General features: G+C 32.8%; 3 protein-coding genes and 1 non-coding gene across 4 annotated transcripts; 3 read left to right on the plus strand and 1 right to left on the minus strand.

Moving 5' to 3' along the window:
• Positions 1–21,293: 21,293 nt before the first annotated feature.
• On the minus strand, positions 21,294–23,258 carry LOC121213793 (probable acyl-activating enzyme 9). The gene has a single exon (XM_041086917.1). The coding sequence runs from the start codon at positions 23,153–23,155 to the stop codon at positions 21,506–21,508; it is 1,650 nt and encodes a 549-aa protein (XP_040942851.1). The 5' UTR covers positions 23,156–23,258; the 3' UTR covers positions 21,294–21,505.
• Positions 23,259–35,857: 12,599 nt separating this feature from the next.
• LOC121217519 (small nucleolar RNA R71) lies at positions 35,858–35,964 on the plus strand. Its single transcript, XR_005913611.1, has one exon. It is a non-coding gene; the product is annotated as a small nucleolar RNA R71 (small nucleolar RNA).
• A 6,530-nt stretch (positions 35,965–42,494) lies between these two features.
• LOC107939556 (uncharacterized) lies at positions 42,495–43,784 on the plus strand. Its single transcript, XM_016872901.2, has one exon. The coding sequence runs from the start codon at positions 42,495–42,497 to the stop codon at positions 43,782–43,784; it is 1,290 nt and encodes a 429-aa protein (XP_016728390.2).
• Positions 43,785–58,649: 14,865 nt separating this feature from the next.
• LOC107939557 (cytochrome b-c1 complex subunit 6-1, mitochondrial) lies at positions 58,650–60,350 on the plus strand. The gene is made up of 5 exons (XM_016872902.2): positions 58,650–58,738; positions 58,863–58,914; positions 59,180–59,264; positions 59,807–59,896; positions 59,975–60,350. Coding segments are annotated over exons 2-5 (210 nt in total). The 5' UTR covers positions 58,650–58,738; positions 58,863–58,912; the 3' UTR covers positions 60,008–60,350.
• Positions 60,351–71,889: the final 11,539 nt, after the last annotated feature.

Below are 71,889 nucleotides of genomic sequence, written 5' to 3' on the forward strand. Positions count from 1 at the left end.
ATTAGAGATTTTATTATGACATGATTTTTTATTACAATTTTGATTTGATAGTTTTCCCGACATTAGGAGGAGAGAAATAATAACTTGTAATGAGTTAGAGGGAGAGTAATTTGAACTAGAAGTTCAACACGGATAACTCATTTCATGTTAATTGTTAGATGTATTTACAAATTTAATGAGAATAACCAGGTGTTATTTACCATCTAATATTTTAATTTTGAACCAAAGTCTCAGTAGGACAATCAGTGAGAATAAATAATATATTGATTAGTTCCAAAGATGAAATTTTTTCTAGATGGTCATATCGTGGAGGCGGGTGCTTCAGAAGAGACCCTAGACATAACTAATAAGTAAAACTCTAGATGAGATTTAGGTACATGAAACTGAAGATTAAAATAATAAAAATAAGATATCTCCATAAGTTATGTCAAATTGAGAAAATGTGGAATTGAATAATAAAAGTGGTCGACAATGATTTTGTATGCAATATTATTTTTGAAATAAAGAAATAAAAGGAGGATATTGAAAAAATGTAACACCTCGAGATTTGGGGTTAGAAGTTTTGAGGTTTGTGGTTAGGGTCAGTGATTTGGTTGAGCAATTGGGTTTATTTTCGCGTTTTAGTGTCAGAATGAGCCTGTTGGTTAGGTGGTAGTGGATGTGTTAGTTTACCTTTGGGTACCGGGTTTGAGTCCACATGTGTGTTTATAAGAATTAATTTCACTTTAGCTTTGTTTTTAAGTTTTAAACACTTATTTTTATTTTCAATTTTTAATTTGAAGAGAAAAAATATCCCAATTTTGGCACGTTCGTTTCCCTCATTCCCACTTTCACGTCTGTCCCATCCCCTATCTCCCAAATTTCTGATTTTAGATTCTTTTGGGTTTCATACACTTTTCTTTTCTTTCGTTCATTAATTCTTTTCGTTTGTTCTTTAATTTATTTCTTTTACTCCAATACTAGTGTTGATCTTTTTGTCTCGATGGAGGTTAGCGTGATTTTTCGTTCTCGTTTCAAATTGGATTCGAGTAGAAGTATTGTTTTATTTTTTGTAATTAAGTTTCAGAATGATAGTGGGGCTCGTTGGTCGATTGTTAGTGCATTGGAAGCATAGATCAGGTGTGTTTCTGAATTAAGTGGTTAGAGGTTGAGTTGATAGTGAAATGCATGATCTCCAGTTGGTTTCAGTGTGTGATTTTAGTACTGTAGATGTTAGGGATTGATTTGCTGAGTAAAATCATGATTTTTGGCTTGTTTCGGTTTGGTTTTGTGACTACACGGGTGGCCACACAGGCGGTTCACACAGCCGTGTGACATTGGGAATTAGAGTTTTTGGCGATTTTTAGTGTAACACGACCATGTGGCTACTGTTTGAGGATTTTGTCAATTTTTACATGGGCATGTGCCTTGGACACACGACCGTGTCCCTTAGCCACACAAGCATGTGAGTTTCCCACACGGTCATGTCTAGTCTGCTCTTGATTTGCTTATATTTTATGCTTTTGGATAGTGAATTACACGACTACTCACAAGGTTATGTAACCCAGACACACAGGCATATGTCTCCTCCACATGGGCATGTGCCTCTTTCGCACGACTATGTTGGCCTCCACATGGCTTATACACTTCCATACGGCTATTTTGCCTTATTTCGTAAATTTGTTTGTGTCATAAATTGACTAATTCTAAGTTTCTATGTAATCCAACCGTCGGTTAAGCCTTAGTAAGTGTGTTTGAGACCCGATCTAGTTTGGGTTTGTGTATGTTAGTGCATTTTTTGGTTTTAACTTAAATGTTCGTTTATGTGATAATATGATGTGATGAATAAATTTAAGTTATTGCTGCTATCATAATTTAGTATTGAAATACAAATATAATCAAAAATGAATTTGTTTAACTAGAAACGTGTATGTCTATTTCTGTATGTTTGTCTGCATAATGGGTGCATTACTGCATTAGCATTAAAATTTTGGGATTTGGCTATGGAGTGAAGGAAGACTGATTTGGCAGTTTTAACTACAATACTTCTGTACAACGGTTTATCACACTATACTATATGTATACTAGCTCAGCTGTATACATCTATTCGAGTGGCTTAGTTCCACATTTGTGGTTTGTAGAGTGGATGGGCCTATTAAGGTCCTATGTAGTGTACAAGGTGACTGGGTTTAACTTGGCCCTACTGTGGTATGCAGGGGGGACGGAGTGGTGTTTGGTTGGATGGATGGGATCTTTACTTTATTACATTCATTTCACATTTGGGTATAAGTTTGTCTTTCAGGTTTTAGAGTTAATTGCGAAATAATTTGAATAGTTCGACATGTCTTTGGTATCTTCTGTGATTGGAATTATACCTCTATGTTATGTTTGTTAATGAACTACTCATGAGACTGATTATTGATATAAGTTATTTGTTCACTATCTGCGTGTGCATATTGGAATGTTTCGTTACCTTGTCAATTTCCTTTTTCTTGATTTCGGACTCACACTAAGCTCGCATAGCTTACATCCCCCTAGTGTTTCTTCCTTTTAGGTAATTCTCGTGTTTGGTGTTAGACTAAGTGCATCGATGATCTTAGAACTTCTTCTCAGGTTTTTTGAATTCAGTTTGTGCTTACTAAAGTTTTCAGTAATTTTAACAAGTCATTTAAAATGGATTGTTAGCAACATTTTTTTATGGACTGTGGTATAGTTTGTTTTGGACTCGGAAAGATGTTTATTTGGATTGAAATTTTGATTATGGTCTTTTAGATTCAAATTTGGTATATCTTTTTCATAAGCAATTTTTTTTCCTAAAATCTTCGGTTTAAACTTTGATACAAAGTAAGTTTTAACGTAAAGTACTAATTTGTGCTTTGTGTTTCAAACGGTAAGCTTTACATTCTTCGCTGCAAATAATTTTTCACAACACCAGTCTTTAAAATTTCTAAACTTGATTGGTTTCAAATTTAGCGTATAAATTGTTAAACGAATTAGTTTAAATTAAACAAATTGTTTTCGAATTAAGTTTTAAATAGTTCTTTTGGTAAGTTGTTCTACGGTCACTTCGGTGGTCATTGTAACCTCCAGGATCTGGTTGAAACTTCTAGGGCGAATTTTGGGGTGTTACAATAAATCTATTTTGAAATATAGATATAGAATAAATTAATCAAAATATAAAAATGCAACTCAAGTACAATTAAATTCGTGGAGTGTTTGGACCAATAGTCCAAATATCTAAAGGTCTAAAGCCAGTGAGGGTGCAAATGAAGTAGTTTTACAAAAACGGAATAAAAATATGAAGTTTTTCGCTAAGTCCTAGCATTGATTATGAAAAGATATGATATTCTTTTGTGGTGGATGCAATAACCTTTAGATATATTATTTTGACAATTCATAGAAGATTTAACTTGCGTTTAATGATTTTTGTTACAACCTTTTATGAACCACTATATAGTAAAGTTTATATTAAAATCCTTGAAAGATTTAGGATGCTAGAATAAGCATATTAAAATTCTCAGGAAATTTTTCATTTATATGAATTGGAATAATTTGAACATGTGTGGTAAATAGTAGTTGAAGGAGGATTATAAAATGATCCAAAATACCTATTTGTGTTTTTATAGAAGAATCATTATTAAAGTTTTCTATGATTATTGTTGAAACTCCTAAAGAGATCAAAATATATTTCCCCCAAAATTTCCCTCACTCATGACTTTCAAAAGAATGGTGATATAAATGCTCAGAAAATAAACTCAAATATTCATTTGAAAAACTAGTATTCAAGATTGAATATGTAGAATATGAGAAAGTAGGTGATGTTTTCATGAGGGGGAGTAAATACTCGTTGTACTTCTTTTCCCTTAACCGAGGTTTTGTCCCATTGGGTTTTCCTGGTAAGGTTTTTAATAAGGCAGCATATTATGCATATTATAGATATGTGTACTCTTTTTTCTTCAAAAGGATTTTTTTCCCCACAGGGTTTTTATCTTAGTAAGGTTTTAACAAGGTACATTATCTACCAATGGACATCCAAGGGGGAGTGTTATGAATATCTTATTAAGTGGATGTCAATTAAGATCAAGATAAGTTTTGATGTACTTTAAATTCTAATTGTTATTAGAAGTAGATCTCTACTTCATTTATACTTCTTATGCTCATAAATAGAGACTTTGGAGAAGCTTTGTAAATATTTTGATTGATCAATAAAATACACTTTCTCTTTTGCTCTCCCTTTTTCTTTGTTCTTTACTCTCTGTCTAGTTATTTTATAACACATGATGGTATTTGAACTCATGTCAATTGGGTTAGCAAAACTTTAAACTAACCACTTAACCAAACTTTTGTTTTTATATTTTTATACATTTTTATTTTATTATGCACATTTTTTTATCAATTGTATATTTATAATCTATACTATTAATAAAACCCCTAACTAAGTTGGTGTCACAAGTAAACCATGTACCAACTCAGTTAGGAAATAGCTCATATACCCTTTTATTAAATGGCTACTATTATTATTTTAATGGCATTTTGATCTTTTCATACTTTTATATAGTTTTAAAATAAAAGACTAAAATTAATGTGTAAGGGTTGAACAGATGTTTAATTGATTTATAAACAAGTTCTTTCCCACTACACTAATAATAATTTTTTAGTAAATTTTTTAAAAAATAACTTTTAAAATAAAATGTTTTCTCTCACCAAATTTGTGTATATATATAATGTCACTGATTGCATTGATGTCACAATTCAACTCGATATTTAATTTTTTTAAAAATAAAATTTTAATATTGAATTTTCTTTTCACTAACTTGATAACTTTTTGACATGCTATAGAAAAATGAAAATACCATTATAAACTATTGGAGTGCATTTAATATTATTAATATAATGTATTTACCTATTTCAATTTTCTTTTACTCACAAATTAAACTATTTTTTTATTTTAAATTTGTACATATTGCATATGTGTTGTTGTTATTATTAGTTTCAAACCTTATGTTTCATTATTTATTATACGTTATTTTTAAACACACACATGTGTTCTAAATATGTGGTTTCCACATGCATAAGTGTGTGATAAGATTTCTAGTATTTATAAAGGCCTTTATCGAATTGGTGTCATCCATCAACTGAGTCTCAAACTCAATAAAGGAAATAACTTTAATGTCCCTTCACATTCAAAATAAATTAAGTTATTTAAGGGTACTTTAGTCTCTTTATTTAAAACAACAAATAAAAATATGCATACGATGAGATTTGAACCCAGGCCAATTTGATTAGCAAAACTTTAAATTTACCACACAACCAAAATTTTATTTAAGTTTTTATATATTTTAACTTTATTATGCACACATTATTACCTCCATTAATTATATATCTATACTTTTATACTATTTATTAACCCTTTTATTAAGTTGTTGTCACCCACCAACCTGATCCAACTTAGATACAAAATTATAAAAAAATAAGTTAATTTGCAAAGTAAATTATATGATTATGTGGGTATTTTAATTTTTTTTATATTTTTATAAATTAATAAAAATTTATGTATAATGAGATTTAAACAAAGGACACCATGCATATAAAACATTTTTATTTATCATTTGAACAAAAGCAATTTTTTAATTTTATATGAAACTTTAATAAATATATTTGTTATACTAATTTTTATATATTTGTGTATATTTATAATGTTGTTAACTAAATTACCGTCACAACTTAACTCGACATAGCTCGACACCAACTCAATGTTGATGACAAAACAATGATAATGTCACATCCCAAAAACTGGGTTAGTAGAAATTGGGTTAATGAACCGAGATTGGTCACGTCCTATTTTTGAATAAATTATGTAGGAATTATGTTAAGTATATTGATTTAGTTTAGTGGATAAGTGTTATGCTTGTACGTGAGAAATTTTGGGTTCGAATCTTTTCCCTTGAATTTTTGCTATTTTTGTCCCAACCCATATCTTCGAACATCGAGCTTATATATTATTTTCACTTAACTATTGATAAGAATGAGCTTACTAGTTTAGTGGTAAGGCTTTAGTATATCTAGAGGTTTTGTGTTCAAATCCCTGTTGTGCAATGTGAAAAATATTTTTGGTTTCTCTAGTCTACCTGTGTCATCTAGGAGGTTGGAGCTTGAGTCAAATTCGAACTCTAGATAATCTATAGGTTATCAGAAAGTCAATTTGGTTAGATATTATTATTTTTTAAAATTAAGTAAAAAGATTTCCTCAACATTCTCCCACTTTCCTCTTACGACCCTCATTCTCTCCTTATCTATCATTTCTGCCATATCTTTTGTGATTTCAGCCTGTATTTTCCTTTTTCTTTTGTCATTTTTAAGATTGTTTCGTGGATGTTTTGTAATTTGTCGTCCATAGTCTCTGAGTTTGTGATTAGTGTGTATGGTTTGGAATACTAGAGTTGTGGTAAGTTTCGTGTAAGTATGGTGTTTTTCTTTTTGAGAAGGATGTTTTTAGGTAAGTATGGTGTTTGTCTTTTTGATAAGGATGTTTTTAGGTAATCTTATTTGAGAGCGTTTGGTTGGTGTTGAATGTGTTTTAATGCCCTCTTTTGTGGGAATCTATTAGAGGAAGATTGCGAGGCACCTAACCCTTTTCTAGCGAGCGGAGTGCCTTAGGAATTGATTTTTCTCTAGGTAAGGGTCGATTACCTTAGCATTTGCAGCTGAATTGTTGAGTCAGGTTTGATGCTTTGTTGTTAATTAATGCGTTTCTGTGTCATTTTAGGATTAGGAAATGCTCAGTATGTAACAATCCGTTTTTGAGTCAAATCGAAATAGTGGTTTCGGGACCACAAATTTGAGGTTAAAATATTTATTTTATTATTTTATTAAAGTTTAAACCATGATAGAATTATTATGTGAAAGTTTGGTAAAGAAATTTTACCGTTTGAAAACTTAATTCGGTAAAAAGGACTAAATCGCGTAAAATGTATGCATGTTCTATTAGTTAAAGGTATTAAATAGCTATGAATCATTAAGTAGTTTTCCTTATGTTGTAATTAGAGCATAATTAAATTGAATGGACATTAATTGGCATAATAACATGATATTTGGTGGTTTTTAATTAAGGTTATTTTGGTAAAATGTTTATTAATGTTAATATTAATAAAACAAAACCAAAATTCTTTATTCATTCATCTTTTTAGCTGAAAATTAGAGGTAGAAGAAGCTAAAATAGGGTTCTTCATTCGAAATTGATAAATTCTTCAATTAAGGTACGGTTTTAGCTCAGTTTTTAATGATTTTTACGTTTTTGAGATCATTGCTTCGTATTCTAGCCAGCCCATATCTTAGATTTTGAAACTGTTAAAGATTTAACATGTTGCCATTGTTGAATACTTGAGTAATTTTATGGTTGATGATGGATTTTGATTAATTGTTAATAGTTAAACTAGTTTTGTAAAGTGATTTTTGACAATAATGCAAAAAAGGATTAAATTGTCAAAATGTAAAATGTGGTAGTTAAAAGTGTGAAATAATGAAAAATATGGGCTGTTAGGAGTCCCTATGAAATTCGGCTAGTGGGTTGGTACTAAATTGCATGAATTTGCAATTTTATGTTATAAGGACTAAATTGTAAATATTTGAAAATTTAGGGGAAAATGTGTAAATTTGCCAAAAATATGAATTATGGGCTAAATTGAATTGATTGAATACTGAATATACTGAATTTGATAATATATAGATCAAGATAAGTCGAGACCAGAATTAGATCGGGGAAAAAGAAAAGTAGACGAATAGTCGATAATTTACATCCGAGCAACTCGAGGTAAGTTTGTATAATTAGAATTGAACTTTTAAATACTTGTAATTATTTGAACTGAATGTGTATAATTGAGTATTTGATACATTTGGATTGTAAATGCCTTATCGATATAGTTTATTTGTTACCGAGCTCCATTTGAACCGTAAGAATTTGTACGATACAAGTGACATGTCACTAGGGTTACCATTTTGGTCGAGCTCATGCATTTTTTGTGGGCTCACCACAGTTCGTATGTGCTTACTGATATATCAATTCGTAAGAGCTTACTATTCTCAACTCGTATGAGCTTACTATTCACCTCTTCAGAGCTTACCGTTTCAGCTTAATAGAGCTTACTGTTCTCAACTCATATGAGCTTACTATTCACCTCTTCAGAGCTTACCGTTTCAGCTCAATAGAGCTTACTGTTCATCAACATAGGAGGAGCTTATCGATCATGACTTGAAAGAGCAGAAATGATAATGAATTGACGGATTACTGATGCATATCACTCGAGTATCCTTTGAAGTTCTAATAGGTTCAACGGGCATAAATACTGTTTATACTGATGAGTACTGTTATTGAGTGAATTATTGATTATATGATTGAGAGTGAAATGTTGAGTATGATGTCCATGATATATAAATTTGGTATGATATGTATATATATTGAGTATTGAATTGGGATAATGGATGATTTCATGTGCTTATATGACTAACCTATTGATGAATGCTTGTGTTAGGCATTTAGAAATTATAATGAGTTTACCTTATTTATTTATCTTGATTTTGTATAAATGGTAAGTTTAATCTGAATTATACGGGCTAAATAAGCTTTAAAGCTTACTCTGTTTCTTTTCTATATTTTATAGAGGTTCATTACCTCGCTCGTTTCGGACAAGTTAGAGTTTCACATCACACTATCCAATTGCCAATTGGTATTTTTAAACTTGTGGATAATTGTAAATATGGCATGTATAGGCTAGTTATAATGGTGTTAATTATGGTTACTTGAGATATAATTTTGATACATTTTGTGTATACATTAAGCTATATGATTTGGCTAAACTTGATGTTATGTTTTGGTATGCTTTGGCTAGTAGTAGATTGAAAGGAAATATGAAAATATGTTTTATTATATGGTAGGCACATGAATGGAATATGCATGATGATAATTAGGTATTTGAATACTATGTTGAATTGGTATTATATGTGTATAAAATGTTATGGAATGGATACCTATTGAGTTATGAAATGATGCAATTTATGCTTGTGCATGTATGTGAAAATAGGGTGGCTAATGGCTTTGCAAATAGCCTATTTTTGTCCACATAGGCAGAGACACGGGTGTGTGTCTCAGCTATTTGTGACACATGGTTAAGTACACATCTGTGTGTCCTCTGGTATTGAAACTGAATTGAAGTCAGTATACTCCACACGGTCTCACACATGGGCGTGTGACCGACCGTGTGGTACAAGTCAGTATATCCCCTAATTGGCACACGGCATAGCACATGGGCGTGTGACTTGGCCATGTTGATAAGTCAGTATACCCTCCAGTTTTCATACGGCCTAGCACATGGGCGTGTCTTCGGCCGTGTAATGCAAGTCAGTATGTATGCCCTATTTCCACACGGTCTATGACACAGGCGTGTCTACTAGCCGTGTGAGGCACACGGCCTATTCACACGAGCGTGTGACCCTTGAAATGTTGAAATATTTTTAAGTTTCCAAAATTTTCATATGTTATCTATTTAGTCCCGAACCATTTCTAAAGCATGTTTAAAGCTTCATAGGCTTTATAAAAAGGGACAGGATGATTGTGTTAAATAGTATTTGAATATTTGAGTATGAATGTATGAATGTATGAGATAGGTATATTAAGTGATGTGTATTGATCGATAATACCTCGTAACCCTGCTCCAGTGACGGATACAGGTTAAGGGTGTTACACAGTAGGGTCGACGTCTCAAAAAAAATCCAGGTCTGTACCTTCAGTCTCAAAAAACAACGAACGACGCGAAGTCAAAAAACCCACTATCAACGCTACACGGCTGTGTGTCAGACTGTTTGGGCCACACAGGCATGTGGGCCTATTTTTCAGTAAATTTAGATAGAGCTGTGTTTTGACATACACTTCAAGGTTAGCTACTTCGTAAGGTCTATAATGTGATTTGTATGTCTTCTGTATGTGAAATATGTGGTATGGATATGGTAAGTGTAACATCTGTAGTATGTCAGTAGAATTAATTTTGCATCTGATCTGTAAATAGAAATCTGTTAAGCATGATTAATCTATCTATATCTGAGCATGTGTTATGTATCAACATGTGCATTGAGGTGGGATATCTATATGATAAAGGAAGTAATGGTAGTTTAATGATCTGCCTTATCTAGTGGTTTTACCGCATATATTTGTAATAGCCCAAAATTGGGTCTAGTTGGAACAGAGGTTTCGGGACCACAAAATCTGAGATATAAATAATTATTTTATGATTATTTTGAGGTCTATGATATGATTGCATGATTGTGTGAAAATTTCGTGAAGAAATTCTATGCATAAAGTGCTTAAATCGAAGTTAGGGACTAAATTGAATAAGTTGCAAAACTTGCATTCTAGAAGTTTCTAGTTTGAAATTGATTTGAAATATTAATTAGGAGGTCTTAAATAACAATTTGACCAATTTCTAAGTTATGGACAAAAATTGGACATGGATGGAATTTTTGGAAAGTTTAGTAGTAAGGGTATTTTGGTCAATTAAGGGTAAAATGAATTAAAATACAAAATTAAAAGCCAATTTTTCTCATCTTCTTTACCATGGACGTGTATACCAAGGGAGACTCCATGGCTAGGGTTTTCAAGCTTCCCAAGTTCAATTGTAAGTCCGTTCTAACCCCGTTTTTCAAGTTCCTTACGTTTTCCCGGTAACTTGATTTAGCTTATGCTAGCAATAATTCAACCTAGGGTTCGTATTTGGAAAAATACCCATAGGTAAAATTTTTTTATTCTGGTGTTTTATGATACAATATGAGGTTTTAAATTATGTTAGACAACTTGTGCTACTCGGTTTTAAGTGAAAACGAGCAAAAGGGCTTAATCGGTAAAAATACCTAATAGTCATAAGTATATGTTAGAGTGAGAATTTGATGTTTCCATAGAAGGGAAAAGTGATCATCATGTCATAAAACATAAGAATAAGGGATGAATTTTAATTCCCGAGCCTAGGGGCAAAAGTGTAAATATGCAAAAGTTTAGGGGCAAAATTATAATTTTTCTAAAGTTTGAGTTAAGGACTGTTTTGAATATTACATTAATTAAATAAGTAAAATATTATGTTTTAGATCCCGGAAAACGAGATTTGAACCTAGAATGAGAGAAAAATCGAAAATTGGGAAAGTTGGTAAAATGGCCGTTTTAATATCAAGGTAAGTTCATATGTATAATAAGCATTAATTTATGCATGTTTCAATGTAAAATTGATATATTTACTATGATCTCCGAGGTGTTGAAAGTATGTAAGTTGGTATGATAATAATACAACAATAATGCTGTAATTTATATTTGAAAGTTAAATTTAGTGAATTAATTGAATTATGTTAAATTAAATGATTATGGTGCCAAGTTTATGAATTGATTTAAAAATATGTCTATGGTACATGAAGTGCATTGAATTATCATACATAAATGTGATATCTATGATTATGGATATTATGGGAAATTGTAAGTTCATATGATTTTGAATAAGACAATGTGTAATTTAATGTTATTGCGTTGATATTAAATAAGATGTATGTTTATATGTAAGTAATACATCACTATTACTTGTATTATGATATTTTATAAAAATATTGGAAATATGTTTGTGGATAATTACTTGATTGGTGAAATTGTTGGAAAAGAGAGAGAAATCCCGGTTGAACCTTCGGAAAGATTGGATGATACAAATGGTATGTAGCTAGGTCACATGTATAGTGCTGAGTGCACATCATGTGTACAAGAGAGCTACAAGACATTATGATGTAGCTAGGTCGCATGGGTGGTACTATGTGTACACCATGTAGACAAGAGAGCTACGGGATATATGTAGCTAGGTCGCATGCGTGGTTCCAAGTGAAGGACACCATGTAGACAAGAGAGCTACGAGATAAACTGGCTAGGTCACATAGGTGGTACTAAGTGTTCACCATGTGTACAAGAGAGCCGAACTATATGATGGGTGGAGCTATGTGCTGAAACCACCAAGTATCGAGGATTGATCTGAAGTGTTCAACGGGAGACTCTCTATGTATTGCTTTGTGAGTTTTGTGATGAATATGTGCAGGAACTTGGTTATGTGAATGATGTGTTCATTAAGTGACCAGGATGTGGTAAGGTTATAAACAAGTAAGTTATACATGAGGATGATTTTATGGTGACCTTGTGATCATGGGCCTATACTTGTGATGTATGAAATGTGGTGAAAATGATTTGTGATATGTATGTTAAAATGAGGTTAATACAAAGAAAGTGTGAAAGAGTGAATTAGCAATAAAACTGTTTTGGACAGTAGCAGTGATGTGATTTTGAAAAATCACCAAAAATAGTATAAATTGAATCAGAGACTGAATGAGATATCAAATTAAAGCTTAATGAGTCTATATTCATATAAAAGAAACATAGAAAGCAAAGGAGTTCTATATTTTGAGATATTTATGTTTTCGTGAGACTAATTCAGAATGATTACGTGATCCCCTGTTCTGACTTTGGAAAATCACAAAAATTTGGAGAAAAATAATTAGAGGCTAAAAATTATATTTTTAAAATCCATAATGAGTCTATTTTCAAGATAAATCAACAAGAACATTATCCGAGTTCTGTACTGTGAGATAATTATTTTTTAGTGAAGAGAGGTCAGAACTGTCAGAAAGTGAAACAGGGGAAATTTTAATGAATAAACTGTACTAATTGGCAAAACAAAAAATTTTGAAAATTTTATGGTGGAACGATATGTGAGTCTAGTTTCAGGGGAAATTTACGGATCTTAATTTGGAGCTCTGTAGCTCGAATTATAAATAATTAAGTGACTATGACTCGTGTGGATAGTTTGATGTGAACATTTATTAGTAAATTGTGAAATCGTACTTACAAGAATGCTATATACATTAAGGATGTGGAATGGAGAGGAGGAGGAGGAAAATAAATATATGTGGAATACATGGAAACTATGGTATATGAAATATTGATATAATGAAATAAATGATATGTGTTTATAAGAAAACAAAAAGAGAATGTTATGTATCATGACATGTATGTATATATATATATGACTAGTCTCAATGTAATGCTTGCTGGGTATGGAATTGAATTGAAATGTTTCAGGCAAACATGTTATTCTGCGCATCTGAATCGTGGTATTTTATAAAGATATGATCTAGCTTTAAATATGAATGCTTGATGATTAAGATGAAGATATTTCGTATGATGATAATCTTGGTATAAATGTATAAGTGGTACTATAATAAACAAGGTAAAATGAGTATGAGAGACACATGTATGATGACATACAAATGCTATGTTTGTGGTTTAATTGAGGATTTATAATCATTAAATGAATACCATGTTATATGCTTTTGATTTTGTATAAGTGTGTAAGAGATCAAGGTTGACCAAAGCTTGGAAAATAGCCTAGGTATATTCCACACAGGCAGAGACACGACCATGTGTCTCAGTCGTGTATGGAACACGACTTTGGGACATGGGCGTGTGGAGCCTTAAAGCATGAAATTTCCAAGATTTTCGTAAGTTCTCGGTTTAGTCCCAAACCTTTTCTAAAGTATGTTTTGGGCTCCGTAGACTCAAATAAAGGACTATGTGTAAGAGAATGAACGCTTTGAAATATGAATAAAATTTTATGGCTCGTATTTTAGTTTAATGTTTGTATGTTTTTCTGGTAACGCCTCGTACCTTAGCCCGGCCTCGGATACGAGTAAGGGGTGTTACAATATTTGTTCTAGCAGCTTGACTACAAATATGGTGGCTCGAGCACATATATATGATCTGATAGTTTAACTGCAATTCTGGTGGATTACTGCATTATATTTGGCAGCTTGTCTACACTATACTGACAGTGACATATGCTCACTATTTGGTGTGTGTGGATGGGTATTTATTACCCTATTTGATGTGTAGGAATGGACAGAGATGATGTGCAACGGATGAGGGTAAGACTTGTATCTTTTCTTTTATATGTAATGTGTTGTATCATATGATATGTCATGCCATTCGTATTTGATCTAATTATTATGTTGCATCACATAGTATGCCATGCTGTGTATTCTGTTTGAATTTGGACTTCGTGTGATTTTGTTGCTATCTATATGTAACAGCCATTTTCAGAGAAATCGAAACAGTAGTTTCGAGACCATAAATTTGAGGTCAAAAAATTTATTTTAATATTATTTTATGATTTGCAGCATGATAGTATTACCGTATAAAAATTTCATTAAGAAATTTTACCGATTACATGCTCAATTTGATAAAAAAAAAGACTAAATCGCGTAAAGTGTAAATGTCGAGTTCTATTAGCTAAAAGTATTAAATAGCTATAAAACTTTACAATGGAGGTCCTTATATGGTAATTATCCCATTAATGAGTTAGTGGATGATAATGGCTTGGCAATCTTGTAATTATTAATGTTTTAAAAGGGTATATAGGTAATTAAGTAAATAAAGACAAAAGTTAGTAAAATAAAAGCCAAGTATCATCTTTTCTTTCTTCTTCAACTAATTTTGAAGAGGAAAGAAAGTCATTTTTGTTGAGAAACATTCGGCCAAGCTTCCATTGTCCAATTAGGTATGATTTTTGTCTCGTTTTTAATGATTTCCATGTTTCCAGGATTGTTGTAGCTTAATCTAGCTAGCTCGAGGACCAATTTAAAAATTTGTTAAAGTATTTGAGTTTTTTCATTGATGAATATGTTAGGATTTTGAAGTTTAATGGTAGAAAAAAGAATGGTTTTTGTTAGATAAACAACTTTTATAAAGAATTTTTTGATGAATTTATCAATCAGGGATTAAATTGAATAATGTGATAAATTATGTGTAAAAGTATGAATTTGTGAAATATATTGGTTGCTTTAAATATGTTTATATTTTTCGTCTAGGCTTAGATAGGGATAAAATTGAATGAATTTCATTTTCCGAGCCTAGAGACTAAATTGCAAAGAATTAAAAGTATAGGGGCAAAATGATAATTTTTCCAAAAAGTGTGTTGGACTAAATTGAATATTGAATTGAGTTAAATTCATTTGAATAGATTCGGTTAAACCCTGTACGGAGTTAGATCGAGGCAAAGGAAAAATATTGAATTAATCGCTTTCGTATCAATGTAAACTCGTCGAGGTAAGTTCGTGTAATTAAATTGCATATTTATATGCTTTAATTGAAATATATATATGGATTGTATAATTGGTATGTATAATTACTGATCGCATATCTGACGACATACGGTGACTACCAAGCCCTGTTTGAACCTTAGGAATTCGTAGGATATGAATGACATGTCATTAGGGTTACGATTCAACTCTTATGAGCTTACCGTTATTCATCTCAGAGGAGCTTACCATTATTTCAGCTTGGAGGAACTTACTGTTTACAACTCGTATGAGCATACATGTACAAGAATTGACAAATAATAGTTTAGTACACCTCGTGTATACTACCCCACCCCACATATCTAACAATATTCTAAATGGTTCAACGAGCATAGTTCTATTACTAGTTTATATGATTTCGATACAAACTAGTACAGATATTTACGTCAATTACATGGAAATGGTTTCTAAATGATATATGGATACATGGTATAGATGTTACATATATATGGAATTTAAATAGTTTTTGAACTCATACATGATTCTCGATTTTTATATGAATTACATGGCTAACTTGGTTGATGAATATGTGTTAGGCTTTTGGCCAAATTGAGTTGTGATATGCTTTGGTTTACTTACCTAAATTGGAGTTAAATGGTAAGTTAAATTCTATGTTTTACGAACTTACTAAGCTTAAATGCTTACTCTGTGTTATTTTTCATGCTTTATAATGGTTCGGAAGCTCGTTTGGGTTGGAAGCTTGTCGGAGCTATATCACTCTATCTATCGGCTTTTTTGGTATTTTTGGTTATCTAATTTTGGTTATAATGGCATGTATAGGTTATTTTGGCTAATGATAGCCTACATGTTTTGTTATGTTTTTAGCCATTTGAATTGGCTTGTTTTTTGGTATACTTTGCTATATATATATATATATATGGCCTTATCGTGTTTGATATGTGGTTTAGTATGGTTAACATGTAAATGATTTATTTTGTGAATTGGTATTTTGGGTACCAAATGGTTGAGCTTGATAAGCAACCTACATGTTAAGTTTTGGTACAATTATACACATATGTATTTGGCTATTTAAGTAAGTTTGGATACATAGTTAACATGTTTTTAAGTTTTCATTTGAAGTGCCTACGGGCATATTGGTTGTATGTGATTATATTACATGTTTTAAGCTTGATTTTGGTTGGTTTTGGATGCCTATTTATGACTTGGTTATATGCAAATTGTTGTGTTTAGGTTGGTACCAATTTGGGTGAGAAATATTGTTTAAAACATGGCCTATTTTCGTCCACACGGGTAGAGACACGAGTGTGTGCCTCAATCGTATGTGACACACGGCCAGGTGACATGGTTGTGTGTCCCCTTTATCTTTTAAAAAAGCAAGTCAGTATGCTTACACGGCCTAGCACAAGGGCATGTGGCTTGGCCATATGGCACAAGTTAGAGAGTTACACGGGTTGTTATATGACCATGTGTCCCTATTTTGAATACCTACACGGGTATGCCTCTTGGCCGTGTGACCCCTACAGTTTTGAAAATTTTATAAGTTTCTGAAAAATTCTCTAAATTTCCAATTTAGTCCCGATTTGTCTCTAAGGTGTATTTGGGGCCTTGAGGGCTCGTATTAGGGACAATATGTATAAATTTGATTGGTTTTTGACATGAATGCTAAATGATATGTAACATTTGAAATTTTTTTATCTGATCTGTAAATCCGTTAATGCTCTATAACCCTGTTCCGACGATGGATACGGGTTAGGGGTGTTACACTATACTTACGCTTGAGTTAAGTTACACACTGAGCTTCATAGCTCACCTTTTTCCTTCATCTTCTCAAGTAATTCGCAGAGTTATGATTGGGCGGCGTTTGGGAGTTTGGATTAGTTTTCTTGTATAAGATTATTTTAAATAATTATTAATTTATGGACTTTTGAACTGTCAGGCTAATTTTCAGATTTTTATTTTAGTTTTGGGTTTTGTGGCGTTTTTTTAGTTAATTAGTTTAACTGCTTTGCATGATTTCTGTTAATAAAAAATAAAAGTTTGATTTTCGAAATTAAACAATTTAAGGATTTTTGAAATGAGTAATTCAAAAGATAATAACAAAGGTTTTAGAAGATATTCACTTGACAAAAGTAAAATTTTTGTTTGGAGATAAAGTAAATCGTGTTTTGCAAAATTATTACTACTTCTACAAGTTCAAACACTGTTCAATAAGGCAAGCTTTCTGGTGTTTTCAAGTGGTCGATGTAACCTCTAAGATCCAATCATAATGTTTAGGTCGGGTATGGGGTGTTACAGATAAACAATTGTATTCATTTAGTATTCTTAATCTGATATATTTTTGTGTTTAAATTTCGTTTTATCATAATTTAATCATTTTTTTCATTTTAACATGGTACATATTTCATTTGTTACTATTAATTAGTTCCAAACCATATTTTTCATTATTTATTGTATGTTATTTTTAAACAACCTTTATATTCTAAATAAGTGATTTCCACATGCATACGTGAGTGATAAGATTCTATTTTTTTTCATTTTAATATTGTATATATTTCACGTGTTACTACTAATTAGTTCCTTACTTTTTCATCATTTATTGTATGTTATTTCGAAATACACCTCTATGGTCTAAATACGTGACTTCCACATACATACGCTTGCAATAAGATTTGTAGTATTAATAATAATGCTGTTGATTGAGACGGTGTCACAAATTAACTCAACACCAACTTAGGATTGATGACAATACCATGATAAATAATTTTATGATAAATTCCATTTTAATTACAATTTAATATAATTTTTTATTTTAATATCGTAAATATTTCATATGTTATTTAAACACATATTTGTGTTCTAAATTTATAGCTTTTACATGCATACACATGTGATAGGCTTTCTAGTAATATATTAATAAAATAGAACACATGTCAATATCATAAACTCACTTATAGAATTTTATTCTATTAATAATATATAAAATATTTTTTTGAGTGTACATCATAAAAGGTCTTTATCACTCCATCAATGTGTTTTATAAAAGACTTAATCTACAAATTGATAATTAAACTATATTTTTTTCCACCTCGATATCTATTTTTTTGTCACAATTGGTGCCTAAACTATCTTATTTTCCTAAGTCGGTGCCTTTGTTAGTCGAAGATCTTATAAGTAGGATTCTTTTGGCCTACAATGTTCAAGGATGTGTATGCATTTGCAAAATATTGTGATAGATGCCAGAGGATCGGAAGCATATCAAGGAGGAACGAAATGCCCTTGACAAACATTTTGGAGGTAGAATTATTTGACGTATGGGGCATCAATTTTCTATGCTCGTTTCCTTCTTCTTATGGTAACAGATCTATCCTCATGGTAATCGACTACGTATCCAAATGGGTTGAAGCTGAAGCATACCCAACAAATGATGTTAACATAGTAATGCGATTCCTACATAAACATGTGTTTACATGGTTTGAGACTCCTAGAGCTATAATTAGCAATGAAGGATCTCAATTTGTAAAGAAATGGCTTAAGTGGTTGCTTGACATGTACGATGTGAAACACAAAATTGCCATTGCCTATCATTCACAGTCAAATGGGTAAGTTGAACAGGTAAACCGAGAGATCAAAAGAATCCTTGAGAAGGTGGTGCGACCTAATAGAAAAGATTGAAGTCAGAGGCTTGATGATGCTCTATCGTCCTATCGAACAACTTTTAAGACACATTTAGGAATGACTCTAGTCAAATCGTTAAGTTTATCTTAAAGGAGGAATAACCTACAAATTGGTACCTAAGCTATGCCTTTTTTCCTAATTTGGTATCTAAGCTTTTTTTTTATTCACAAGTGATACCTAAATTATTTATTTCCCAAATTGGTACCTATGTTAGTTCACTCATTAGTTAAACTATAAAGTATATTTTTTTTTAAAAAAAATAACCAATTAAAAATTGACATGTGGAAAAAAAAGTTAAAGTATTATTTTCTCTTATATATATTCTTATTCTTTTTTTTCTTCAAAGCTAGACTGATGGTTGAACCAATCAAGCCACTAGTTTTTAGTTTGATCAATTCGTTTGGTTCGATTAAATAAATTATTAAAAATTTCATAAAATAAAAAAATATTTAAAATAGAGAAAATCGGTTCAATTGGTTTTTTTAGCTTGGTTAAATCAGTCTGTATCAATTCATGAGTTAACTAGTTTAGCCCCTATCTTCGGACCAATACCCCGATCAGTTTTCGATACAATTCTGAAAAACATTGATTTTGATCTATCAAATAACTTTTGCAATCTTGTTAGGTAGAAAAAGCAAGTAGTGAAGTTTAAAAATAGAATAAATCGCCATCATCTAGACCTTGAAAGGGCAAATTTTGGGCATTACTGGTATTACTAGACATTTTAAAGGAAGACGAAAGAAAAAAATAATAAAAAATAAAAGAGAAATAATGTCAAAGAAAAATAGGAAATAAAATAAATTTAAAAATATTTTTGAAGTTTATATGATATGGCGGTTTATTATTGTCTATAATATTTTTAACAGATATAACATTTTGGTGTAAAATGGATAATTGAAGGATAGTTTAGGGTTTAGGGTTTAGGGTTTAGGATAATTGAAGGATAATTGAAAGATATAACATTGTGGATTAAAACTTTTTTCAAAATAAATTTAATGTAATGGACGTACCAACTTGGGAAAAAGGATTATAACAAAAAATGTTATGTAGCAAGATGGGAAAAATGGTATAATTTTAGATGCCAGATTGTGAATTAAGTCATTTTTAAATAATGCAAATATTTTTAAATAATTAATTTATCTTAGGAAATATCATTTTTTAGGCAATGTCTTCATTGCATTGAAAACACAGTAAAAGTACCTCAAAATCTTTTGTCCTATAGCCTAGAATGCATTTTAACCCTTATGCTAAAAATATAGGCAAATTAGCCCCTATATATTATATGAGTGAACAAAATAACCTCTCCATTAAAATCTTGTGTTTATATACAAGGTATAACAAATTTAGCCCTCAAGCTTTACACAATATTCATTTTGTCCCCTACTCTTTTATTAGAAGTAAATTAGAAAATTTTGAAACTATTAAGGTTAAAGGGTCAAAAAGGCCTTAGTAACAAATTTAAAAAAAAAAACAATTAAGCCCTTTTAAAATTTTAAAGTATTAAAAAATAAAAAAATTATAAACAAAATTTACAAAACAAAGTTATAAATTTTTTAAAATTATAAATCTTTTATTAAAAAAATAAAAAATACCGACCCATTAAAATCTAACAGTTAAAAGTTTTAAAAAAAATTGACCCACACTTTTATCAGGTCAATATTGTTAATTTTTAATAAAAATTTTATAATTTTAAAAATTTTATAACTTTTTTTATAACTTATGTTTATGATTTTTGAAATTTTTTTAATTTTAAAAAGACTTAATTGGTTTTTTAAAGTTGTTATTATGAGCTTTTGATCTTTTTAGTTTTTAAAATTTCTTATTAACTTTTAACAAAAGAGTAATAGTCAAATTGAAAAAATGGTTAAATTTATTATTATACATTATATAGAAACATCAAAATAAACATGTAATTGTGCAATTTTAATGAAGAGATTATATTTCTCACTCATACAAAGTTAATTAATTTATTTATTCAATAAAAAAAATTAAAATGCAATATTAGGTTGAATTTTGTTTTACTTTTAGCTTGCAAACACAAATAATTGGCTTCGTATTTTAATGAGTCCGGTAATTACATACTATGCCAAAAGAGGATTTACCATATAATATTTGTTTCTCTTCCTATTGACACAATCGAAGGAGCCTGGTTATATCTACCCCACACTAATAAAAGGTACAATTTCTAGCAAAGATAATACCAATAGAATCATTCACTAATACCTTATCGATACCTATGGAGACTGCAAATTGCATACATAAAATTACCATCCACATACTTGTATTATAGTTTTATTTTTATTATTTTTATTCAAAAAGTGTGTAAATTAATTTTTATATATTAGATTTAACAGTAAATTAGTTTTTCCGTTAAAAAGTTTATTAATAAACTAGTATTTATATATCAGCATGATAAGTCACCTGTATAATTATTTCATCAACAACACCAATTTTTAACAATAATTGATAAAATTTTTAACAAGAATCAAACTAATTTATTAATTTTTAAAAATATATATATATATATATATATAATCTAACTACAAATACAACCATCTCCATAATAAATTTGCCCATCAGCATCAGCAGACATGAAGGCAGCAAATTGAAATCATGAACCCCTTATTGAGCAAAATATTGATACGTTACGTCAAACACATTTGTTACACCACCAAACCTAGGGCAGGCCAACTCAACTCATAGCCTTAGCAATTCTCCTGAGAATGAACTTCTGTACTTTCCCCGTTGAAGTCTTGGGAAGCTCATTTTCAAACACCACCGTCTTCGGCACCATATAATGTGGCAACCTATCCCTACAATACTGTATAATCTCCTTCTCGCTTGGTTTCTGAGTCAACTCACCATTCTTCTTCAAACTAACAAATGCACATGGTGTTTCACCCCAAAACTTATCAGGCTTAGCCACCACCGCCGCCTCATTAACCGCTGGATGTGAATATAACACCGACTCAACTTCAGGGCTGCTTATATTTTCCCCACCGCTTATAATTATATCCTTGGATCGATCCTTGATTTCCAAATAACCATCTGGGTGAATTACACCTACATCCCCCGTATAAAACCAGCCATTTTCTCTCATACATTTGGACGTTCCTTCAGTGTCTTTGAGATACCCTAACATGAGAGACCCACCTCGTAAAACAACCTCGCCAACAGTTTTTCCATCACGTTTAACAGGTTCCCCAGTCTTAGGATCGAAAACATCGGCTTCCGTTAAACCAACAGTGTTCACTCCTTGTCTTGACTTTAGCCTGGCCCTTTCTGTTAATGGAAGTTTGTTCCATTTCTGTTTCCACGCACATGAGACAACAATTCCTCCAGTTTCAGTTAACCCATAACCATGGCTCACCACAAAGCCCATCGACTCGGTTCTGGCTAGTACTGGTGCTGGTGGGGGTGCACCAGCCGTTAGAATCTGGACGTGGTGGTCTAATGTTTCTAGGTCTGGTGAATTCGATAGCATGTTAAGAACGACAGGTGCACCACACATGTGGGTCACCTTATGTTGTTTGATCAAACGGTAAATCTGTGAAGGGTCAACTTTGCGGAGGCAAATGTTGGTCCCTCCTACTGCAGCCATACCCCATGGGAAGCTCCACCCATTAGCATGGAAAATGGGTAGAGTCCATAAGTAAACAGGTTGATTTGGAACCGACCAATCAACCAAAGCATCCATGGTTTTTATGAAAATTGCCCTATGGCTTAAGCTCACACCTTTTGGACAAGATGTTGTGCCTGATGTGTAGTTCAACACCATTGGATCCCATTCACTCTTTGGCCTCACCCACTTGAACTTTGGATCACCGTCTTCCAGTATCCCCTCGTAATGATCAAGAAAGTGACTGGTTGATGATGTGCTTTTGCTTCCTGATGAGACCATCTCGTCATCAATGAGGATGAGTTGCGGATGTTTGGTGTTCCTTGGAAACAACGAGATTGCCTCAAGAACAAGTGAACTAGAATGGTGGTCCACAAAAACAAGCTTGGACTCGCTGTGTTGTAAGAGTATCGACAAAGTGTGAGCATCAAGGCGAGTATTAATGTTATTAAGGACAGCTCCGGACATGGGCACAGCAAACTGAAGCTCGTACATGGAAGGAACATTTGGGGCGACAACTGACACCACTTGGCCACGTTGGATGCCGAGGGATGTCAACGATGATGCCATCTGGAGACATCGGCAGTGGGTTTGCAACCATGTGTATGAAACATTGTTGTAAACAATGGAAGGAGAGTCGCCATAGGCGGTGGCAGCTCTATCCAAGAACCCTAAAGTTGTTAAAGGGGTTGAGTTTGCAGGATTTGGCAATAGAAGTTCCATTGAAATGAAAACAGAATTTGGGTTTTGTTTGTGTGGGAAAATGATAATTTGATTAGTTGTGAAGAGCACTTACATTTTTATTTTAGGTTTGTAAATTATGTTTTAGTTTTGTTGAGATTTGTCATTGTATAATTTTTTACTCTATTTCAACTCTATATTAAATTTTGTAACTTAATTTTAAAATTAAAGTTTAATTTTTTATTAAAATTTACTATTCAATTTTAATTTAAATTAACTTAAGTTAAATTTAATAAAATATTTTGAATATTTTATTTAAAAATTTAAAATTAATTAATTATTAATAAAAACTGATATTTAAAAAAAAAAATTAAACTATTTTTTATATAATTTAAAAATTTTCAGATCTTCCTCCCATTAAATAAAATTTTGAAGTTAATTTATAATTTTTAATAATTTTAGAAAGTAACTTAATGCTCACTATTAAAATAAAAATATTTGAAATAATATTTTTTCATTAAATTTTATTTTCAAATCATAATCATTAAATTTAATATTTAATGGTAAAATTTTATTTTTAAAAAATTTAAAGTTAGTAAATAAGTAATTAAAATTCAAAGTTCGATGGCTAATTTCAATAACATAAAAGTTTAGTAAATTTATCCATATTCTTAAAGTATAACAGCTGACATCAACCAAAATAAAATACATTGACAAAACTCAATATCCAATTATAGTATAGTGGCAAATTTACAGTATAACCCAACAAAGTAATATTGGATGCTATAAGTTTTATGCATCATTAATAAATAATAACATAAAATATTAAACGTAACTATTATAAATAAATAATAACTCTCGAATTTAGTATTTTGGACTTGAGGATTTAGGATTTAGGATCTCAAGTTTAGGGTTTAGGGTTTTAACATTTATTTATAATTAATTATATACCGATAATGCATTAAATATTTTCCCTAAAAAATTGAAATGGAAATTTGTCCTATCAAAGAATCTGAAAAACATTTTTACCTGAATTTGATGCACAGTTGGTGTATATGTCTCATGCAACATGAGTTACTAATAAAATGACACATCATTACTTGTGCGAAACAAAAAATATTGAAAATTTAAATACAAATAACTTTGTTTTAAAAAATATATATTAATTATAATTGTTAACATAAATAAATCAAATACGAACTCGAAGTCCAAAACCTCAAATCCGTTACCCAAAACGCAAAAATTAAAACCTAAAATTTAAAATTCAAAACTTGAACTCTAAAGTCCGAAAAAAAATTATGATTATAATTTAATTATATTTAACAAAGTTAATATTATTTATTTTCAAATCTTTCAATATTATTTATTTAATGTATCATTTTATTATTAAGAGGGCAAAGCTAGAACAACAAACACGATTAGCATGACTCGACTCTAAGTCATGCCTAGAGTGGTAAACATTCTTGACCATCAGGCTATCACATAGGTTCATAAATCTCATAATTTTATTAAATAAAATTTAAATTTTTAAATAAATAAATAATTATAATAAATCTTAAAAATATACGTACCGTGTTAATTCCAATAATAAAAGGTAAAAAAAGGATGCCCTAATTAATGATATATTCTCTCAATTAATTAATGCAGAATCAGTTTTTGCGTTTTAGGCAAGAAATTTCTATTAGAATACCTAATCTTTTTCCAGGGAAATCATATAAAATTGTGACGTTAATCTAATTAAAGTCATGCCCATCTCTTTTTTCTTCTCATGATGATGATAAAAGTTAGGCTAGAGTTAATTTAGACATTAATATGTATTTAAGTTCTTTACTGACCCTTAGTTTGATTGTTAATGTAGGAGAATATGTGTTCGAGTGCGCTAAAGCGTATTATTTTCTTATTTATAGGTAGTTCTAGACATTATTATTTGAAATTAGTTATGAAAATAGCCTAATCAATTAGTTGAATTAGAACTCAGTAATGAACACTTTGATATGATTTGATGATGTATTATTGGGGAAAGTTTTAAAGCGAAAAGGATGGATTGGGAGGGTAGAAAGTATGTCCAAATACTGAATTTTTGGAGAAGGATGTTGATGACTTCAACCATAACAAAAAAATACTTTGTAAGTAAGTAAATTCTTGTTAGTTACATAGATTTTATATTTTCGTAAAACTTTTATATATAGAAAAAGGAAAGGAAAAAAAGTAGTGCTATTATTGGATGGACAAAAGTATAAAGAAAATAATTCTTGAGCGTTATGATACTAATTTTGCATCACAAAAATACACACAATGAAAAATATTATTAATGCGCAAATTAATTGTAGCGTTATATCAATAACTTGTCTTTTAAGGTTCTGTTTGTTTTACTAAAAAATGATCTCTGAAAAATATTTTACTTTTTTGGAAAAGTTAATATTTTTGGGTGTTTAGATGAATCTGTGTAAAATATTTTCTGTTGTTTGGTAGATTTTTTTAAAATATTTCATAAAAGTTGTTCTCAATTAAATAAATATACGTTTGAGATTTTTCTTATTTTTTCATTGTTTAATTGAACTTATTTTTGTCTATAATTTTATATTTTACATTGTTTTTGCATATATTAAATATTATGTTAAATTCAGATTTATTACAACGTCATTTTTTAATTACATGACTACTAAGTGAGTATTTTTTTATTTAAAACTGTGACATCAACAAAATTTGACAAAAAAAATTAACGAGGTCAATAATTGGACTTGATTTTTAAATTTGAAAAGTAAAGAGACTAAATTCTTGAAAATAAAAGTATAAAGACTAAATTACAAATCTGTGAAGTGTACATAGACTTATGACATATTTTAACCTTTATACTACAAAAAGTTTATTATTAATATATTTATAATTGTAATAAATATTTATTATTAAAATATTAATATTGAATATTTTCAATAATATGTGAATAATATTATTTAAAATTATTATTTTTAAAATTTATTATTAAAATAAAATTAAAATATTAAATAATTTATTAAAATAATAAATTATATTAATAATCTATTATATGTCTAAATATAAATAATTAAATATGTATGTTTAGTAATATTGAAAAATATAACATTTTAAATATTTTTAAAAATAAAAATAAAATTTATTATCAATATAATAATATTAACTTGATTTAAGTTAATTTTTATTAAAAAAATAAAATTATCTATAGAATAACTTACGGTTTTCAAAAGGGTAAGTCATTTTACAGGAAAAATGGATTATTTTACCTTAACCTGTAAGTCATTTTCCGTTGACTAAACTATTTTCTGTGAAACAAACACAGGAAAATACAGAAATCATTTTCCGTAAAACCTTTTACATGTAAACAAACGGACCCTAAGTTTAGTTGATAGAGCTAAATCAATAACATATGTAGAACATTTTGTTTGCTCTTTCCTTTATCTTTTTGGGGTCATGTTTCGGTAGAGGTGTTCAAATGGTCGGTTCGATTAATACCCCAATCGAATTACTTAAAATGTACAATCTTTAACCGTTAATCAAACCAAACTTTTTTTTTTCAAATATATTAACTGAACCGAAAATTTTCAATTAATTCAGTTTTGTCTTTTGGTTAAAATAAGTATAAAACATATAAAAAATACATTGTTAATGTTCATTTTCTTTTTTTAAATAGTTCAAAAAACTTTAATTGGAGGTGAAAACAACAAATAAGACATTAAAAACATTACATAAGTCTTGAAACTTAACAACCAAACACTACACAATAAATATTTCGGTTAAATGGTTAATTCGGTTTATTACCTGATTTCGAACTAAATCAACCAATAACCGAAATTCCAAAAAAAAATTCATTAACCGACCTCTGAGTAAAATAAATTGTGAACACCCCTATGTTTCGGAACGTATTTAGAATTTATTATTATGTAAATAGTAAGAATAAAGTGAATATATTATGGAAAAATTAGTTAAAACTCAATATAATTAATATTTGATAGGAATAGAAATATGAATTTGTCAAATCCACTAATACTTTATGAATTTCAAATTCATTATTAAATATCTAACAAATTTAGAGATTTGAGAAATTATCATAGAAATTTAACAAATCTATAGATGAGAAATCTAATAGGGGGATCCTTGAACATCCTAAGGTTACTCTAAACATTTGTCGCCTTAATCAACCTGTCCTCTTATCTTTGTTCCGACTCTAAGTCTTTACAGGTGAATTGGCCTCCATAACACCACCTTGACCTCCACCTTGTCCTCCTTCCTTATTGTATTTTGTATCAACAATTGGTATGATGAGTGTAGACTGGGAAAAATGTCTCGAATTCAGAACGATGCTATCGACTACCTTATTAACAAAAACAATGACCCCCAACACTACCAATTCTTCCTTTCAATGAATGACAATGACTCTACCAATACCGAACTTCCTTCAACCCAAACTAAAATGTCAACTCACCTAGAAGTGACCACCATGGAAACCCTGGCCCAACTCTTGAATGCCCTTAACACTCCTTCAGTCAACCCTACCACTGTGGCCTCACCCTCGATTCCCAACACATCATCTTCCTCTGTTATCCCACAAGACCTCAAAGATGATCTTTTGAAGCAAATCCTCATCTTATCTAACCCCAAAACTCAATCAATTGCCATAGTTAATCCTCCCAAACCAAGTTTCCCTACATCAACAAATCTCAAACCCTCAAAATCATGTTCTTGAGATGCAGGAGAAAATGCATGTAATACCCCTAACCCGTATCCGTCACCGAAATAGGCATATAAGCCATCGAGGCCCCATTACTATTCATTTACAGAACATTGACAAATATTTCATATCAATTACTATTCATTTTTCGAGATTATTCTTAACGTCCCTTAAATGGACCATCGAGACCCAATTTGAGTATTAGAATTGAGTCGAGACTTAATCGAGAACTCTAAGAATTTTTTACAAAATTTCTAAAATTTTACTAGGTACAGAGCTCACACACTCGTGTGGTCTAAGGGCACACCCGTGTGACCCTATGACACGCCTATGTTGCAGGTCGTGTTTGACCCCGTGTAACTCTCTGACTTGTGCCACATGGCCAGCCACACGCCCGTGTGAGTAGGCCATGTGATCAATTTAATTTTCAAAAATTAGGTGCAGGGTTCACATGGCCAAGATACACGCCTGTGTCTCTGCCCGTGTGCTCAATTTTGAGCATTCTATTTCTCGAATTTAAGATGCTGGGGACACACGGCCTAACCACACGCCTATGTACCAGGCCGTGTGTTACACATGGTCTAGACACATGCTTGTGTGGACAAAATAAAGCCATTTCTAGCTTCATTTCTCTCCCAAAATTTTACCAATAACCTGCACCAAACTTACATCCAAATACCAACCAATCCAAACATTGAATTCAAGTAAATTTTAACATCTAATATGATATGACATTGTATACATACATGTTTAAAATCTTAACTTGGTTTAACATAAACATAAAACATCATTTGATTGTTCCTATTTAACACATAGGTGTTTATCATAACATTATACTTTATAAATACCAAAACATACCATTACTAGCCATTCCAATGGCTAGATTACAAATAACATATTCAAGCCATCTATGGCCAAGTTAGTCTATACATGCCATTATACCAAAATAAGTTTACTATTTATACTAAAATAAGCTTGTGGATAGTGTGATAATGCTCCAACCGATCACCAACCTTCGCGAGCTACCGAGCACTATAAAATAGAGAAAATAAAACCTAGTAAGCATTATATGCTTAGTAAGTTCGTATAACAGGAATTAAACTTACCAATCTCATTTATTAAATATATGCATACAATAACATGTTTTCCATCAACTTGGTAAAATTGCCTAAACACGTGCATTCAATCAAACATGTTAGTCACATAAATCTAAAATACATCAAGAAAACATAGATGAGTTCATCATACTATATTCTTTCCAAACATTATTCATTTTATCTCATAACTCTCATATCATGTCAAGTATTTTATCCTTTGAATCATTAAAATTTTGATGGATACTCAGGTAGTACACTCAAGGTGTACAATTTAATAACCTGTCAATTTATATTCAGGAGTACCCATTAGGGTACTTAATCAGAAAGCACACTCTTGAGTCACATATCATATATCAGGAAGTGCAGGTTAAATCCTTTCTGTAACATGCGCTCAGAAGAGCTCAATTAGGATTACCAGTCCTGGCTAAATCCTAATTATAACATATGCTAGAGATGGATTATAATAGGATTACCAGTCTAGGCTAAATCCTATCTGTAATGAGGTCAATAGGATTACTCGTCTTAGCTAAATCCTGTCAGCAACAAATGCAGGACCTCATTCAATAAGGGAAATCATATTTATCCATCGAAATCCAATATTCAAACGGAACTTAACCCTTTTAAACCATTTCAAACATGTATTTATTTCTTTATTATAACATTCAAATTAATTCACAAAAATATAAAACACATTCCATACAAACACAACATTCAATTTAACATATTTACAAGCTCGATTAAGTTACACGAACTTACCTCGACACTTGTTCCCATATATAAATATACTAATATGAAACTTTTTCTTTTCCTCAAGCTAGCCTCAAATTTTTGTTATCCGGATCTATATAAATGAATTTAATCATGAATTTATCACATTTCATATTTATTTGGTCTCAATTTATATCCTAGGCAAAATTATCATTTTATCCCTAAACTTTCCATAAATTTCAATTTCATCTCTAAGCTCGAAAAATGAAATTAATGCAATTTACTCCTTATTTCAAGCCTAACCAAAATTTCAATATACAATTTACAACACATGTATTCCATAATTTTCAGAATTTTCTTCAACTTTCAAAACTTTACAGATTAGTCCCTAAATCACGTTTTTATCAAAAATCACTTTGTAAAAGTTGTTTATCTATCAACAATATTTCATTTTATACCATAAATTTCTAATTTTTAGCATATTCATCCATGAAATAATTTCTATTCTTTGATAACTTTTCAAATTAATCCCCCAAATAGATAGATTAGACTAGACTATATTGATTTCAAAAATATCAAAATTACTAAAAGCGGGACAAGAAAACTTACCCAATTAAGCCAAGAAAGATTATTTTCTCTTTCCTAGGGTTTCCATGTATTTTGGGGAAGAAGATGACATAAAATAAGATGTTAATTTTTTTTAATTATTTATCATCTTTTAATTATTTCAATCTCCAATATAGTCCTTACCTTTTTCTAAATTTCCATGGATGAATCATCAAAAATATCTACTAACCTTTGGTTAATGGTCTAATTACCATATAAGGACTTCAAGTTTTGAATTCATATCTATTTAATCCTTCTAGCTACTAGAATTCAACTTTTGTGTTTTATGCAATTTAGTCTTTCTCGTAATTAAACACATAATCAGTAAAATTTTCTTATCAGAATTCTCACATGACATCTATATCATAATACGGACCATGCAATAAAATTAAAATAAATTTTATTTTTTGCTCAAATTTTTGGTCCCGAAACCACTATTCCGATTTCACTGAAAATAGGCTGTTACAATGCATCATATGGAAGAGTAACTCTTGGCTTGATGATCACTAAACTAACTATAAATACGACAAAGACAAGCGCACTTATCGAACAATAGTATAGCTATGATGAGTAGAGAATATCGTATCCACGAGGCCTAAAAGTATTAGTAGTTACCGTCTTTTTATTATTTAGCCGACAAATTGGAGTGATTGTGTTTTAATCTAAAATTACTAAACTAATTTAACTAAGAACGCAACAGAGAATGAAACAAGGAAATAATCGAAGATAACTAATGAGATAGATAATACCTAAGAAAGAATCCACCTAAACTTCACATTTTATTATGAATTTGAATTAAACAATTTCTTTACTTCTGTCTTGATCCGTGGAAATCCCTAAATTATGTTAATATCTCTTTCAAGAGTAAGAGCAACTGACTCTAGGTTGATTAACTGAATTCTCTTTCTAATTAAAACCCCTATCATCCCATTAACTCGATCTATGGATTCTTTTATTAGATTTGACTCTAATCTGGTAGATTTATGTTGTCCTATTTCTAGGATTGCATGCAACTCCACTCAATTATGCTATATCTACTCTTAAACAGTGATTTTTCCTCAATTGAAATAAGCACATTAAACATGAATTAATATCCCAAAAATATTAAAGCAAGAATAAACATACATAATTAAGAACAATAATCAAGTATTTATCGCGTAAAAACATAAATTAAATAAAAGGATTATCATAGATTTCATCTTCTCTAAGTATCTAGGAAATTTAGTTCATAATCTTGAAGAAAAACATCTCAAAGTTAGAATAACCACAAGTCATAAAGAAACTCAATAAAACTTTGAAAGAAATTAAAAGGTTATCATCGATCTTGATGGGGATCTGCTTCCAAGTTGATTCTGTTGGCGTTCTTTGAGTGTTTTATTTGATCTTCTTCGATTGCTTCTACTATTTCTTCCTCTAATGGGTATTTATAGACTTTAGAATGCTCAAAAACCCTAAAAAATGGGTTTTTCTGCGTATTTGGGAAGTAGACTGTGAAATTGACACAGGTTGGCACATGAGCATGTGTCCAGCCTGTGTGGCTTACACGGAAAAAGACTATTGTAGGCTGTGTAACCTTTGACTTTTTAACAAAATTAAGTCCCAGTATACACACAGCCAAGGACACACCTGTGTGTCCAAGCCTTGTGGGTCACATGGCCATGTCGCCAAGCCGTGTAACTCAGTGCCGAATGCTCTCTGATACACAAGGCCAAGGATACACCCATGCGTCTAGGTTGTGTGACGCACTATCGAGTACCCCATTTCATACACGGCCTGAGACATGCCCGTGTGTCCAAGCCGTGTGGATCAAAAACATTTTTTTAAATTAAGATTTTAAATAAGCATGCAATGGAATTAAAAGAATTAACAAAAGTTAGACATTTTGGTTGCCTCCCGAGAAGCGCTTATTTAGAGTCTAAGCTCGACTTACCTTGTCTGCACAGTTACGATGGTTTGCGGAGCCAAAGCTCCTCTTTATCATTTCTAAAATCATCACCACTATAAAGTTTGATTCAATGTCCATTTACCTTGAATGTGCCAACTACTGGATGGGTTACCTTTATCGTACCGTATGGGAAAACGGTTTGTACTACGAATGGACCTGGCCAAAGAAAGCCTAAACCAACCATCACGTCCTTTTTCATGTGCAGGGGATTCTTCCATTCTAGCAGTGGATTCAATAGCCATCTTGATTTTAGCTTTCTGGGAAACAATTTGAGGTTTGAATTGTATAAAAAGACACAATCTCCAACTGTGAATTGTTTGGGCTACTTCAAACGAGCATCGTGGCATCGCTTTGTCTCTTCTTTATATAGTCTCGAGTTCTCGTAAGCATTAGCTTGCCACTCGTCTAACTCATTTAACTGCATCAATCTCCTATCACCTACAAGTTTAATATTGTAGTTTAGAAATTTTATTGCCCAGAATGCTTTATGTTTGAGTTCAAGCGGTAACTGACAACTCTTTCCATATACAAGTCTGTAAGGAGATGTTCCTATAGGTGTTTTATATGCAGTTCTATAAGCCATAAAGCGTCATCCAATTTTAACGCCCAATCCTTTCTATTTGACTTTATAGTTTTTTCTAGGATGCATTTGAGTTCTCGATTCACAACTTTAACTTGCCCACTAGTTTGAGGGTGATAAGAGGTAGCTATTCTATGATGCACCCCATATTTCTTAAGAACTTTATCAAATTGAATGTTACAAAAATGTGTACTCCTATTACTAATAATCGCTCTAAGTGTTCCAAATCGAGAAAAAAGCTTCTTAAGAAATCGAACTACCACTCTAGCATCATTAGTAGGTAAAGCTTGAGCTTCTACCTATGTTGACATATAATCAACTGCTACTAGGATGTATTTATTACCAAAAGAGCTAGGAAATGGGCTCATGAAGTCAATGCCCCAGACATCAAAAATTTCACATGAAAGCATATAAGTTTGAGGCATTTCATCATGTTTAGAACTATTACCTGTTCTCTAGCATCTATCACAAGAAGTAACATACATGTTAGCGTCCTTAAATAGTGTAGGCCAATAAAAACCTGATTCAAGTGTTTTATGGACTATCCTAATCCCACTGTAATATCCTTCTGTCAGTCTTGAGTGACAGTGTTCCAAGATCTTACTCGCTTCTGATTTTGTAACACACATTTGAATTACTTGATCTGGACATACACGAAAAAGAAAAGGATCCTCCCAAAAATAATTTTTCACATCAGCAAAGAATCACTTCTTTTGATGATGTATCAACCATTTTGGTAGGATATTAACAGCAAAGTAATTTGAGATATCCACAAACCAAGGGGCTTCAGAATCGGTTATAACTAAGAGTTGTTCCTAAGAAACAAGTCATTTATCTTGTTCTTATTAAGCTCCTTGAGATGTGGATTCTCTAGTCTGGAAATGTGATCTGCTGCAAGATTTTTAGCTCCCTTCTTGTCCTGGATTTCCAAATCAAACTCTTGCAATAATAAAATCCACCTTATAAGTCGAGGTTTTGCATCCGATTTAGTTAGAAGATAGGGAAAAATTGAATGGTCAGTGTAAACAACAACTTTAGATAATATTAAATATGGTCTAAATTTATCGAATGCAGAAACCACAACTAGCAATTCTTTTTCTGTAGTAGTGTAATTTTCTTGTGCATCTGTCAAAATCTTGTTGGCATAATAGCTTGGCTGAAAATGCTCGTATCTTTATTGTCCATGAACTGCACCAATTGCAAAATCACTTGCATCACACATTAGTTCAAAGGGTAAATTACAATCAAGTGAAACCACAACCGGGGCATTAATTATTTTTTTCCTTAAGAGTATTAAATGCTTCTAAGCATTCCTGACTAAAATCGAATGGCACATCATTTTCTAGAAAATTAGTTAAAAGCTTAGCTATTTTAGAAAAATCTTTAATAAACCTTTTATAGAACCCAACATGTCCTAAAATAATTTGAATAACCTTAACTGAACTAGAGGAGGCCATTTTTTTATGGTTTCAATTTTTGCTCTATCAACCTTAATTCCTTTACTAGAAATTTTATGGCCCAACACAATCCCTTCTCGAACCATGAAGTGACATTTTTCTCAATTAAGCACAAGGTTTGTTCCCTCACATCTCATTAAAACTCATTTTAAATTTTTAAGACAAAGATGGAAAGAATTACCGAATACCGAGAAGTCATCCATAAATACTTCCATAATGTCCTCTACAAGTTCATCAAAGATGGCTAACATGCAACACTGAAAAGTAGTAGGAGCATTATACAATCTAAAGGGCATTCTTCGATCAGCAAACATACCATATAGACATGTAAATGTTATTTTTTCTTGGTCCTCGGTAGCTATCGAAATTTAAAAGTAGCCAGAAAGTCCATCTAGGAAGCAATAATACATGTAATCAGATAATCTTTCCAACATTTGATTTATGAATGGTTGAGGAAAATGATCTTTCCTCGTGGCGTCATTCAACTTCCTATAGTCAATACAAACTCTCTATCCTGTGATTGTTCTCGTTGGAATCAATTCGTTCTTTTCGTTGGCCACAATAGTCATGCCTCCTTTCTTAGGAACAACCTCATTCCTTTCTAGGTGATTTGTAATTACTTCAGTTCCAATTTGAGAGGTTCTTCAATAGAGGGTCTCAATTTTAATTCCTTGCTTACCTCAATGTCCTCATAATTTATCTGTCTCAGTGAAGACTCATTAGAGTCTAAATTATTTTTCGTCTCACTTATCACAGCATTATCACCATCTACCTCCTCTCCTTGAACAAGGCACAATTCCAACGTGCCCCTATGAATGATTTCCTATAATGAATATTGAATAACATGATCAATAGAGTCAATAAAATAACATGAATCATCTTGTTCTCTAAATAATCATATAACATCATAGATTTTAAAAATAATCTCATCATCACCTACCCTAAGCACAAGTTTACCATCACCCACATCAATGATAGCCTTAGCAGTGGCTAAAAAGGGGCGACCCAAAATTAGAGGCACCTCAACATCCTTATCCATGTCAAGGAGAACAAAATCAACAGGGAATATGAATTTATCTACTTTTACAAGTATATCTTCAATAATATCCCTAGGATTTTAACAGATCTATCAGCCAATTGAATACTCATCCTATGGGTTTTGGTTCCCCAATACCAAGTTGTTTGAACATTTTACAAGGCATCAAATTAATGCTAGCACCCAAATTAGCTAATGCTTTCTCAATGTTTAAATTACCAATAAAACAGGGAATAGTAAAACTTTCTGCATCTTTCAGCTTAGTTGGTAGTTTATTTTGGAGAATAGCTGAACATTCATCATTGAGTTTCACAGTGGATAGCTCTTTAAACTTCCTTTTATTTTTTAATAGCTCTTTTAAAAATTTTGCATATGTGGGCATCTGCGAAATAGCTTCAACAAAACGTAAGTTAATATGCAATTGTTTGAAAAGTTCAAGAAACTTACCAAATTGTTCATCCATACGGTATTTCTTCAACTTTCCCAGATATGGGATTGGTGGTTTATATTCTTTAAGCAGTGGTGTTTGAATTTCTTCGGGTTTTACCCGATCATAATTTGCCTTATTAGGTTCCTGTTGTAGCTTCTTTTCTGTTTTAGATATAGAGGTAACCCATGGTGAGAGCACCTTCTCAATAAATCCTTATACCTCTCCCATGTATCATATAACGTCTCTAAATTGATTTGTACAAAGGAAGACATATCGTTCCTCAACTTGGTTGTCTTAGCCAGTGGGAAGTACTTCAGAAGGAACTTCTCGGTCATTTGAACCCATGTGGTAATGAAACCTTGTAGTAAAGAGTTCAGCCACTGTTTAGCTTTGTTTTTGAACAAGAAAGGGAATAACCATAAGCGAATGGCATCGTTAGTGATGCCATTAATCTTGAAAATATTGCAGATTTCCAAGAAATTGGCCAAATAAGTATTTAGATCTACGTCTTGCAAACCGTCGAACTAAACAAACTATTGAATCATCTGAATAATGTTAGCTTCAGTTTGAAATTATTTGCACCAATGGTGGGTTTCACAATACTCGATTCAACCCCAATTAGAGTGGGTTTAGCATAATCGTACATAATACGAGGAACAGGATCCGGATTTGCTACAACTGCATGAGGTAGTTGATTATTCAGGTTATCATTCATCTCCTCAGTAATAATAATTTCCTCTTATTCATCTACTATATTCTCTCGATTCTGCCTTGCTTCTCTACAGTTTTTGCAAGAAGTACTTTCAATTTTACTGTCAAACAACAATGGTCCCTGTAGTAGCCCAAATTTGACCGGGCTCAAATAAAACAAAAGAAAATAAATAAATAAATATTTATTAAATAGTCCATTAAAAATCCAGGTTACAAAGCCCAAACATTGGGGTCAATGTCTAAACATAACAGACCGACCCAAACCCCACATCGGGCCCAAATTTTAAAACCCGATACACAGCAGACCCCTAAAAACACTTGATCCACCTATCAGGCTAACCCAAATCTAAAAGCAGCCCAAAATGCCCAAATGACTTAAGAGAAACAAGAAACCGTAGGGTTTCCTGAAGACTGCAGCGCCGCAACATCTTCTGGAACCCTCGGGGAGCATCTGTTCAACTCCCCAAATCGAGGCCATCAATGCAGTGTTGACACGCCATTGATGCGCTATCCAGAAGCTTGTCTCTCTCACGACCGTCCAGTTACTAGATCAAGGCTCGATCGACTCTGTTCCAGTGACCTTTTCGCTGCCAAGATCATTGCCCCCGTAGCAGTCCTAGCCTTGGATTGTTCCACCATCAGCGCTTCAGCACTCATCAAGCCAGCGGCCCTTGAATTATCGAGATCCTCGCGGTCACCTACAGGAAAAGGAAAGAAATCAAAGCAAAATTGCGGCAAATAGATTAGAACAAGGTTTGGAAAGAAATATTTCGATTTCTTTCCAAAATAGGCAATAGATTAAGGCTATAAAGCCTTTTCTCAAATCTGTAAAAAAGACCACACGCGCAAAGAAAAAAACACCAGAGAGATATACCAAAATATTGTACATAGAATATTTTTGCAATAATACACCAGAGATTTTTACAGGAAACGAAGGTGATATATTTTTTATTTCATTCTCTTTATCGCAAGTTCATGCATATAATACATGCAAAAACAGAGGAAAAAAGGTACCTTTAGATTCGTCACGAAAAGCGAAGCTTTTCAAATCCCGACTGCCATGTATGGCGTAGTAGGCGACGGCGCGTGGGCGCATGTGTGCCCGATGGTCGGAGCTTGGCCTGATGGAGGCTAGAGCCCAGAGGGCCTCTCTCCCCTCTCTCAGAGAATTCTTTTAGGTTTTTTTTTAAACTCAGGTTTCAAATGAATTTTGAGCTAAAATTTGATTTATATAGCTTAAATGAAACGGTGGCGTTTTCGTTTAATTCAATAAGCACAAAACGATGACGTTTCTGGGCCTAGGATCTGCGTGTTGACCCGATTACCCGGGGAGGATCCACGTGTTTTCGTAGAGTGGGTTAATTGCCCAATTGGTCCTCTCGCATTTTTAATTTTATAATTTCATCTTATCTATTTTTCAGTTTAGCTCTAATTTTCTAATTTTATTTCAATTTAATCCTAGCGCGCTTTTAAAATCAGTTCCAGAAAACGACGTCGTTTTGGGATTAGGGCAAATTGCCCAGTGAGTCCCTCGGCTTTAGTCGTGTTCCAATTTGCCCCAGTTTTTTTATTTGTAATTAAACCTAAATTCCTTAATTAAATTTAATTTTAATCCCTATATACCTTTAATTTAATTTATTTAAAATACTTTATATATATATTTAATAAACATTAATTATGTATATAATAATATATTATTTTATTTATATCACTTGTAACATTATATATATAGATTTTATTATATGTTATATATTTTTATTATTTATTTCATTATATTCATATATGTAAAATATTTGTTACATTATTATTATACATATTTCATATTATATTTTATTATATTTATTTATGTATTTTTATTACATATTATATTTTACCATATGTCATAATATTTTTTATATATTATATTATATATACATTTTTATATTATATAATTTATATTATTATATATTTTTATTTGTAAATTATGTTGTACACTACATATATTATACTATATTTCCTTACATTACCTTTATTTTATTATAAAGTATACATTATTTTATTATTTATTAATATACATTTTTAAAATTTAATAAATAAATGTAATATTAATGCTTGGTATATTTTTATATATAGTTATTATACCCTATAATATGATTTATGTGTATGTATCATTTTTTAAAAAGGGAGGGGGTTCTCTTTTATCATTCTTATATTATTCAACATATTTTTAAATATCTTATTTCTATTTAATTTTTTTATACAATTTAATTTACTTATTTATTTTTGGTTTTCTCTTATTTTGATATTGTTTAGTTGGTTAAATGTTACATGTTATTTATTTTGTATATTAGCATGAAATTAATTATTTATGGTGATTTGCATAAGACATTATCATATGTATATTGCAATTTATATTTGTTGTATTTGTTATGCATTATATGGTGTTTAGCACGGAATAATAATGCATGAACATTTATGTTGCTTATGATGTATAAAGTGAGAATGTATATTGTGTAATTTATGCCATTATTACTATTTTCTATACTATATTTGCATGAAATGATGAAACATGTATATTGTAATTAGATTTATTTAATTCTTTGTGATATACAAAACACATCATTATTTTTAAAACCGAAAGATATATTCCACCTTATTCAAAAAAGAATTTTAAAAGTGAGGCAATGTTTTGATGTTTGGAAGCTTCGAGAAAAGTAATGCCCTAACTTACTGAGTTGCAACTTTTCTCGTTAAGTTCGAATAGTCAAGCACCCTTCTAAGTTTTAAGGTTTTTCAAAATACGAGCAACTATCTTGGGATTTCAAAACATTGTGTCCTAACTTACTGGATATGGCGTTTTGTCGTTTTGCGATAGGGATTTTCAAAAAGAGCTAGCTTAGCTTTGAATGTCTTAAAAACATTGCTTCCTAACTTATTCGATGTAATATTTTGATTCATTTGATACAAGCGAACCCTAATTTTCAAAATTAAAATATTCTAAAGAGGATTGCATTTTAAGAATTTTAAACTTTCGACATTAAAGACATTTGATAGTCAATTGGGTACTAATTTTTTGGGCGTTACGAGGGTGCTAACCCTTCCTCGTTCGTAACCGACTCCCGAACCCATTTCCTTGATTTCGTAGACCAAAACTGATGATTTTAAACAAAATGATTTATTGGTGATCCAATCACACCTAAAAAGATTGGTGGCGACTCCCGTTTTCATTTTTCTTAAAGTCGATTCCCATTTTCCAAAACTCGTTTTAAAAAAATGGTTTCGACAGCTTGGCAACTCCGCTGGAGAATAATAAGAGAGTCAAGCCGTGTAATTGATTATCTTCTGTCTTAATGTCGAAAATTAAAAATTTTAAAATTTAATCCTCTTTGCATTACATGTGTGTGTATTATTACATATGTTGCTATATTTTGATACGCATTGCATTTGCATGACCGTTGTGGTCACACCATTAAGTGGGAGTGAGAAACTACGCCTTCGTGAGGTTTTCGCCCCCGTGCATGATAGTGGATCACTTTCGGGATATATCTGTACCTATGGTTTCGTGAGATTTTCATCTCCGTGTAGCCATAGGGAAATGTATTCCCCTGAACTGAACTCGATTCAAATGAGCCTATAATGGGTGAGGATTGAAGAATCTGCTGGTTCGGGTACCTTAAACTTTAGAACTAAAATCTCATATAGAAAAAACCGTAAGAGCTCAATTTGGATAGTGGTACTCTAGATTATTACCCTTATAAGTTATTTATCATATGATACTGACAATTTGTTTTTCTTTGTTTTGTTGCATGTCATATTACATCTAAAAGGTATCGATTCCCGGTCGGTTTTTAAGTTAGGAAATTTTATTATAGACAACGGACTTCTTGATAGAGTGGAGGGCAACGCTAACGTCCATAGATGGTCGGAGCAAACTCAGCTAGAAAAAGGGGATAGCATAACTGTGGGATATATGTCGGAGCTGTCAGACTACACTCGTATCAGTGTCACACAGAATAATTTGCAGGAGCTTAAGGTGATTTGGGATCAGTGGGGCAATGAGACCAAGCAATCATTCTACGATAATTATGGAGATTTGCCCTATTTGTTTGATATTCAGGTTGATGAGCATTTTTTTCGAGCTCTCGCTCAGTTTTGGAACCCAGCATACAGTTGTTTTACCTTTGGGGAGGTAGATTTAGTGCTTACTGTGGAGGAGTACACAGCCTTACTTCGATGTCCTAGATTTTAGTGTGATAGGATTTATTCTCGAGCTGCTTGTTTCCTACCCTTTTGTAAGAAGCTGATGACCATTATAGGGATGAGCAAGCAGTGGATCATGGCTAGAATTAAGGAAAAGTGTGAGAGTAAGTGCATTCCGTGGGGAGCTTTGAAAGATCTAATCCAGACACATCCAGACGAGGCGAAGAGGGTAGACATTTTTGCCTTAAGCTTATACGGATTGATGGTTTTCCCCAAGGCCTTGGGATATGTGTACGAGGCGACCACAGATCTCTTCCATCGACTTAGGAAATGGGTCACTTTTGTTCCTGCGATTTTGGCGGAGACATTCAGGTCCTTGAATGTATGTAGGAGGGCCAGTGCGGGCAGGTTTGTTGGTTGTGCTCAGTTACTTTTAGCTTGGTTCTACAATCACTTCCGATTGATAGATAGGGTGGTTTGTCGGGTCTGTTTCGAGGATTACTCCCCGTTGAAGGACATAGCAGCTTCAACTAGGAGAGTTGATGTTCTAGAAGAGAATTGGATAGCGCTACTTCAGAACCTTCAGTCGAAGGATGTTAAGTGGAGGGCTCCGTGGATGATTCCTGGTGAGATTCTTTACCGATGCGGCAGTTGATGGGTCCCTCTGTTGGGAATTTGGGGTGCCATCGGTTATGCCCCTTTGCTTGTGTTGAGGCAGTTCGTACCAGCAACTCATGGATTGGCTCAAAGTGAGTTCTTGTATAGAGGAGCCGATTACAAGAAGAAGGTTAGTGAGATCTCTAGTGCTTGGAACATGATTTTTCGATTAAAAGGAGTAGTTATTAGCCCTGCTACGACTTCGGAGTACGTTGAGTGGAGAGGTAGAAGGATTAATGATAACATCCCTAAACCAATTGTGGAAAGAGCTCGACCGATAGAGGAATATTTGCAAGTCACGCCCTCGGAGTTAGAAATTATGAAGCAAGAGTTCAAGAGAAAAAACTTGGAGTTCGAGAAGAGGATAGCAAAGCTCGAAGAAGAGAAAATGTACTTGAGCCTAGACGTCGACGTTCAAAAGATGGAGATCGAGAAAGAGATGAAAGAAAAAAAGAAAATCGATGAGGACCGAGACGATTTAAAGGAACACTACAAAAGGGCACAAGTAGCTTTAAAGAGAGTAGGACTAGGAAGGTTTTCAGATCAGGGGTAGAAAGAGGTCCAAGAGGAAAAAGCTACAGCCGAATATTGGGAGAAGAAGTTTCAAGAGATGCAATCGCGGAATTTGACCTTAGAAAAATAAAATCAAGGTTTAAAGACTAAAGTAACTGAGCTCGGGCGATCCCTTCATCTACATCGAAGTCATGATTCTACGGTTGAGGTAAAGAAATTAAAAGGCAAAGTTGAGGAGTTGGAATCAGCATTGCAGGATAGTAAACTCTTAATCGAGTAGCTTGGGGTACGAGAAGATCATTTGAAGGGAGAGCTTCATCAGTCTAGAGGACAGGTCAGAGAAAGGGATCACGTCATTGAAGAAGCTGTAGCCCAGATTCGAGAGGTTGCTGAACACGTGCAAGACTTGGCAATACGAGCTGATGTATTGAGTTTGATGTATGAGTCATCGTCGGATATAGGACGAGAGTTAGCCCTTTTATTAGATAAAGTTAAAACTTTGGGCATTAGGGCGAAAGCGTATTTGTAATCATCTTATATGTAAAGATATTCTTTTTTCTAAATAAAGTTTTCTAAATGAGATTGAATCAGAATCGATGTCCTTTTTGCATTCATGCATTTGCATATCATAGTATTTCATCGCATCGTTTGCATTCAAAGTTATAGAAAGACCCTAATTAGTTAAAATTACCGCAGAAGTAGAAAAGAAAATCTGGAAACCACGTATCAGTACAGAACTCGTGCAAAATCTAGGAATATGGATCAAAGGTTTAAACTGCTACAAAAGGATATACAGGACCAATTGCAAGAGCAATTGGGCAAGATGCAAAATAACATGAGGGAGCAAATGCTAGAGGCTCAGAGGAATATGATGACTGAGATGACTCAGTTACTAAGGGCCACTAATAAGGGAAAAGCCCCTATGGCAATCACTGGTAAGGAGGAAGAGGATCATCCTCCAGGCTTTACTCTACCCCACGGGCCTACACAAACCGAGGCACTTCCTAGGAGGCCGTCTGTCACTATAAGGCCTCAACATGGACCGGTTGATGCTGGGATCCACATGAATAACCCAACTAGTTCGGGATTCAATTTGGGTGACAACCCTACCAATCCTCTCATTCCTGACTTAGACCTGGTTGAAAAGGAAGATTTGAGAGCCGAAGCTGCAAAACAGTTGGAGGAATGTTGTAGATGGTTGGAGGAGAAATTTAAGGCTCTAGAGAGTGCTTATGGGCATCATGGAGTTGATGCCAAGGATTTGAGTTTGGTCCCAGACTTGGTGCTTCCCCATAAATTCAAAATGCTGGAATTTGAAAAGTACAATGGGACTACTTGCCCAGAGGCCCACATTACGATGTTCTGTATGAGGATGACCGGATATGTGAACAATGATCAACTGTTGATTCATTGTTTCCAAGATAGCTTAGTGGGAGCAGCAGCCAGGTGGTACAATCAGTTGAGCCGGGCCAGAATAAATTCATGGAGGGATCTTGCACAAGCCTTCATGCAACAGTACAATCATGCGACTAACATGACTCCTGATAGGATCACGCTGCAAAACATGGAGAAAAAGCCTAATGATAATTTTAAGCAATTTGCTCAAAGATGGAGAGAGGTTGCCATGCAAGTTCAGCCACCATTGTTGGAGAAAAAGATCACCATGTTGTTCATCAACACTCTGAAGGCTCCATTCATTACTCATATGATTGGAAGCACTACCAAAAGTTTTGCGGACATAGTCATAGCGGGAGAGATGATTGAGAATGCCATAAGAGGTGGCAAATTTGAGGGGGAAGCGGCCAAAAAATCGGCCCTAAGGAGAAAAGACAATGAGGTGAACAACACAAGTAACTTCAACTCGAAGGCAATCATAGTTGGTCAACCCAAAGTAGCTGCGGTTGGGCAACGGGGTTCTCAAAGGCAAGAATCGGGCACAAGGCACGAGAGGATGCAATTCACACCTATCCCTGTGACGTATCGTGAGCTTTATCAAAGCTTATACGATGCACATGCTATCGATCCTTTCCACTTGAAACCATTATAGCCTCCATATCCTAAATGGTATGATGCAAACGCCAGATGCGAGTACCACGCTGGAATATCGGGGCACTCAATTGAAAATTGTACCGGATTCAAGAAGGCTGTGGAGAGGTTGATCAAGATGGGGGTTGTGAAATTATATAGTACCCCAAATACTGAAAACCTTTTGCCAAATCATGACAATCAAGGAGTGAATGCCATTGGCGAAGCTAGTGAGAGAAGGATGAAGAAAAATGTTGCTGAGGTGAGGATGCCTATGAAGGTGATTTGGGAGGAGATGATGAAGAGAGGGATGATAATCTCTAGGAAAGAAAGAGAAAAAATGGGGAACTACTGTGAGTTCCATGGAGAAGAGGGTCATGAGACCCAAAATTGTGAAGAATTCGGAGCCTTGGTGCAAGGCTTTATCGATAATAAAGAGCTACAAATTTTTGAAAGTAGCTTTTATAAAAGAGAAATAAGTATGCTGGAAGGTGAACAAAAAGGAACCAATCGGCCAAGGATCATTATCTCCCTGCCAGGGAATAATGAAGTAGGGACACCAGTAGTGCCCAAGGTCATTATCCATAAACCTACTTATTTCCCTTACAAGGATAGCAAGAGAGTACCATGGAGTTATGACTGTAGTATGACAGTGCCGGAGGAAGAAAATATAGCCAGCACATCTAAAGACGTGCAAGTTGAAGGTTTCCACACGCGGAGTGGGAAGCGTTATGATACGAGGGGCGTCAGAGTGGAGCCTACAAAAACAAAAGGTGTCGAGGTTGAGAAGGAGAAAGAGACCGAATTACCCATCAATGAGCCAATAAAGGAGGAGGAGGCTAATGAATTTCTAAAGTTCCTTAAGTATAGCGAGTATAGCGTGGTCGAGCAGTTGCATAAGTAGTCAGCTCGCATATCAGTATTGGCTCTACTTTTGAGTTCTGAGGCACATAGGGAGGCATTGATGAAGGTGCTTCACGAAACATATGTCACCCATGACATATCCGTTAATAAGCTGGACCGATAGGTGAACAACATTAGCGCAGATAATTTCATCTACTTTAATGATGATGAAATCCCACCGGGGGGCAGGGGGTCAACTAAAGCCTTGCACATCACAACTCGATGTAAGGGGTACACACTTCCAAGCGTACTTGTTAATAATGGATCGGCCTTAAATGTTCTATCGTTATCTACACTGAATAGATTACCCATTGACGATTCTCACATGAAAACATGTCAAAATGTGGTAAGAGCCTTCGATGGTACAGAAAGGAAGGTGATGGGAAGAATTGACATTCCCTTGGAAATTGGGCCGAACATGTATGAAGTAGACTTCTTAGTAATGGATATCAAGCCTTCCTACAATTTCTTATTAGGTAGGCCATGGATACACTCAGCGGGAGAGGTACCCTCGTCGTTGAACTAGAAATTGAAATTAGTGACCGATGGACGGTTAATAACCATCAATGCGAAGGAGAACATTATAGCCGCAGTCACTAGCAAAGCCCCTTATGTCGAGATGAATGAAGATTCTATTGAGTGCTCCTTTCTCTCTTTAGAATTTATGAAGGCGACTTTTATTTCGGAGGGGAGCAAGTTACTGGTGCCAAAGATAGCAAAAGCTACGAGAATGGCTCTACGGGTGATGGCGGGAAAGGGAGCCTTACCAGGAAGAGGTTTAGGAAAGTATCTGCAATGAGGGACTTAGATCCCAAAGTTAATTGAGAATAAAGACCGCTTTGGTTTGGGCTTCAAGCTAGACTATAAGCAAAGAAGGAAAGACATCGAGAAGTGCCAAGAAAGGAGAAGGGCACGTTTAGATGGAAGAGAAGTGGGGTGGGAATCGATGACGTTCTCTCCTATATCCAAAACCTTCATATCAAGAGGATTACTTGTAGAGGAGAGTCATCAGATTAATGCTGCACACGACGAAGGAACGGAGCAAAGGAACCTTGAGGGCATTCGCCCTTACGAATCGGGAAGCTCTTTGAACAATTGGACTATAGAGGAACTTTCTGTAGTCTTTAGGAATTCTTCAGAGTAATTCTCGAAAAATTCTTGTTACTCTAGAGCCTAGGAGTAATAGGATTACAATTGTGAAAATAGGCTTATGTTCATCTATTATTATTTAAATAAAACATAACTTTTATCAATTTCAACGAGTATTGTTTCATTTTTATCAACCAATATTCCGTTAAAATTTTAATTCTTATTCTTTCATTCATAGTACATGAATAATCATTCTTCAATTCATTCATTCTTTGTATATTCTTTATACTTTACAGGCCCCTATATATCAATGACATGAGCATTGATATTACAAATCCTGATTTCTCTCGCGAGCAAGACATGTGTTTAGAGGAATCTCAGGATTTTGAAGATGTCCAGGATTGTGATGTGTCTCCGGATCTGTTGAGAATAGTAAAACAGGAGGAGAAACAAATTATGCCCCATGAAAAAGAGGCAATAGAAAATGTAGCCCTTGAGGAAGGGAAAGAGGTGAAAATTGGGACACTTATTGCCAAGGACACAAGGCAAGTACTGATCGAGTTGCTACGTGAATTTAAGGATATCTTCGCATGGTCCTATCAGCATATGCCAGGATTAAATACCGATATTGTGGTGCATTGTCTTCCAATAAAATAGGATTGTAAACCAGTCCAACAGAAGTTGCGGAGAATGATGCCAGATATTGTTCTGAAAATAAATGACGAAGTTAAGAATCAGTTCGATGCGGGTTTCTTACAAAAGGTAAAGTACTCGGAATGGGTAACTAACATTGTGCCTGTTCCTAAGAAAGATGGGAAGGTACGAATGTGCGTTGATTACTGAGATCTGAACAAAGCTAGCCCAAAGGAAAATTTTCCTTTGCCACACATCGATACTTTAGTAGACAACACGGCGGGATATTCGTTGTTCTCTTTCATGGATGGTTTTTCGGGGTACAATCAGATAAAGATGCATCTAGAGGACATGGATAAAACTACCTTCATAACCTTGTAGGGTACCTTTTGCTACAAAAGTGATGCCGTTTGGGTTGAAGAATGCGGGGGCAACATACAAACGGACCATGGTGAATTTGTTCCACGGTATGATGCATAAGGATATTGAAGTGTATGTTGATGATATGATTGCCAAGTCGCGTACAGAAAAAGAGCACATTGAGGTCTTGAGAAGATTATTCTTGAGATTGAGAAAGTTTTAGTTGAAGCTCAATCCAACAAAGTGTACCTTTGGAGCTAGATCGGGAAAGTTGTTAGGCTTTGTAGTCAGTGAAAAGGGAATTGAAGTTGACTCAGACAAGGTCAGAGCCATACGAGAATTACCTCCCCCACAAACTCAGAAGGAAGTTCGAGGATTTCTAGGAAGACTAAATTACATTGCTCGGTTTATTTCACAACTAACTGAGAAGTGTGATCCCATCTTTCATCTCCTTAGAAAGCACAATCAAGGTACTTGGGATGAGGAATGCCAAAATGCTTTTGAAAAGGTCAAACAGTACTTGTTGAATGCTCCGGTGTTATCTCCGCCTAGTCCAGATAGACTACTAATACTGTACTTATCAGTATTCAGCAATTCCATAGGATGTGTGCTTGGCCAACACGATGAGTCAGGAAAGAAGGAGAAGGCGATATATTACCTCAGTAAGAAATTCACCGAATGTGAAATGAGATACTCGCCTATCGAAAAATTGTGTTGCGCTCTGATTTGGACAACTCGGAGGTTAAGACAGTATATGCTATATCATACTGCTTGGCTTATTTCAAAACTTGATCCTTCGAAATATATGATGGAGTCAGCAGTGTTGAATGGGAGAAAGGCAAGATGGCAAATACTGCTTTCAGAATTTGATATAGTCTATGTGAGTCAAAAGGCTATAAAAGGAAGCGCGATAGCAGAATTCCTAGCTAGCAAGGCGCTAGAAGACTACGAGCCTTTGAATTTTGATTTCCCAAATGAGGAGTTGATGTGTGTAACAACTACAGAGGGTCATCCTTGGAAGTTTAGCTTTGATGGGGCATCCAATGCAGTAGGAAATGGAATTGGGGCAGTCCTGGAATCCCCGAATGGCGATTGTTATCCCTTCACATGCAAGCTAGATTTTGATTGCACAAACAATATGGCCGAGTATGAAGCATGCATCATGGGACTCCGAGCGGCTATAGAGCGAGGAATAAGAACCATGAAAGTATATTGAGACTCTGCATTGGTGATTTACTAGCTTAGAGGAGAATGGGAGACAAGAGATCCTAAATTCATTAATTATCGAAAGGTAGTTCTAGGGTTACTTGAGGAGTTCGATGACATCACTTTCAACTATATCCCACGAGACGAAAACCAAATGGTAGATGCTCTAGCAACATTGGCTTCAATGATTAAAGTGAATAAAGAGGAAGAAATGAGACCCATTTAGATGAGTATCTTTGAGGCTCCAGCTCATTATTGTAACATTGAGGAAGAAGAAAAGAATGATAACCCTTGGTATCAGGATATATTGCGATATGTGAGAGATCGTAAATACCAAGAACAGTCAACTGAGAATGATAAACGAACTCTAAGGAGATTAGCATGTGATTACGTTTTGGATGGAGACATCTTGTACAAAAGAAGAAAGGACAAGTACTGTTGAGATGTGTTGATGCCATGGAGGCTTAGTTAATCTTGGAAGAAGTTCACGAGGGTGTTTGTGGGACACACGCTAATGGTTTCACGATGGCTAGAAAAATCATGAGGTTTGGATATTATTGGTCTACCATGGAAGGGGATTGTATCACCTACGTCAAGAAATGCCATAAATGCCAAATCTATGGAGACAGGATTCACGTACCACCTTCACATCTACATGTTATGACTTCTCCTTGGCCTTTTTCTATGTGGGGCATGGATGTCATTGGGCCAATATCACCAAAAGCTTCAAATGGACATCGCTTTATTTTTGTGGTCATTGATTACTTCACAAAGTGGGTAGAGGCTACTTCTTATGCAAATGTTACTAAGTCGGCTATAAGTCGATTCTTGAAGAAAGAGATCATTTGTCGATATGGGATGCCTAAGAAAATCATATCAGACAATGCATTGAATTTGAACAACAGAACGATAGCAGAAGTTTGTATTTAGTTCAAAATTAAGCATCATAACTCTTCTCCGTATCGCCCAAAAATGAATGGGGCAGTAGAAGTAGCCAACAAGAACATCAAGAGGATAGTGGGGAAGATGACTGAGACTTATAGAGATTGGCATGAGAAACTACCATTTGCGCTCTTAGCTTATCGAACGTCCGTCAGAACTTCTACAGGGGCAACTCCTTTTTCATTGGTTTATGGGATGGAAGCAGTATTACCCATTGAAGTAGAGATACCGTCTCTCCGAGTCTTGTCAAAAATAAAGTTGGATAAGGCTGAGTGGATACAATCACTATATGATCGGTTGAACTTGATTGAAGAAAATAGGCTAAGGGCCATTCGTCATGGTCAGATGTATCAAAAGCGAATGATGCGTGCTTACGATAAGAAAGTGCGACCAAGAGAATTCCATGAGGGGGATCTTGTGTTGAAAAAGATCCTTCCTATTCAAAAGGATGCTAGAGGAAAATGGATGCCGAATTGGGAAGGGCTGTATGTTGTGAAAAAGGCTTTCTCTGGGGTGCATTGATCTTAGCGGAAATGGATGGGAAGAGTTTACCCAACCCAGTAAATTTAGACTCAGTCAAAAAGTACTTTGTCTAAAGGAAATGAGAATCCAAGGTGAAAACCCACAAAGGGCGCCTTGAGTTTTAAAAAAAAATGATGGAGAATCCAAGGTGAAAACCCGCAAAAGGCGCCTTGTGATCAAAGGGGTTTTTGAGTTGAAAACCTGAAAGGGCAGCTCAAATTTTGAAGAGCACATGGTAATCTTGATATATCTGATTCAACAAAAAGCGAAGCGCATTGCATATCGGGGCATCGACAAAGTACTTTGGGTCTTTTAAACACATGTTGAACTCAAGAAAGTCTTCATGGAGCTGGCATATAAATGCTCAAGCGGCGATATCTAGGGAATCTAACTTTTGTCCTGTTTGCTATCTTTAGATTCTTATTCTTCTCAAAGATAGGATTTCAGATTAATTTCCTTTGTATTTTTGACAAATTTATTCAAATCCAATTATTCTCAAGATTAAATTCATCTTTCATTATTCTTAAAGTGTGTTGCATTAAATAATGATAGATGAACTAAATAATTTTCACAAATGAAGTTTTGCGCATTACTCTGGAAATTTCTAGATGGTACAAAAAACTAAAATAGGACAATTATTCGAGAAATTCACGTAAGTGAAGGTTGAAAGAACTTGAGGAATTTCTTTCTGTTGGTCCGAAATGATGATGGGACAAATCAAATGATTCGATTCTAAGAAAAGATCATCTTACAGATATTCTCAGTGAAGAATGATACAAGCCTACAGGCTGAACAGGAATAATACTTTGAAAGAAGTAAAGATAAACGAAAGAATGAGTGGTGACGTCTGGAATAGGAGTCATATTCATAACATTTTGCATCATAACATGTCTAATTAGGAGTATTTGACTCACTTCGATTATAGCATCCTAATCACCAGACATGAGCACATATGCATTCTACAGGTTATGTAGATCAAAGATGATACGCCTTAACCCCCTAAGCAGTAGGGTAACAGACCAAAACATAGCAGATCTGGCCTTCACGTGTTTACACTGAAGCAGATCCAAGATAACAAGATTTGGCTTCTCTATCTTCAACGAGAAGCAAATTGAAGACATAGCAGATCTAACTTTCAGATGTTTTCACATCAAAACAGATCCAAGATAACAGATCTGGCATCTCCATTTCGACGGAGAGCAGGTACATAGCAGGTCTAACCTTCAGGTGTTTATACTGAAGCAGATCTAAGATGATTTGGGCATTCTTGTGTTTACAAGAAACAAATCGAAGACATAGCAGATTTGACTTTCGGATGTTCTCACACCAAAGCAGATCCAAGATAACAGATCTGGTATCTCCATTTCGATGGAGAGCAGATACATAGTAGATCTAACCTTCAGATGATTTTATTGAAGCAGATCCAAGATGATTTGGCATCCTTATGTTCACAAGAAGAAAATCGAAGACACAACAGATTTGGCTTTCACGTGTTTACGCTGAAGTAGATCTAAGATGATTTGGCATCTCTGTATTGTCAGAAAACAAATCGAAGAAGCAGATTTGGCGTCTCTGTGTTCGACGGAGAGCAGATCGAAGATATCAACATGACAGTCTTTAGTTTACAAAGAGCAGATTGAAGACAATAATCCGATAAGGCCGGGCAAATTTGGTCTTTCTATGAGTTTTTGCTTGATTCCAGTTACACAGCAATGAGCAAAGAGGGGCAGCTGTAGTAGCCCAAATTTGACCGGGCTCAAATAAAACAGAAGAAAATAAATAAATAAATATTTATTAAATAGTCCATTAAAAATCCAGGTTACAAAGCCCAAACATTGGGGTCCAATGTCTAAACATAACAGACCGACCCAAACCCCACATCGGGCCCAAATTTTAAAACCCGTTACATAGCAGACCCCTAAAAACACTTGATCCACCTATCAGGCTAACCCAAATCTAAAAGTAGCCCAAAAGGCCCAAATGACTTAAGAGAAACAAGAAACCCTAGGGTTTCCTGAAGACTGCAACGCCGCAGCATCTTCTAGAAGCCTCGGGGAGCATCTGTTCAACTCCCTAAATCAAGGCCATCAATGCACTGTTGACACGCCATTACTGTGCTATCCAGAAGCTTGTCTCTCTCACGACCGTCCAGCTCCTAGATCAAGGCCCAATCGACTTTGTTCCAGTGACCTTTTCGCTACCGAGATCATTACCCCCGTAGCAGTCCTAGCCTTGGATTGTGCCACCATCGGCGCTTCAGCACTCATCATGCTAGCGGCCCTTGAATCATCGAGATCCTCGCGGTCACCTACAGGAAAAGGAAAGAAATCAAAGCAAAATTGCAGCAAATAGATTAGAACAGGGTTTGGAAAGAAATCGAAAGATTTCTTTCCAAAATAGGCAGTAGATTAAGGCTATAAAGCCTTTTCTCAAATCTGTAAAAAAGAACACACACGCAAAGAAAAAAAACACCAGAGAGATATACCAAAATATTGTACACATAATATTTTTGCAATAATACACAAGAGATTTTTACAGGAAACGAAGGTGATATATTTTTTATTTCATTCTCTTTATCGCAAGTTCATGCATATAATACATGGAAAAGCAGAGGAAAAAAGGTACCTTTAGATTCGTCGCGAAAAGCGAAGCTTTTCGGATCCCGACTGCCGTGTATGGCGTAGTCAGCGACGGCGCGTGGGCACATGTGTGCCCGATGGTCGAAGCTTGGCCTGACGGAGGCCAGAGCCCAAAGGGCCTCTCCTCTCCCCTCTCTCAGAGAATTCTTTTAGGTTTTTTTTTAAAATCGGGTTTCAAATGAATTTTGAGCTAAAATTTGATTTATATAGCTTAAATGAAATGGTGGCGTTTTAGTTTAATTCAATAAGCACAAAACGATGACGTTTCTGGGCCTAGGATCCGCGTGTTGACCCGATTACCCGGGGAGGATCCGCGTGTTTTCGTAGAGTGGGTTAATTTCCCAATTGGTCCTCTCGTATTTTTTCTTTTTATAATTTCATCTTATCTATTTTTCAGTTTAGCTCTTATTTTCTGATTTTATTTCAATTTAATCCTAGCACGCTTTTAAAATCAGTTCCAGAAAACGACGTCGTTTTGGGATTAGGACAAATTGCCCAATGAGTCCCTCAGCTTTAGCCCGTGTTCCAATTTGCCCCAGCTTTTTTATTTGTAATTAACCCTAAATTCCTTAATTAAATTTAATTTTAATCCCTATATACCTTTAATTCAATTTATTTAAAATACTTTATATATATATTTTTTTAATAAACATTAATTATGTATATAATAATATATTATTTTATTTATATCACTTGTAACATTATATATATAGATTTTATTATATGTTATATATTTTTATTATTTATTTCATTATATTCATATATGTAAAATATTTGTTACATTATTATTATACACATTTCATATTATATTTTATTATATTTATTTATGTATTTTAATTACATATTATATTTTACCATCTGTCATAATATTTTTTATATATTATATTATATATACATTTTTATATTATATAATATATATTTTTATATATTTTTATTTGTAAATTATGTTGTACACTACATATATTATATTATATTTCCTTACATTACCTTTATTTTATTATAAAGTATACATTATTTTATTATTTATTAATATACATTTTTAAAATTTTCTAAATAAATGTAATATTAATGCTTGGTATATTTTTATATATAGTTATTATACCCTATAATATGATTTATGTGTATGTATCATTTTTTAAAAAGGGAGGGGGTTCTCTTTTATCATTCTTATATTATTCAACATATTTTTAAATATCTTATTTCTATTTAATTTTTTTATACATTTTAATTTACTTATTTATATTTGGTTTTCTCTTATTTTGATATTGTTTAGTTGGTCAAATGTTATATATTATTTATTTTGTATATTAGCATGAAATTAATTATTTATGGTGATTTGCATAAGACATTATCATATGTATATTGCAATTTATATTTTTTGTATTTGTTATGCATTATATGGTGTTTAACATGGAATAATAATGCATGAACATTTATGTTGCTTATGATGTATAAAGTGAGAATGTATATTGTGTAATTTTTGCCATTATTACTATTTTCTATACTATATTTGCATGAAATGATGAAACATGTATATTGTAATTAGATTTATTTAATTCTTTGTGATATACAAAACACATCATTATTTTTAAAACCGAAAGATATATTCCACCTTATTCAAAAAAGAATTTTAAAAGTGAGGTAATGTTTTGATGTTTGGAAGCTTCGAGAAAAGTAATGCCCTAACTTACTGAGTTGCAACTTTTCTCGTTAAGTTCGAATAGTCAAGCACCCTTTTAAGTTTTAAGGTTTTTCAAAATACGAGCAACTATCTTGGGATTTCAAAACATTGTGTCCTAACTTACTGGATATGGCGTTTTGTCGTTTTGCGATAGGGATTTTCAAAAAGGGCTAGCTTAGCTTTGAATGTCTTAAAAACATTGCTTCCTAACTTATTGGATGTAATATTTTGATTCATTTGATACAAGCGAACCCTAATTTTCAAAATTAAAATATTCTAAAGAGGATTGCATTTTAAGAATTTTAAACTTCCGACATTAAAGACATTTGATAGTCAATTAGGTACCAATTTTTTGGGCGTTACGAGGGTGCTAACCCTTCCTCGTTCGTAACCGACTCCCAAACCCATTTCCTTGATTTCGTAGACCAAAACTGATGATTTTAAACAAAATGATTTATTGGTGATCCAATCACACCTAAAAAGATTGGTGGCGACTCCCGTTTTTGTTTTTCTTAAAGTCGATTCCTATTTTCCAAAACTCGATTTAAAAAAAGGGTTTCGACAGTCCCTACGAATTTCTTCTTGTCATAAACTAAAAAAACCTGTCAGAAGCAAATAAAAGAAAATAAATTAGAATGTAAACATTAAACTAAAAAATTATAATAAAAACAAAAATGACTAAATTAATAAAAATCAAGTGTTCCTAATATTTAAGTCCCAAACAACGGCACAAAAAACTTGATGATCACTAAACTAACTATAAATACGACAAAGGCAAGCGCACCTATCAAACAATAGTATAGCTATGGTGAGTAGAGAATATCGTATTCACGAGGACTAAAAGTACTAGTAATTACTGTCTTCTTATTATTTAGCTAACAAATTGGATTAATTGTGTTTTAATGAAAATTACTAAACTATTTTAATAAGAATGCAATAGAGAATGAATCAAGAAAATAATCGAAGATTACCAATGAGATAGATAATACCCAGTAAAGAATCCACCTAGACTTCACCTTTTATTATGAATATGAGTTAAACGATTTATTCACTTGTGTCTTGATTCGTAGAAATCCCTAAATTATGTTAATATCTTTTTCGAGAGTAAGAACAACTGACTCTAGATTGATTAATTAACTTGATCTATGGATTCCCTTATTAGATTTGACTATAATCTGGTAGATTTATGTCGTCGTATTTCTAGGATTGCATGCAACTCCGCTCAATTATACTAGATCTACTCTTAAACAGGGACTTTTCCTCCACTGAAATAAACACATTAAACATGAATTAATATCCTGAAAATATTAAAACAAGAAATAAGTATACATAATTGAGAACAATAATAAAGTATTTATCGTGTAAAAACAAAAATTAAATAAAAAGAGTCATCATAGATTTCATCTGCTCTAGGTATCTAGGGAATTTAGTTCATAATCTTGAAGGAAAACATCTCAAAGTTAGAATAACCACAAGTCATAAAGAAATTCAATAAAACTTTGAATGAAATTAAAAGGAGATCTCCGATCTTGATGGGGATCCGCTTCCGAGTTAATTTCGATGGTGTTCTTCGAGTGTTTTATTTGATCTTCTCCAATTGCCCCTAGGGGTGTGCAAAATTTGGGTAAAATTGAAAAAATTCGGTTAACCGATCGAATTCGGTTAATCGGTCGGTTAATTGAATTAATTCAGTCGGGGGTCAGTTAATAATTTTTTGAGTTTTCGGTTAACGGTTAATTCGGTTCGAAACCAGTCGGTTAACCGAATTTTTTTTATTTAACCAAAAAATTAATAAATAAAATTATAATATATAAATAGCTTACTATTCACTCAAACCCAATCCAACATAAACCCAAATACCCAATCTAATATATATTAACCTAAGTACCCAACCCAACCCAATTACCCAACTCAATCATAAAAATTAAAAATAATTTACTAAATAAAAATAAAAATAAAAATCTAAAACTAAAAATGAAAATAAAAAATATATATAATTTTATACAAATAATTCGGTTAATTCGGGTAATTCAGTTAATATGGGCAATTCGGGTAATTCGGTTAATTCGATTAATTCGATTAATTTTATACTTATTTTAACCAAAAATTAAAAAACATATAATTTTCGGTTAATTCGGTTAATCGACCGAATTAACCAAAAAATTTTCGGTTCGGTTAATTTTTTTGAAAAAAATTCGGTTCGTTAACGGTTAAAAATTTTACAAGGTCGGTTAATTCGGTTAATGTTATTTCGGGTCGATTAACCGATTGAACACTCCTAATTTCCCCCACTATGTCTTCTTCTAATGAGTATTTATAGACTTTAGCATGCTTAGAAACCCTAAAAATTGGGTTTTCCTGCATATTTAGGAAGTAGGATGCAAAATTGACACGGGCTAACACATGGGCATCTACACGGGCATGTGTCCAGCCCATGTGGAAATGCTCAGGCCATGTGGATCCTGAAACAACTCTTTTTGTTCGATTTTGGCTAGTTTTTTACTCTTTTCACTCCCAAATGCTCTCCTAAGTATAGAAACATGAATTTAAAGGATTAGAAGCATCAAATTCATTAATTTACATAATTAATCATCCAAAAACCCATTAAGAATGGGATTAAAATATGTTACTTTTATAGCTTATCTTGGCTTAACAATGCCAATTCGAAGAATAACAAGAGCGTTAACGCTTGTTAGGTGAACAAAATGCCTGTAATAAACAACTAATTACAAAGGTATGAGTAGCCAAGAACACTATAAAGGGTGAAAATTTACTTATCGCATTAGAATTGGAAAGTATTACACAATCCACTATCTTATAGGAAATAAAGATCGCAATGGTAATGAGGTGCTGCAAACCCTTCATCCAGAATAAGAATCCCAAAACAAGGCTAATCTTATTGAAGAGAAAATTGTAGCGCTTAGATTGGAATTTTATAAGGGGCAAAAGGTTCTAAGCCTAATGAACCTTTAGCCTCTTTCGTGTTGGCGCATAACCTATTAGCCTCTTTTAAGTTCCCTAAAAGATCACCTAGCTCATTACAACAACCATATGAACATTATTGGAGTGTTAGATGCCGTGAAATACAAGGCTTTCTCCATGTCCCTTTCTAGCAGAACTCGAAAATGGTACATTTCACTTCCTTCAAGATCTATAAATAATTCTGATCAGTTGGCTAGGTTATTTATGAGTAGAATTTTAGCCAACAAGATTGTACAACAATCCCCGTATACTTAATGTCCATCTGAAAGAAAGAGAATGAACCCCTTAAAACTTTCATGAAAAGATTTAATGTTACAATTATGATAAGCAATGGTGTTTTTTATGCTTTAGCCACCCAAGCCTTCTTGGCAATAACCACTTACAAGTTCCTCCAATTTCACCTCATCAGTAATCCCTCATAGAAGTTATCCCAACTGTATGAAATGATCTATCGCTTCATGAAAGGTGATTAAATGGACATTGATCAAGCTAAGCCAATGGCCCAAACAACCCAAGTATACCCCTTTTCTAAACAATCCTCCCCTTCACATCATCATCGACGATGCCTTACCAATATAAACCCAAATAGAGAACTCTCCATTTGGTAGGTGACTAACGGCTCCAATGGTACAACCCACCACAACAAGGGGTAGGTGGATGATTAATACTATAGGTCCACCATGTTACCTAGGACCATGAGAGACAATTACCCTAACCAACATCAATGTGAATAAGTTTCGTATAATCGTCATCACACATACCATCAACTTAACTGCTCATTCGCTACCATATTTGAGCAAGTAGGGTATCAAAAAATTCTACCAAATCCACCAGCCATGCCTTACAACCCTCGTCGAGATGGTTCACCATTTCATGTCGTTACCACAATACAGAAGGTCGTATAACAAACCATGTGTTCAACTCAAGAATGCAATAGAAAATGCCATCTGAAAAGGTCAACTACAACAATATGTTGTACGATATGCCTATTTGCTAAATAGGAAAATGACCAAGAAACAGAACCCTCTAGTTGTCACACCCAAAATCCCTTAAACTCGAAAATTTAGAACATTTGGGAGTTAAATTAAAAGAGACCAAAAGATGATGGTCTCTACTAAAAAATCAAGAAAAGATGGTAATTGAAATTGGACAAGGTTGAGAACCAAATCTAGTTCGATTAGATTAGAACCAATCGATTCCTTAGTAGGAGAAAAAATGATTGTGAATGGGTGGATTCTACACGGTTGAAGACCGTGCGGGTAGAGCTATAAATAGCCGAGAAATGACTTCTCGGGAGACTTCTTCTCCAGTCTATTTTTTTTTCTTCAACTTCTTCCTTAGCAACTCCTAGAGGAGAAGGATGTGAGAAAGCTCTGCATGGAGCGACATAAAATTTGAATTGTGACTCATATGTATATATGAAACTATGATTTTGATTCAATTGTATATATTTTAATAAATGAATACAAACATTTATTTTCATATTAGATTAATATTATTGTTTGTAGATGCAATGTATCAACGTAAAATGATGTTAATTCGATAATATAATTAGTAATTTTTGAAATTTTAATCAAATTAAAATTTCATATATAAAATAGCACAAAAGTAAAATTAATGTATGAGAATACACATTACATTAATAATTTTGATATTTATCTGTTTTTTATATCATCATACATAAAATTAAATTCTCATATAAGAACCTTCACTCATCCCATTAATAAGTCTACTACAAAAGATTATTCTCAAAATTGTACGTAGCTTGTAATATAATATATATAATCAAGTCATATACATATATAATAGACGGAAGAGAAACAAATTTGAATAGTAAAAAGTATAAAAGGTCAAGTGGGAAACAAAGAAAAATAAGGGAAGCCCAGCCCAACTGTGGACCAAGTCAGGTGTTGATTGCATTTTAACTGCACTGCAAATCTTCTAATTTGCACTTTCTCAGGAAAAAAGCTAACAAAACTAGGGCTACCCTACTTTTTGTATTTCCATTCCCTACACAAGGTAACGTTCTTCTTCAGAGATTAACCTTTATTATTAGTTTTTAAAAACTTGATAATTTGTATATATTGATATTATCACGATGTCTTGTACATTTGTATATATTGATGCATTATTCCTTGTGCAGTAAGCAAATAAAGGAAACTTCAGCATTGGTGTGCTAAAAAAATCATTAACATGTGAGTTTTGATCTTTTCTCTTTTTTTTATGGATTTTGGAAACATATTATCACTAAAAGAATCCCTTAGTAACTAAGCAAATAAAGAATGCTTTGTTAATAATGGTGATGTCAAATATTATACGAGTAGTTGGCTGAAATTTCTGTCGCTTTGGTTTGATTTAAATTAGATGATGATCGTATTGCTAAAATATGATTTCTTTAGTTTTATAATAAAGTAGTGTTGGGCATTGGCAATATTACTTGATAGTTGTTTAATGGTGCAGGGCTGACGAGGAACCGGTGGATCAAAAGAAACTCCTTGAGAGTATTTGCCAATCAAATTGTGCAAAACCTAGGAATGGTTATGAGGTAAACCATTTCCTAAAGAGAGTCTAAAATGTGTTTTTCAATGGAACCAATATCACAGTGGATCATGCAATGTCAACATATAAACCAGCGAACCTTCAGCATCTCCGCTAAGACTATATGAGGACCACTTAGCACCACCATTACTGTTAGGAGCGTCAAATGAAATTTCCATGTTAGTAGTCTCAAGATAAGTAACTAAGGTTGTCCCCCAATATAAAAGGGCCATACAAACAGGTCACACAGACTATTTACTCACTTCTTCTTCCTCATCTCCCTTCCTCCTAAGCAAACCACCACTTTTTTCCCTGTTAGTCTTAGTAGTTAACAATAGTTTTTTACCGATAAGATTATTGTATGGTTGGACATAGTTATTAGACTAGACAAACCATTGAAGTTGGGTTAACAAGTCTAATATGATCCTTTATTCCATGATTAAAAGTCATTGGATTTTGGCCAGTTACGATTTACTGAAATAGATTTCAAAATTCTTAAAAAAAAGAAAAGAAAAGAAATGTTTCTATGGAAGTTGTCTCTCAATGCAGGAATGCGTGAAGAGGATTTCAGGTGATGATACTGGAACTATGCACTGCACTGGACAATACTTTGACTACTTAGCTTGTATTGATAAATGTGTAAGGTTTTTTTATACTAAAGTATACTATGATTTATTTAACTTCATTTTGAATTATTAAGTTGACGGTGAAATGCAGGTTGCCCCAAAGCTATTTGGAAAGCTGAAATAACTAGGAGCTTGCTTATTGATTGATCACCAAGGATGCATTCGCTCCATTGGTTCATCCCTAATTTTAATTGGTTTCAATTCTTCCACTTAGAGAAACTTGTGTTTTCTTTTTCTACAAGAATAAACGATGTTTCGTTAGGTATTTTTAATTGTTTGGAGGCATTGGTAAAATGAAATCTAGAAAAAGAATATCATTGAAATATGTACTTAGAATTAGTGAGTGCAAAAAGGTGTCAAAGATAAAAATGCAAGGGAACACAACAATAATGACACGAATGCCATCTCAACTTTACCACCTGTATTTTATATTTATTTCAGACTTAATTATATTTTGTTTTTTTTTACATACTTTCAAAATATTTACTCCACTAAGTTTTTGATGCACTGTCACTTATATTTATATTTAGAGGTCACAAACTGGTTGGTTCCAATTGGATTTTTTTTAATTCGGATTTTTGCTCATATTTTTTTGATTTCAGATTTTTTTTTTTAATTTTCGGTTTTGTCGATCATTTGAATTTAAATTTTTTTAGGCTTGGATTTCTTGAATTCAAATTAGTTTACGCTGGGAGGGTTTTGACCACCAAGCGAAATCCACGTTTATTGGTCACAAACGGCTAAAGTTAAAGTTATATTAAAAAGTATTTCTATACGAGGTAGAACTTGACAAGATTTATCATCACTTCAATGATTTTGGTGGCTTGACCAGTTATTCGAGGTATGTGATTATTTCATTTTTTGGTGTTAGCAATGTACAATGGTCAAATAGGATTATTTTCTTTTCGACACCTTTGACTTTTTTCACCATGTGGGAGTGCAAATTAATTCTTGCTTATCTACTTCTATCCAAGGGGGAGAAATGTTTGTACTTGACTACAAAATTTATTTTGTACATTGTAGGGGGGTTTGTTTTTCTATTAATAGGAGTTTTGGGTCTCGGTTTATATGATTCTAATGAACCAACATTAAATTTTAAAACATTAGCTAATCAATCATATTTTGTCGCACTCGAAATAATATTCTATATTGGGTTTCTTATTGCTTTTGTTGTCAAATCGCCAATTATACCCTTGCACACGTGATTATCGGATATCCACAGGGAGGCTCATTATAGTACTTGTATGCTTCTAGCAGATTCAAGTAATTTTGAATTTTTTAAGTTATAAATAATTAAATTTGAATGTAATAATTCATTTTACTTTTATATTTGATAACATGGTTCATATTTGCATTATAAAAAGTATAAATTATATATACTAGAAATCCTACCACACGTGTTGCGTGTGGAAACCACATATTTAGAATATAGGTGTGTATTTAAAAACAATATAAAATAAATCCATTTAACAAGGGTTCAATTCCTAGGCATATTAAAACTTATTTTTTTTAAAGTTTATGTAGTAATAAAGAATTTGTTTATAAATCGATTAAACATGTGTTCAATCCCAAGGCATATTAACTTTAGTTCTTTTATTCAAAATCTATATAAAAGTATAAAAAGACAAAAAGATAACAAAAAAAATATTAGTAGCAATTTAATAGAAATCTTACGCGTATACGTGTAGAAACTACAAATATAAAATATATATGTGTTTAAAAATAACATACAATAAATAATGAGACGTATGACTAGAAACTAAGTAGTAATAATTACACATGGAATATACACGATATTAAATCTCTTTTAAAAAATAAATTTAATTATTTATCATTGTGATTTTATCAATCATGAGCCGGTGTCGAGCTAACTTGTTACACCAACTCAATCAAATACATTAATATATATACACACACAATTGATTAAGGTAATAAAGTATGCATAATAAAAATTGAAATATACAACAATATCAAAATAAAGCTTTAGCTAAATGGTAAATTAAAGAATGACATTTTCATAATTTAACAGCTGAGTTGATGACCTAGTTGAGGGTGACACCGACTCAATAAAACACTTAAATAATAAGTATAGATACAATTAGTTAAGGTAATAAAGTGTGCATAACAAAAATTGAAATGTACAAAAATATCAAAATAATGCTTTAGCTAAATGGTAAATTAAAGGTTTCACAAATGTAATTGGTTCAGGTTTAAATCTCACCACATGTATATTTTTATAGGTTTTCTTAAATGAAAAAGAGTAAAGTACCTTCGAATAATATAACTTGTTTTAATTACAAAAATTGTCACAGCCTACTCGGTGAAGTGTCTGATCTGGTTATTGTTTAGTGTGTTCTGGTAAAATAAGCGTAGATATGAGTAAGTAAAGTGTTTGCTTTGACTAAGTATAAGATTCTATATATGTGCCACTTGGCAAACTCTTAGCTTTGACAAGATCTGTGGTTGGACGAACTCTTTTGTTAAGTTTACGACACCCCAGATGCTTTGGCAAACTTGTCAAGTTCACAGTTGAATAGATTTGTTTAATATTTTAGTAAGGTAATTTAGTTAGTTAAGTCAAGATTTAGTTAGAATCGAACTAAGCTATTGTAGATGAAAAGACTTAAATTATAATAAGCGCACTTAATCATAGGAATCAAGAGTGTTAGTGAAATTATCTGATTTTTCCACTAAACCTTATCTTCGTGATTAAATATAAGGATATTGGTGTCTTCACTGAAAATCTTTGTGTTTTCTTTGTATTCATCTTTCTCCTTGATTTTCTTTGAACACTCTGAAAAGTTAAGTTTAAAAAACCTTTCTGAAGTTGAGTTCATTGTATTCGGCTAACTTAAACATTTGTATTAGTTCACTGGTAATTATTGATGAACCTTAGGTTATTTTCAAAGTTATTTATGTGTTTTTAGTTCTGTATGCATAAGTGCTAGAATGATGTGTAAGGAAGGAAAACTTCCTAATTCTGGATTAAGTGTTGATTCTTGCATACATGTTTAGATTTTCTAGATCAGTGATCTGATATGTTTAATTATCCTTATTTTTAGTTTAAAAAAGCTACCAAAGGTCCGAGTCATAAAGGAAAGTCCTACTTTATAAACTTTGCTATAATTTTTACTGAGTTGCTTCGTACTTCCATGTGTTGTGGCTTTCTTTATTTTACAATTTTTTAAGGTAAGTACAATTTCTCTGTAAAGGATGAAAAGTGTATGCCTATGAATAATAATTGTCCAAAGTCGTTGGTCTAAGTTCAATATGTTAGTGATATGAAGTATGAGTCTTTTTCATGTTTAAGCCACTACCATCTGCTTCTAATATGAATGACATGGTATGATCTAATATGTGAAGATGGTGATAAGGAGATATGTTTGTGTAGCCCCCGATAGGGCAAATATATTGCAAACCAGATTAGTAGATCATGATAAAACATGCTTTACTGAGTGGTACTGAAATGAGGAGTTAAGGGGAAGAATGCATATGAATGAAACCGAAACTTTATGTTATGTATCTGACTTTGAAATCTGGGTACGTAGCTAGCATAAAAATGGATTGTTTGAGTTATGTTAAGTTGGAATGTAGTATTCACTCATATAATACGCCATTGACGTATTGACTCAGTTTGAGTTCTGTATACGTCATGGGCGTACCCTGTGATATTGTGTGGAATCTTCTTTAGAGATTCACTTATGCTATTAGTAATCTTACTAAAGATCTCTTTGGAACTCACTAAGTTCTTATGAACTTACTCAGTTACCTTTTCCTTCTCAGGCCTGTTGATTAAAAGAAAGACTCACTAAAGGACTACGCCAAAGCACTACTACTATTGTGAGATAACTGTTTTGCTTGTATTATGCATGACACATGGAGGTGACATCTAGATGTATTTTGAGAAAGATATGTACAAAGATTACTTGTTTTTTTAACTATGTTTTAATGAAATTTTTTAAAGTTTTATGGAATGGAATTTAAGTATTATACTCTGTTTGATGAAAATATCTTACTAAAACTTATACACCATAACGGTTATACTTTACTTCATTTACTTTGTTAATGGTTTAATTCAAACACAAAATTTTTATAAAGCTTACGTAAAAAATAGTTTTGAAGTTAAGTGGATTTTTAAGTAGTAACATGTTATTCTTGGATCTTTCTAAAGGAGCAGGTTTGGCGTGTTACAAAAGGGTATTTTCGTAATTTAACAACTAAGTTGGTGATCCAGTAGAGGGTGACACCAACTCAGTAAAACACTTAAATAAAGTATAGATATATAATTAATGGAATGTATAAAGTGCATCAAAATGAAACTTTGGTTGAATGGTAAATTTAAGGTTTTACTAACCCAATTGGTGCGAGTTTAAATCCCACCGTATGTATATTTTAATTGATTTTTGTTAACATGATAAGAATAAAATGCCTTCAAATAGTATAACTTATTTTAATTATGAAAGGAAATCTCTATAATTTTCTGATCGAGTGGGTGACACCAACTCAGTAAAATACTTAATAAATAGTATATTATAGATATATACAATTGATGGAGGTAATAAAGTGAGCATAATAAACTTAAAATGTATAAAAATATCAAAATAAAACGTATGATATACAACTAATGAAGATAACAAATTATGTATATTGAAATAAAAATGTATAAGATATATGAAAATGAAGTTTTGGTAGTCGCCACACTTAAGATAGGTAGAAGGTGAATGATAAGACTAGGGGTGAACGCCACAAGAAATAATTCTTAATAAGTTCAGATAAAGTTCTCAAAGAACCAAAGAGATAACTTTTAAATTAATCAATATTCATTAACCTTTTACATAAGCCTAAGGCCTAATATTTATACTTGGATCAAATTCTCTAAGAATGAGAATGAGTAATTCGACCATTAATGGGATACATGAACCAAACCAATACATTAATCTAGCTAGTACATAAACCTTAACATTCAATGAATTGCTGAAGAGTCCCATTCATCCTCCTTTAACCTCCCATGCATGTACTTTAAGTTGATGGAAAGTCTTTCATGAATGTACATGCTCTCCTCCTTGTTGTCCATTAAATGTACCATGTGTATTTAATTTGAACATTAATGCAATGTACTTATAGATGACCATTCGAACATGCATGCATGTCCTTGTCTGGTCAGCCATGAAGATGTACTTCTAGGATGTTGCAGGGGCCCTAGTCCTTGATGGATCCAAAATTGGGTTTGGACTTTTCACACTCGGTCCACACTTCTTGGACTAGTCCAATAAGTGCCTCATTGAAACTTTTAGCCCTACCTCTTGTAATCGGTCCAGTGGGTACATGTAAATGGCCCTCTTGGTTTTGACCCAATTATATATTCACTTAGAGTTAACCCAATTGAAATGGATCAACTTGTAGACAATCTCATTGTCGCTTGAATTGGATCATTGGCCCTTGAAAACGGCCCAATGATCAATGGTTTCATCGAAATCAGTTGCAAACTTAACAGTGGCCCACGAAAACTTGGCCTTCTTGGAACTCGGAGACGGATTTTAGTTGATGATCCACATGACGGGAGCAAGCTCACATCATGTTAAAAATGTTGTTATATAACTATATATTGTTATATATCATAGATTTTGGTAGTTATTATAAAAAATGTTCTTATATAAACAAATATGTTGTTATATATTATAAATTTTGGCATCGATTAGAAATGTTGTTATATAAATAAATTTCATATATTATAGATCTTGGTATACATTAAAAATGTTGTTATGTAAACAGTTATTGTAACAGCCCGTTTTTAGTAAAATCAAAATAGTAGTTTTGGGACCACAAATTTGATATATAAATATTAATTTTATTATTATCTTAATGTCTACAGCATGTTAGTATTACCGTATAAAAATTTCGTTAAGATATTTTGTCGTTTGCATGCTTAATTCGATAAAAAGGACTAAATTGCAAAAGTTGCAAATTTTGAGTTCTATAAGCTAAAGGAATTTAATAGCTATGAAATTAAATGGTTAGAGGGTTTATGTTGTAAATAAACTATTTTTTCTTAAGTGGACTCTTCTGGACATCTTTTTAATGATTTTTAAAGTAAATGGGAAAGGTTACTTTAGTAATTTTATAAATAAATTAAAACAAAAATAAGAAAAGATGGTATCATCTTCTCTAATGCATCATCCACCAAAATTTTAAGAGGAAAAAATCCATTAGAGAAGCTTGCATATTCGACCAACCTTCCAAAGCTTGCATGGTATGATTTTTCATCCCGTTTTTAATGATTTCTATGTTTTTGGAGTCGTTATAGCTTAATCTAGCTAACTTAGGAACTAATTTGCAAAATAGTTAAAAGATTAAAGTTTTTCCATGAGTTAATTCATGTTGTTTGTGAAGTTTGATAGTAGAAAATAAATCCTTATTGTTAGATAAACAACTTATCTTAAGTGATTTTTGATGAATTTGTCAATCAGGGATTAAATTGAAAAATGTGAAATATTCATGGTGTAATTTCTGAAATAATGAAATGTGTCAGTTGCTATGAGCTTGTATGAAATTTAGCTAGGCTTTGGTAAGGGTGAAATTGCATGAATTTCATTTTACGAGCCTAAAGACTAAATCATAAAGAAATCAAAACATTAGGGGCAAAAGTATAATTTTGTAAAAATTTGAATTTGGATTGAATTTAATAGAATAGTTATTAAATTGATTAAATTTATGCATTTAGATCAAGATAGACCATGTACGGCTCTAGATCGAGGCAAAGAAAAAGTTTCAGATTAATCGACTACATTTCTACGTTTATCGTCGTGGTAAGTTTGTACATTTAAATAACGTTTTAAATTATGTTTTAAATGCTATTATTTTATATAATGTGAAATTGTATTTCAGTGGAAAAATCCAATGGTATATCGACAATCATCGACTAATGAAAAGGGATAGCTTCAGCTATCAAAATAATGAAAAGGGATAGCCTCAGCTATCAAATTATGAAAAAGGATAGTGATGAATCAATAATGAAAAGGGATGGTGACGACCATCGAACAATGAAAAGGGATAGCTTTGACTATCGAATTGTGAAAAAGGATAGCTTCGGCAATTAAATTATGAAAAGGGATGGTGACGACCAATAACAATGAAAAGGGATGGTGACAACCATCAAATAATGAAAAGGGATAGCTTCGGCTATCAAGCTGTGAGAAGGGATAACTTTATCTATCGAGCTATGAAAAAGGTCGGGACAGCCATCGTGATTTTATTCGTGTGAGCTGTGGTAAGAATTATCGATGCAATTTACCTAATTACTATAGAAGCTAGTAAGTATGTGATATCAAATAACTTGAAAAACTCCTTGGGAACTAAAGCTATAGTAAGAGTGAAAAGCTCGACAACATGTTCATTAAATATGCTCTTCAATTCTTGCAACTGAGTATCTATTGAAGCAAAAAATATACCCACTCAATAATGATTGTAACAACCCATTTTCAGTGAAATCGAAACAGTGGTTTTGGGACCACAAATTCGAGTTTGAAAAAAAAATTATTTTAATATTATTGATGAATTGCATTAAGATAGAAATGACGTATGAAAATTTCATTAAGAAAATTTTACTAATTTTATGTTTAATTGTGGAAAGGACCAAATTGCATAAAATGTAAAAGTTGAATTTTAGTAGCTAGAAGGATTAAATAGCTATGGAATTAAAAAATTGAGGTCCTTATATGGTAATTAGACCATTAAGAAAAAGTTAGTAGATATTTTTGGTGAAACATCCATGGAAAATTAAAAAAGAAAAAGACTAAATTGGAAAGTTGAGAATTTAAAGATGATAATTAAATTAAATAGAAAAATATTATCATTTTATATCATCTTCTTCTCCAAAAATTCTATGGAAACCCTAGGAAAGAGAAAATCATCAAGCAAGCTTAATTAGGTAAGTAATCAAGTCTCGTTTTTCGTAATTTTTATATTTTCGAGATTGGAATAGCTTAATCTATCTATTTTGGGGATTAATTTGTAAAGATAAGAAAGTGTAGAAATTTACCAATGGATAAATATGCTGAAATTTTGAAATTTATGGTAGAAAAAGGAAGGTTGTTGATAGATAAACAACTTTTACAAAGAGAATTTTGATGAAATTATAATTTAGGGACTAAATTGAAAACTGGTAAAAACTCATGGAAAAATTTTGATTTTTGTGAAATTCATGAGCTGTTATTGTGACATAGAAAATTCGGTTAGGCTTGCAATAAGGATTAAATTGCATGAATTTTATTTTCTGAGCCAAGGGATGAAATTGTCATTTATGAAAAGTATAGGGACACAATGGTAATTTTTCCTAGGAAGTGAATTAAGTTCAATTGAGTATGGATGGATTAAATTGATGTTAAATTCATTTATATAGATCTAGAAAGATCAAATAAAAAGTTAGATCGAGGAAAAGAAAATGTGTTGGATTAGTAGATTTTCATATACGAACAAGTGTCGAGGTAAGTTCGTGTAACTAATTTTGTACATTTATATGCTTGAATTGAATGTGGTGTATGAGAATTATGTAGTTTTCATGTAGATGAAATTTTAATACATATCTGATAATGGCCGATAAATTATAAGTCCCGTTGGAATAAATGAAGTTCGTTGGATACAAGTTTCTCGATTGGTTGTGATCTAGCATATGTTGCAGACACACCATAGCTCTTACGAGCATCCTGTTATAAGCCCTCTCGAGCTTCTTGTTATATGGTTCCTAGAGCATCCTGATCGGTAATGATCTTGCATGTGTTGTGAACTACAGCAGCTCTTTGTGAGCATCCTATTATATGATCGGTTGTGATCCTGCATGTATTGTGGATACAAATGCAGCTCTTTATGAGTGTCTTGATATAGGATCTTTCTGAGCTTCCTGACATGGCTTGCTTAAATATCCTGTTAAATGCTATCCAGGGCTCCCTGATAATAACTCTTGGGAGTTACATGTTAAGCTCAATGAGCTTCCTGTTATAAACTCTTATGAATTTCTTGTTTAGTTTGGATAAGCTTCCTGATACATGGCTCACATAAGCATCCTATTACAGGGCTCGAGAAAGTGCTTCTTGATTATGTGTCCTAATTGGGTACCCTTGGATATAAATTGACGGATTTCAGTTTTGTACATTTTAAGTGTACTACATGAGCGTATCCATCGATATTTCAAATAAATTCAACGGGCAAAGTTCTGACATGGTTAAACTAAACTTTAAATGATTTGTCTTGGAAATATTTGTCTTGGAAATATACATGTAATATGGAATAATGATATGGAAAGCATATGTATATGAAAATCATTAAATGATGAGCTCATCCATGTTCTTGGTATTATGTGAATTACTTGACTAACATGATTGGTGAAGTTATGTGTTTTAGGCTATTAGCCAAATTGCTTGGATGCATTTTTGTATGCTTATCTTAATTGAAAATATATGGTAAGTTAAATTCCTGTTATACAAACTTACTAAGCATTAAATGCTTACTATATTTTCTTTTCTCTATTTTATAGTGCTCAAAAGCTCGTCAAGGTTGAAGATCGGTCGGAGTATCATCAGACCATCCTCTAGCTCATTTTGGTATAAATAGAAAACTTGTTTTGGTATAATGACATGTATAGGCTAACTTTTCCAATGTTGGCATGTAAATGGCGGCTTGTAATCTAGCCATTGGAATGGCTAGTAATGATATGTTTTGGTATATAATTATAAAACTATATTATGTTTAACATATATGTAGAGGGTATAGTTAAATTGAAATATGGTAAATTATATGTTTTCACAAAAAGGTAAGTTTGGAAATACATGAATGTATGTGTTAATATATCATATATAACTCTTGTTTTTGGCTTGGTTAAGTTGTCTTGAATTGGTTGTTGAAAATGCTTAAGTGTTGATGTAGGTGCAAGGTCAAAAAAAAAGGTGAGAAATAAGGCTTGGAAAATGGCCTTATTTTGTCCACACAAGTAGACACACGAGCGTGTGATTCAGTCGTGTGTGACACACGGCCACGCGAACGGGCGTATGATTCGGTCGTGTGACACACGGTCATGCGCATGAGCATGTGATTCAGCCGTGTGTCCCCTGCATTCTAAAATTAGAGAAACAAAATGCTCAGAATTGAGCACACAAATAGAGACACAGGCATGTGTCTTAGCTGTGTGAGACACACGACCCAGCACATGGGTGTGTGTTCTGGTCGTGTAACACCTGCACCTAATTTTTGAAAATTAAATTGTCCACACAGTCTAGCACACGGGCGTGTGCCTGGCTGTGTGACTTAAGTCAGAAAGTTACACGGGTAAGGAGACGGGCTGCGACACAGCCGTGTGCCTCACATCGAATACCCATACGGCCTGAGACACGGGTGTGTCATTGGCCGTTTGATCCACACGGCCTAGCCACATAGGCGTGTATCCCCTACCCTAAGAAAAATTTTGAGATTTCGTGAAAAATTTTCTGTGATCTCAGTTTTGTCCTTATTTGATTTTAATATGTATTTTAGGCCTTGAGGACCCATATGAGGGACATTATGATTGATTATGATTGATTTTCAGAAATGAATAGTAAATGACATAAATTAACTAAAAATGAACTGTAAACTCCGGTAATGCTCCATAACCCTATTTCGGCGACAGATACAAGTTAAGGGTGTTACAATGATGCTCCATTATAACATCTTCCTTTTATTATGACCACAACCCACAATATATTGAGTATTCATATCTGGAAAATCCAACTCTCAAGTTTCACAAAAAGATATCACATTTTTCAACAATTCATCCCATCCATCATCTATCAACTTTTGTGTTAAATCTTTCATTGTCGAAACTAACTCATGACATTTAATATATCTTGAGAACGATGTTACAAAGCTTGACAAAGATTATCAGTAATCCCCAAAAATTCCTTTATCATATGCAAAATAAAAATAAACTCAAAAAATATCAATCTAATATATACGTCATGATCATCTTATCACTGAGAATAGTTAGGAGTGATTTTTTGTAGATTTTCAAGAACTGTGCTAGTAACATTATACATCATTAGTAAACTAGTAACTAAATTTAAACGAGAAATCAATCAAGTCTCATCAGGACATTGTAAAGTGTTTATACTCTAGTTGCTAACTCATTGATGGATACCAAACCAGTTATTTCAATTGCTTTGGCTTTTTGTAATTCATCGTGTCCTCATTTGGAAGAAGCAAAATCAATATTAACAATATCAGATAAGTTTTTAAAAAATTGATGCACTTCAACCACTTCTCTAGCTACTGCAACCAATGTTAACTGAAGACAATGAGCAAAAGAGTGAACATAATAAGTATATAAAAAAATCATTCAAAATCAAAGCTTGAAAGTTGTTAAATTCCCCACGCATATTGCTTTCTTCATTGTAACCTTGACCTCGGATATTTTGTATGTCAAAACTATGTTGCAAGAGAAAATTAAAAATCTGATTCTTCAAAGTCAATGTTGCAGTATCTTTAACATGGACTATATAAAAATTTGTTCTTTTACCAATCTTTATTTATCAATAAATCTCAAAACAATTGATATTTTCTCTTTCTTTTACTTGTCTCTCACTTCATCCACAATAATGCAAAACTTTCTGTCACTAATTTCTTCATGAACTACATTACGAACTCTATTAACATAATTTTGCAATATCTCTTTTTGCATTGTTGAAGAAGTATAAGTAGCATTTTATGATGAGCTTTTTAAAACATCTTTAACTTTCTCATCATAAGATGCTAATAGTTATAAAATTTTAAGAAAGTTACCACTATTTTTTGATATTGAACTTCCATCATGACCTGCACACGCTTGAAACATCAACCATCGAACAACATCTATACTAGTTTTCAGACGTAGACGATTAGCTATAACTTGCTGTGTTGTTTGTCTATCAAGTGATACTTCAATATATTGAGCTTGATTCATTAAATCTACAAAATTTTATTGTGCATTGTTGTGCAGTGAATTCA

The sequence above is a fragment of the Gossypium hirsutum genome, chromosome A02 (assembly GCF_007990345.1).
Source record: "Gossypium hirsutum isolate 1008001.06 chromosome A02, Gossypium_hirsutum_v2.1, whole genome shotgun sequence".
Classification (NCBI taxonomy): domain Eukaryota; kingdom Viridiplantae; phylum Streptophyta; class Magnoliopsida; order Malvales; family Malvaceae; genus Gossypium; species Gossypium hirsutum.

Excerpts from the sequence above, each read along its gene's own strand:
- LOC121213793 (XM_041086917.1), bottom strand. The coding sequence starts at position 23,155 with ATGGAACTTCTATTGCCAAATCCTGCAAACTCAACCCCTTTAACAACT.
- LOC107939556 (XM_016872901.2), top strand. The coding sequence starts at position 42,495 with ATGGATCAAAGGTTTAAACTGCTACAAAAGGATATACAGGACCAATTG.
- LOC107939557 (XM_016872902.2), top strand. Across the intron at positions 59,265-59,806 it reads AACCTAGGAATGGTTATGAG|GAATGCGTGAAGAGGATTTC; the intron begins GTAAACCATTTC and ends CTCTCAATGCAG. Across the intron at positions 59,897-59,974 it reads TAGCTTGTATTGATAAATGT|GTTGCCCCAAAGCTATTTGG; the intron begins GTAAGGTTTTTT and ends GGTGAAATGCAG.